We start from the raw sequence: 68,972 nt of genomic DNA, 5'->3' as shown, positions 1-68,972 counted from the left end.
CAACACATCAGGGCCTCAGGCACAAAAAAACCATTTCCTGGGTCACTTCAAAAAGAGAAATGGAGAGAAAGGTGTCATTCCCTGTGCAGAAAAGTGTTAACAGTGGGTCTGAGACCATTATTCTTTAAAAGGACTGCTTGCACTATTTACAATAGTCAAGACAGGGAAGCAACCTAAGTGTCCATCGACAGATGAATGGATAAAGAAGATGTGATACACACACGCACACACACACACACACACACGCACATGCACACACAATAGAATAGTACTCAGCCATAAAAAAAGAAATGAAATAACACGGATGGATCTAGAGATTATCATACTAAGTGGAGTCAGACAAAGGAAGTATCATGATATCACTCATAGGTGGAACCAAAAAAAAAATGATGCAAATGAACTCATTTACAAAACAGAAGCAGACTCACCAACATAGAAAACAAACATACGGCTACCAAAGGGGAAAGGGTGGAGGGGGAGGGGTAAATTAGGAGTTTGGGATTAGCAGATACATACTACTATATGTAAAAGAGATAAACAACAAGGTCCTACAGTACAGCACAGGAACTATGTTCAATATCTTGTAATAACCTATAATGGAAAAGAAACTGAAATCTGAAAAAGTATATATCTATATCTATATCTGAATCACTTTGCTGTACACCAGAAGGTAACACACACTGTAAAACAATAATACTTCAATTAAAAAAACCCCATATATGCATATATATAAAAGGCCAACTTGCATTTTGGTTCCCGGCTGGCATCTGGGAACTTGGATTTCAGGAGGGTTCCTGCTGTTCCCTGGTAAGAGTGACCCAAACTGTTTGTGCAAACAGTGTGGTTTGTACTGAACACCCGTTTCCTCTCGGGACTCCGGGATTTGGGTATGTGCTAGACAGAGGGTGCCTACGCGAGCAGCTCCCAGTAAAAACCCGGGGAGCGGAATCTCTACTGAGCTTCCCTGGTTGACAACACCTCTCATGTGTTTTCACAAGTTTTTGCTGGAGGAATGAAGCGCCTCCTTTGTTACTCCACTGGGAGAGGACGCTTGAAAGCTCATGCCTGGTTGCCTCTGGACGTCACTCCACGTGCTTTCACTGATTGTGCTTTGTATCCTTTTGCTGTAATAGAGCACAGCTGCAGGTAAGACTCTATGCCGAGTTCTGTGAATCTTCCTGGTGAATCACTGCAACTGGGGATGGCTTTGGGGACCACTGACACATGTTCTAATGCTACAGCCAGGCCCAGTAGGTGTCCCTTGCCCAGGGCCACAGTTTGGCATCTGGGACTTCCCTTTTTGTCTGAAGGACTGGTTGAATGGTTCAGTATTATTACTATCTCTTTCTCTAAGACTCAACTCAAATACCACCTCATCTGTGAAGCCTTCGGTGATTACACCTTCCTTCGCTCTTCCCCTACAGCCCCGATCACGTCTAACAGCTTGTATGCAGGTAGCCTGGGAGGGAGGGTGCTCTCACTGTGGGCGGCAAAGGGTTTGGTGGAGTCAGCAGTAGGGGAGCCATGGAGACCTGGATTCAAATAATGCTGACTCAGCATCTGTCAGTTTTGTTGACTTCTAACCGCTGAGCCTTGATTTTTGTCATCTGCAAAATGGGGACAGATAAGATTAAGTTTGCTTGGGCTTCCTTGGTGGCGCAGTGGTTAAGAATCCACCTGCCAATGCAGGGGACACAGGGTCGAGCCCTGGTCCAGGAAGATCCCACATGCCGTGGAGCAACTAAGCCTGTGCGCCACAACTACTGAGCCTGCGCTCTAGAGCCCGCGAGCCACAACTACTGAGCCCACGGAAACAGAGCAGCTGGTATTTGCAGCATCTAGGTGGGTGGTGGACGGCCCCGGCCAGGGAAGTGGCTGCTGGTGGGAAACCAAGGCATTAACCCGTGGGGCCCTGGAGAGAGATGCCACCACAGGGAAGGAAGGGGAGGAGTCGGAGAGACAGGAGGAAACCCAGGAGTGGTCAGAGACCCCAAGGTGAGGGCTTTAAAAAAAAAAAATTATTTATTTTTATTTATTTTATTTTTGGCTGTGCTGGGTCTTCATTGCTGCGCGGGCTTTTCTCTAGTTGCAGCGAGTGGGGGCTACTCTTCGTTGCGGTGCGCAGTCTTTTCATCGTGGTGGCTTCTCTTGTTGCGGAGCACGGGCTCTTGGCGCGCGGGCTCAGCAGTTGTGGCGCTCGGGCTTAGTTGTTCCGCGGCATGTGGGATCTTCCCGGATCAGGGCACGAACCCGTGTCCCCTGCATTGGCAGGCAGATTCTTAACCACTGCGCCACCAGGGAAGCCCAAGAGATGATGGCCTTTTAAGAGTTGGTCGTCAGTGTCCCCGGCAGGGTCAGGGGGCGGGGGGAGGTTCACTGCGTTATAGCCGGGTGACTGGGGTGGGAGGTGGCCAGGCAGGGGCCACAGGCCTGGGAGCTGAGGGAGGGGAGGCAGTGAACGGGGTGTCGAGAAGGGAGTGAGAGGTGGGGGTTCGCTGATGGGCAGAGGAGGGCGTTTTTAAGAAGGGAGTGGCTTCACTAGAGCCAAGCCACCAGAGACCCAGGGCGTTTGTGACTGAAGAGGGTCCTGGACAGGAGGAGAGGATGGCCCAGAGTGGAGGGGCAGCCTGAGGGGGGAGGGCCAGAGGAGTCCCCCCGCCCGAGGGCGCCTCGGCTTCCCGCTCTACAGACCAGGAAATGGGCTCAGAGGATGCTGCTGCCGGTGGCTCTGTCGCCGCCAGCAGGCTGGGATTTGGCTTGGAGTTTTGTTCTGACTTTTGGGTTATTGTGGTTGACATCGAGTCATCTTCCTGGGACATCAGTTCTACTTATTTTGGAGCCGCTCCTCTATAGTTTTTGTCAACCTTCAAAAGATGGAAATCTGATACTTCGTATGTAAACTTGGGACAGGTTCCGTCTATCGTGGAGTCTCATTTTATGCTCAAAAGTGTAACTACAGAGCTTTAACAAAGTGTTCTGTTTACACATGTCCTCATGGGTCCCCCCAGTCCCCTTTTCTGCCATTTTGGTCTCGTCTCTTTGGCTGTCGTGTCCACGTTCGTGGGCCCCGTGGCATGGGGGGAGGCCAGGGCTACCCAGCTGCACCTTCTGGGTTTGAGTCCTGGCCTGTGGGGTTGCCACACCATCTAGAATCACCCCCACCCCCGGGTAGAGCTGGGGCTCCCTGGGACCTCCTGCTTTGAAAACCAACTGGTCAGAACCGTTTCTGTGAGCTCAGAGGGCAGGGCTGGGTGTTTTTTGTTTGTTTGTTTTATTTTCTTTTATTGGCTGCACCATGCAGCATGCAGGATCTTAGTTTTCTGACCAGGGATCGAACCTGCACCCCTTGCAGTGGAAGCACAGATTCTTTTTTTTTTTTAAAACATCTTGGAGTATAATTGCTTTACAGTGGTGTGTTAGTTTCTGCTTTATAACAAAGTGAATCAGCTATACATATACATATATCCCCATATCGCCTCCCTCTTGCGTCTCCCTCCCACCCTCCCTATCCCATCCCTCTAGGTGGTCACAAAGCACCGAGCTGATCTCCCTGTGCTATGCGGCTGCTTCCCACTAGCTCTCTATTTTACGTTTGGTAGTGTCTATATGTCCATGCCACTCACTTACTTCGTCCCAGCTTCCCCTTCCCCTTCCCTGTGTCCTCAAGTCCATTCTCTACGTCTAGGTCTTTATTCCTGTCCTGCCCCTAGGTTCTTAAGAACCATTTTTTTTTTTTTAGATTCCATATATATGTATTAGCATACAGTATTTGTTTTTCTCTTTCTGACTTACTTCACTCTGTATGACAGACTCTAGGTCCATCCACCTCACTACAAAGAACTCAATTTCGTTTCTTTTTATGGCTGAGTAATATTCCATTGTATATATGTGCCACCTCTTCTTTACCCATTCATCTGTCAGTGGACACTTAGGTTGGGAAGCGCAGATTCTTAACCACTGGACTGCCAGGGAAGTCCTTGGCTAGGTGTTTTAAAATGTTACCCAGGATTTGGTTTTATCAGGTACGGTGAGGCCGACAGAACAGGAGATGACTGTCTGAAAAGACTGTTTGTTATGCGCACAGGTTCCCAAAAGGAGGGGGCATGGCAGGCCACGCAGGGCCACCCAGAGAAGTAACAGGGCCAGTCAAGGGGGTGGAAGAGTGAGAGGAAAGCATGGACAAAAGCCTTTATTGTGGTTTTCCGGGGAAGAAATGGGTGAGGCAAGGTAAGCATGGAGCAGGGTTAGGATTGGCTAGTTGGAATAATTTTGGCAGGCTCTGGGCAATCGGGGTGGTTCCTAGTTGTCTAGGAAAGACTATTACGTCCTGGAATGTGAAGCCGGACAGAGGAAGCAGATGGGGATACGGACCCAAGATTGGTTGGTTTGCATCTGAAATTCATGCTGGCAGGCCCCTTCATTTACTAGCTCTAGAAATTAGCTAACCCTGGTGCAGTGGAAGTCACATCCCAGCAGTGAGGCCCCAGATGCCAGAGCCTCGAGAATGCAGAAAATAAGGAAATATTGTTAGTAGATAAGTTAATACACTGGGTTGGTTTGGTTCCCTGCTGCTTCCGAGGGACTTAGACTGGGCACACAGTAGGTGTGCAGTGCGTGCTTCTTGAAGGAATGAATGTGACACTGTCACTGGTGAGGCTCAGGCTGTTTGTGAAGGGTTGATGTGTGTTTCAGCTGGGAAACTGGCCTCTTCCTGGCGTCAGCCTGTAGCTCAGCGGGTCCTGGCTTTGAACCTCAGTGCCTCCACCTATGAGCTGTGGCAGTATCCTCTGGGACTCAGCATTCTCATCTGTAAAATGGGGATACTGCGGAGCGTCACGCTGGCTGGTAAAGATTGGAGGGCGTGGTTGTACAGTGGAACGGGCCTCAGTGGAGGCAGCCACTGGCCCTTGTCCGTCTCCCCGTGGCTCGTCTAATTTCCAGGGTGCTCCGGGGCCCCAGTGGACAGTAGGCCCTGTTTTCCTGCCTGTTTTCCTGAGATTTAGGAAAGATTGTCTTTGGCAGGGGACCCCTGGATATGTCCTCCTGGGAGCCTATTAATGTGCAAACTGTCAGGCCACTGACTCCTGGGTCCATCCTCTGATGGAGGGGCCTGAAATCATTATTTTAAATATATGCTTGCAACCCCGGCAAGGGAGATGCTGTCCTTCTCCCTGTAATGAGTCAGGATACACTCCGGGCTTCAGAGCTCCGGGGTCAGCCTTTAGCAAAGAAGTTATTACAGGAAATAAGGAGACCACTTCCGTATTTGCTGTTGAAGGCATGATGTCACTCAGCGCTCCTTACATCAAGAGCACACAGAGCTTTCTTCTAGCAGGGTGTTAGGAAAATGCAACTCACCGGAGCACTGGCCTGTTTCCCCTTTTCCAGTAAGGAGAACTGAGTAACTTGCCCTGTTCTCTTTTTACTCCAGCTGGCCAGAAACTCAAGCAAATCTGTAGCTCAACTGCAGCATCACGTGGCCCATTGGCCTTCTTTTCTCCTGGACCTCATTGTATACTTTCATATGCCTAGTTTTTTGTATATATGGGTGATAGTCTGGGAGCTACAAATTCTCATCATAAAAGAAAGGAAAGAAGGAAGGAAGATAGCATACAAGTCTCGGGCAAAACCCAAGTATAGTGGTCAGAGGAGACCAGACTTAAAGTTTTGGCCACCAGTCTGCTGTGTGCCCTTGGGCCACTCACTCACTCGCTGATTCCTTCTCACCTCCTAACCACTTCCCAGACTCCTCTGCAGGCTCCCCTTTCTCTATGTGTCCTGAAATGTCTGTTCAACACATTTACGAAGTGCCAATTTTTCTGCTACGTAACAAGCCACTCCCGAACTTCCTGGTGGATCTAAATGACACTTATTCTGCTCATGGATCTGCAGTGTAGGCAGGGCTCAGTGGGGACAGCTGGTCTCGGCTCTACTTCGTGTCAACTGGGGCAGCCCAAGAATGGGCCTGGGATACCTGAAGGCTCACTGTCTTGCATAGTTGGCCGTGGGTCTGTGGGCTTGAACATCTAGAACTACTTGGCATCTCTCTCTTGCTCTCTGTGGGCTCTCCACGTGGCCCCTCCAGCATGGCGGTTCCAGGTAGCCAGTAGCCTTGGGAGCCATGAGAGAACCAGGCAGAAACAGTCGCCTTTTATGACCTGGCCTTGGAAGTCTCTCGGTGTCACTTCCACCATAGTCACGGGGTCACATTATAAGATGATGTGGATGGGAGATGTTGGTGCTGCCATCTTTGGAAAGTACCACTTGCCACTCTTCCTCACGCCAAGCAATGCGCCGGTCCCTGGGGACACGGACACAGTGGTGTGTGGGATGCTGGGGTTCCTTCGGGGCCTCTCCCAGCACCTCTTTCTTTATCATTCAAGGTCCGAGTGTGCGCACCGACACTCCCGCCCCGTGCTCTGTTCTGACTCGTCCCCTACATTTCCAGTTTCCCACCTGACAACTCCATTTGGGTGTTTCCTCCGCTCAGTGTGTCCCAAACTGGCCCCTTGTATGTTTTCCAGCTCAGCAAACGGCAGCACTGCTCCCCCGCCCTGCCCCCAGTCACCCAGGTGGGACCTCAGGAATCGATTTAGACCCCTCTCTTCCCTCCTCCCTGCCTGCATAATCAATGTTCCCTCGAGTCTGGTGTCCTAAATGACTCTCGGAGCCATGGACTCCTCAGGCACCCTCACTGCCACCTCCCTATTCAGGCCACCACCACATCATCTTTCCTCTTGTGACAGCTTGAGTAGGTCTTTTGGCCTCAAGCCTTGCCCCACCCCCACCCCGAATCTTTGCCCTCATAGTACCCAGACTGATTTTTCTAAGACGTGTCTGGTCACGTCACTCTTCTGCCTAAAAACCTTCAGTGGCTCCCTATTGCCTTCAGGATGGCATTGGGACTCCATAGCATGACCCACAAGACCCTCTGGAGTCTGGCTGCTGCCTGCTGCTCTGCCCTCTACTCCCATCCACTCTATGCTACAGCTCTGTAGGCCATCTTTCTTTACCTTGATCAGACCGTGTACTCTCATGCATGCCCCAGGACCTTTGCACATGCCACTCCTGCCACCAGATGTGCTCTTTCTCCTTGCCTTCTCTGGCCAATTCCTACTCAAGCTTCAGGTTTTGGCTTAATCTGTTTTCTCTGGGCAGTTTTCCCTGACCCACATGCTCACGGCTCTCACCGCACCCTACCAGAATCCTAAGACCCATCACTATAATTACTTGCTCAATATTTGTTTTCATCGCTGGATTATAAACTCTAGGAGGGATGGGGCTGGTTCTATCTGGTTAGCCTGTGGCACATGGTGATGCTAAGTAAGTATTTGTTGTATGAATAAATGGCTGCGGTGAGTGTCAGGGTTTGACCAAATCAGCTCTAAGGGCCTTTTGATCCTTGACCTTCTACATCCTACAACTGTAACGTTCCATCTAACCAGAAGGCAGGTGGCCAGCCGGCACCTCTTCTCCACCTGCAGACCACGGTTTTGGAGGTGGTAACACTCCCAACGGGGATGAAATGAGAGCCACTTCTAGTGTCACTCTGAGGTTGGTCATCGCCATACGAGCATGGTAACTCTGTTAACCAGAACCTTCAGTTATCAGGAAGCCAGGTCCCTGGGCCAGGCTGGGCTGTGCGAGTCATGTCCAGGAATGGTGACATAGACCAGCTTGTGATGGCAATGAGCTTGCAGTCCTGGAATCCCAGAATGTTCTGCTGCAAGGCCCCTTAGTGTGTCTGAGATCTCTCTCCTTGTGGTTATGGAAGAGAGAACCACGGAGGTAGGGAGGTGCTCCCAAGCGCCCTGAGTCCTGGTTTTTATTCTTTTCCTCCTGTCCGTCCTATCCGCTCGGCTGCCCCTCATCCTCTGCCCTTCTGCCCACAACAGGCTGTTGATGTGCTGGGAGGAGGCCCCATCTGGTTTCTGTGACCCCAGGCCCACAGGGTCCTGAGATGACCCTGGGACCGATGGAGCACATGACCTGGCCAAGGTCAGCACGGAGCGGGGAGGGACAAAGGCTCCTGACTCCCACCTGCTAGAACTTTCTCTCTGGGCCCGGCTGAGTCTGCAGGCCAGGACACAGGGCCTCACAAGCGGGGATCATGCTGGTGGGGTCAGGGCATGGGATGGTGCTGGGCAGTCTCAGGCTTCCCCTGCTTCCTCCGTCTCTTCCGGCTGTGTGACGGGAGCTAAGGGACTCAGTCACGTGAGCCTCAGTCTCCAACTCTGCAAAATGGGCCTGTTTTCCCATTTATTCCCAAGCCCGCCCAGAGTGCCCTCTGTGAGGCATGGGGCTTCTGGGCTCCCGGTGAGTGGTTGGCGCAGGTCGAGGAGCCCTGCAGACATGGCCAGGTCCCCACCAGGTGCCGCTCACTTTCCCTTTCTGGGCCTCTTTTTCCTTCTCTGTAAAAAACGGGGATAATGAAAGAATCCACTTCAAGCAGCCAGCACCCAGCGCGGCCTTGGGAGATCCAGGAGGCTCTGACCCCCTTCCCTTGTCCCCTTCCGCTGGTTCCTCGGAGACCAAAATCAGCCCACGGGCGCCACCCTGTGGTGGCAGGGGGAACGCCACTCAGAGGAGCCGTCAAGGCCTGTGTTTGGGTCTATGGGCGGTGACTGTAGTGGCGGGGGCGGGGGGGGGGTGGTGGTGGCAGGGCTGGGCTCTGGGAAGAGCGTGGCAGCCCCCTCTCTCTGCCTTCTCTTTCATTCTCCATCACTTCCTTCCCCGACTCTCCATTGCTGGCCTCAGGGTGGCGATGGGGGTGGTGGTGAAGTGATGGGCTGGGGGTGATGGGTCGGGGGTGGGAGGGTAGGTGCTGGGATGGTAGGTAAGGCCTGGATCAGGGGGAGGTCGTATAAACGCTGGGGCAGATTTGATCTTTACTTAAATTTAAAAATATTAACATTATTTTTGATATTTTGTTCATTATGGTTTTCTTTGCATTGATTTTGATTTCTGAAGATATCACCTAAAGAATTATTTATCTTGATTAGTGACTTTAGCTTCCCTTTAGGTCCTACACCTGAAGTGAGTGCCTCACGTGCCTCACCCTATCCCAGCTCTCTTTGAGGGCTAGGTGGGAAGTGGCTGGGCTTCAGCTGGGAAAACCTCACGTGGAAGCCTCCTGATTCTATCCAGTGACTGGTCCACCCCGTCCCCCGCAGCCTCCTTCCATCATCCACTATCCGTTCTTCCCTCCATCCCGCTACCACCTGTCCATCTATCCATCTTCCACAGTGGTTAAGAACTTGCATTCTGCATTTAGATGACCTGAGTTTGCATCCTGGCTGCCCATCCTGGGTGAGCTATAATGTCCATTCAACACCCACACTTCCCATTTGATACAGTTTTACATTTAAAATTATTCGTATAATACTTGAATACATTGTTAAAAAATCCGTTGGCCTCTGACCTTCACAAACATTCAGTGAAATAGATATGATTATCCCCATTTTACAGAGGAAAAACTGAGGCCCAGAGGGTGAACTGTCTTGTCCAGGGTCCCAGGGTCTGTGAATGGTAGGGATGTGAGATCCCACGAGTCTGAGTCACAAGGCCACGTTCATCTTTTCACATCACTGCCTCTCCTCAGGACAAAGTGAGGTCCAACCAAGCCCTGGGGAGCCAGCCCAGTGGGGCAGGTCATCCTCTGATGATTCTATAGGCACGTGATGAGTTCTCAGAACAGGTATGTAGGTAATGATGGGTTCCTGGTGGGGACCACAGAGGAGGAGGTTATGTGAACTGGCTTGGAGGAAAGAAGGCAGAAGAAGGAAGGGCATCAAGTGGTGGGAACAGCATGTGCGGACTGAGGATGTGAGGCTGAGCAGGTGACCTCTAGGTGCATCCATGGGCCAGAGCTCATGCTGTTAAGTGAGTGAATCTGTGCGTGTGGCTTTAGTGGGGAGAGGGGAGATGAGCCTCAAAAGAAAAATGGGGGCCAGCCTCTGAGAGGCTTTGCATGCCAGAACACGGTGTACATTTCTTATCTTACCTGACTGGTAATAAGGAAGTTAAGAAAGGAGCCACCCTTGGTAGGAAATCTCTCTTGTGTCAGACACCGCAGAGGGTGTTCAAGTCTTTTGTCTCAAGCGCTCCTCACCACATCCCTTTGAGATGGCCACTGTGATCCTGTTTTGTAGATGAGTGAGGCTGAGCCTCAGAGAGTTTCTGTAACCCCATCCCCCGGGGTCACACAGCCAGATGTGGGGAGCTGGGAGCCAATCCTACCACTGATTTGCAGTCTGGAAAGGTTGCTCTGATGATTATGTGAAAAAAGGACTCGATAAGACAGATTAAAAGCAGACAAAGGGGCTAAGACCATTCAGTGGGGAAAAGAATATTTTCAACAAAAGGGGCTGGGAAAACTGTAGAGCCACATGCAAAAGAATGAAGTTGGGGGTTTCCCTGGTGGCGCAGTGGTTGAGAATCTGCCTGCCAATGCAGGGGACACGGGTTCGAGCCCTGGTCTGGGAAGATCCCACATGCCGCGGAGCAACTGGGCCCGTGAGCCATGGCCACTGAGCCTGCGCGTCTGGAGCCTGTGCTCCGCAACTAGAGAGGCCGCGATAGTGAGAGGCCCGCGTACCGCGATGAAGAGCGGCCCCCGCTTGCCACAACTAGAGAAGGCCCTCGCACGGAAACGAAGACCCAACACAGCAAAAATAAATAAATAAATAGAGCAAACTGTCAACAAGTAAAAATAAACACTATTAAAAAATAAATAAAAATTAAAAAAAAAAGAATGAAGTTGGTCCCTTACTTAACACCATATACAAAAATTAACTCAGAATGGATCAAGGACCTAAATGTAAGGCCTAAAACAAGAAAATTCTCTGAAGAAAACATAGGACAAAATCTTCATGGCACTGGATTTAACAATGATTTCTTGGATAAGCTACCAAAGGCACAGGTAATAAAAGAAAAAAATACACAGATTGGAGTTCATGAAAATTAACAAGTTTTGGGCATTAAAGAAAAAACACTATCAACGGAGTAAAAAGGCAACCCACAGAATGGAAGAAAATATTTACAAATCGTATATCTGATAAGGGATTAATATCCGGAATATACAGATAACTCCTAAAACCTGACAACAGAAAAACATACAACCCGACTCAAAAATGGGCAAATGACTTGAATAAACATTTTTCCAAAGAAGATACACAAATGGCCAATAAGCACATGAAAAGATGCACAACACCACTGATCATTAGAGAAATGCAAAACTACAATGAGATACCATCTCACATCCATTAGGATGACTATTACTTTAAAAAGCATACAAACAGAAAATTACAAGTGTTGGCAAGGATGTGAAGAAATTGGAACCCTTGTGTGCCGTTGGTGGGAAAGTAAAATGGTACAACTGCTGTGGAAAACCATATGGCGGTTCCTCAAAAAATTAAAAACAGAATTACTGTATGACACAGAGATTCCACTTCTGGGTATAGACCCCAAAGAATTGAAAATAGAGTCTCAAAGAGACATTTGTGTACCCATGTTTACAGCAGCATTATTCACAATAGCTAAAATATGGAAGCGACCCAAGTACCCATTAATGGCTGAATGGATAAACAAAATGTGGTCTATGTGGAATGTGCAATGGAATATGATTCAGCCTTAAAAAAAAGAAGGAAATTCTGCCATATGCTACAACATGGTTGAATCTTGAGGACGTGATGCTAAGTGAAAAAAGACCCCCCCCCAAAAGTACTATATGATTCCACTCATATGAGGTACTTCGAGTAGTCAAAATCAGAGACAAAAAGTAGAGCTGTGGTTGCTAGGGGTTGGGGGGAGGGGGATGGGGAGTCACTGTTTAATGGGGACAGAGTTTCAGTTTTACAAGATGAGAAGAGCTATGACTGTACGTTTCAAAATGACTAAGAGTGAATTTTATGTTATGTGTATTTGTGGTATGTACTTACATATTACAAATGTATGTGTATGTTATATGTGTTTATACATGACATAGTGTAGTCGATTTGGAGTCGATTTGGAGCTCCATAGCAAGATCTGCTTTGGAGACATGCATCTGGGTGTCATCACCATGTAGATGTCCACAAGGTTACGGGACTGCGTGAGTTCATGGTGGCTTTGGACCGAGAAAAGGATTGAGCTCCGATCCCTGTGGAGCACAGTGTTACGAGGTCCAAGCTGGAAGAAGGGCCCAGAGATGAGGATGAGGTTAGACAGGTAGAAGAACTGGAGGAGGGAGGTGAGGGAAGGTGAGGTCAGGATCTAGAGACATTTGCAGTTTGTGTTTACCAGGCATCTGCTCTACCTTATCCAGAGAGGGTCTTTGCTTTCTTTTGGGACTAGCATGCCTCCACTTTCAGTCCAGGTGATTTATAAGGCTGACCTCATCCCTAGCTCTAGGAAGGGGGTGGAGAAGGCATGACCTAGGTCCAGCTAATAATATTCCATCCCCTGACTGTGGTGATTGGTTCAACAGTGGTCCCGTGACCAAAGCAGGGCCAATGAGATTCAATCCTGGGAATTTTGCTGGAACAATGAGGAAAACAAACCTTTCAGGAGTGATTTCTAGCTGTGAAGATGATGCAAACCTGGAGCTGCCTGTGCCACCAGAAGGAGCCTGAGAATTAAGCCAAAGCAGAAGACAGTGAGTGGAGAGATGGAGAGCAAGAGAGAGTGAGGCTGGATGACACCATATGAGCTTCTGGATCCGTCAAAGCTTGAAGCCCGGACAACTAATTCCCTTTATGGCCATGGCAAACATTAAAAATTGGCAACCATTAAAAATTCATTAAAAACATTAAAAATTCCCAATCCATCTCCTCTTTTCCTTCCTCTACTACAGAGTCTGAAAAGCTAAATCATTATTTTCCAGCTTCCCTTACTGCCAAGGGTGGCCATGTGACCCTTTCTGACCAATGAGGAAGTCCCTGGGGAGGGTGCCCCTTCCTTAATAAAAGGAAATTCTCATTAGGAGAATGAGTTTGGGCCCCCTCACCCTCTCCTTTCCTTGCCACTCGGAATGTGAGTGTGAGGCTGGGAGGTGCGGACGCCATCTTGCAGCTACACAGCAACAAGCACAAGGTGTAGGACAAGTGCTAAGGATGATGGGACCAAAACACAGGATGAGCCCAGGCTCCTGACAGCATTGCGGGGCTGCTGCTCCAGGCCTGGGCTGCCTCCTCCTGACGTTTTGCTGAATGACGCAATAAGGCCCTGCCTGTTCTAACCCCTGCTGCGGGGTTTCTGTTACCTGTGCTGGAGTGGAGTCTGTTAACACATGGAGTCGGGGGCAAAGGAGGGCAAGCCAATGCAAGGCAAGTGTTTAAAAAGTACTTAAGGGAATTCCCTGGCGGTCCATTGGTTAGGACTCTGTGCTTTCACTGCCCAGGGCCCGGGTTTGATCCCTGGTTGGGGAACTAAGATCCCACAAGCTGCGCTGCGCGGCCAAAAAAAAAAAAAAAAAAAGTACTTAAAAGGGGAGGGAGTGGGCCACAGCCCCATGATGCAGAGAGGCTGGGAGAATGGAGCCTCTGATGGAGCCACTGGAGGGCTGGCTTGCATTCTGTTTTACCCTCCCTGCACTGTGCTTCCCTGTGACACGCAGCCTGGAAAGTTTCCTGCTCGTGGCCTTGGCAGCAGTCCCCCTTGGTCAGTTCTGCAGTGTTCTGGGAGTCGTTCCTGGAGACCCACCCACGCAGAGCGTACCTCCTGTGATTTTTAAGCCCCCAATTCCCCACCTTAAATCCCTTTCTGCTGAAGATACCAAGAGCGTTTTTTAGTTCCTGCACCAAAACATGACTGATCCAGGATCAAGAAGTGGCTTCTGGGTTTAGGAACCTGGAAGTCCCAGGTGACCTTTGAGAGCGTGGTTTCAGCGGAGGGGTGGCGAGGGGCGATCAGTTTTGGAGCCCTGTTGGTGCCTTTGGAGAGCATGGCCTAATCCATAGAAGTGGGCCAGTCTCCAGAAGGACAGTACTGTGGAAGAACCCGAGTATGTCGATTTAGCTCCCAAATGTGTCCTTGGCTCACTGGGGTCTCTGGTCCCCCAGCCCTTCTTGGCCCAGTCCCTGGACCCCTCATCATTGTGTATTAACGTCTGGGTCTGGTCTCGCTCCAGCTATGCCACAGAGGAAACCAGATTGCAGTGGGTGAGGGTTTCCTAAGAGGTAAGGCGAGGAGATGGCTTGGATGGGTGGGTGGCAGCTGAGGGGGGACATGGAAACAAAGCCTCAGGACTATTTCCTTGTAAGATGTAGGATGTGGGAATGAGTGAATGTGGGAAAGCAGTTGGAGAAGCTGGAGAAAGAGCAGAGCAGCGCCCTAGAGGAGACGAGAGGGATAGACTATGAAAAGGGAAAGTGGGCCCCGTGGCCACAGCCTCCCCGATATTGACGAGTGTTTGTGGCTTGCACAGCACTGGCCTCGTGCTCACGGCTCTCCAGCAAGTGGAGGAGGTGGGTGTGATCACACAGCTGGTTCCAGGCCCGTGAGAGGGTGAGGGGGGAAGATGGAGGAGGACTCATCTCTGGTCGGCTTTGAGTGGGATGGAAGCTGAGGTCACCTCCTGAAGGACAGGGTTTGTGGTTCCTGAATAAGTGGTGGTCAGAGGGCCAGGGGTGTGTGTGAAAGAGCGCCTCCTAGGGCTCGGCAAGGGGATGGCTGAGAGCTCAGGGCCTTAGCTGAGGCTGAAGGTGGAGTCTGCCCCGATGGACTGTCTCCATCCACTGGGTGCAGCCCGTGGGTGGGCTGGGTGGGTCTGGAGGTCTAGGTCCCTGGATGGGGCCCAGCCAGTGTGTGGTTGGAAAGACAAAGAAGGAAGAAATTAAGGGTGCTTTGGGTAACTTGGGCAGGAAGAGTGATCTGAGAATGGACTGCTGGCTGGGATGTGGAGGGAGGGAGGGGAAGGCGGGCCTGGGCAGGAGGCTAAAGTGAGTGCCCCGAAGCTGGGTGAGGGCAGGGCCGGGAAAGCCCAGAAGGGGGACAGATATGCCCCCTAGATATTTCATACTCAGTGACAGGTGTGTGGTAGGAAAGAGTTTCCTTGCCTCCTGCCCCCCTCCCAGTTCCTCGGGTCATGCAGCTCAAGGCAGAGAAGGAGGCAGCCCGTGGAGGCTGCAGGGCTCCGGCTCGGTCCTGCCTGTTGGAGCAGTGCCGCTTCCCTGGAGGACCGCCTGCTTTTAAATACCCTCTGCATCTGGACAGCTCCACGCTTATGTCTCTAGTCTGGATTCTTTCCTTGCTCCAGACACAGCAACCGGCCCCACACGTGACATCCCAATGTCCAACAGGCTTCTTAACCAAAATTTGCAGAATGGAAGCCTCAATTCCTGATCGTGCAAACCCTCTCCTCCCACAGTCGCCCCCTCTTGGTTAAATGGCACTTCCACCTGCCGAGTTGCTAAGAATGAAACTGGCACCCTCCTTGACTCCATCAGCAAATCCTGTAGACTCCACAGAATATATCCTGCGTCCAGCCAGTTTTCACATTCTCCACCACCACCTCGGTGGTCCAAGCCTCCATCCCCTCTTGCTTGGACACCTCAGTGACGACCTCCAACTTCTGCCCTTGTCCCACTACGGTCTATTCCTCACATGGCCACCAGAGGGCGCCATCTAGATGCATATCCCGCGGTTTCGCTGCTCACAGATTGAATGCACAGCAGTTCCTGGCGCCTTCAGGCCTGCGGGCCACTCTGCCTGGTGCGCTTCATTCAAGCCCCATAGGCCTTCTTGCTACCCCTGAGAACACTCCGAGGCTCCTCCTCACCTTTGCCCTTGGCAGCTCCCTCCTGCAGTACTCTTCCCCGATCTTTGAGAGCTCAGCCAGGTTTCTAATCAAGTCTGCCTCTTCCCTTCTGTGTCATTCTCTTCTCCCCGGCCCCTTTTATTATTTTTTCACAGCACTTTCATCACTGGTATTATCTTTATATTTATTATCTTGTTTACAGTCTGTGTCCCCGCCGGCTGTGAGCTCTCCCGGGCAGGGACTTGTTTTGTCCACTGCATGTCCCAGGGCCCAGCACCCAGGATGGGTTATTAAACATGTGTTGAGTAGCGCATGTCAGCCTGGTGGCACTGGAGACCTGCGGGCAGGGAGCATCCTCCCCACCCCCCAGGCCAGGCCCTGTTGAAGGTGTCTTCCCCTCCCCTTTACTGTTTAGTGTCAGAGCCTCTGGCCCACCCTGGACACCCATGGGAACGGGCAGAGCTGGAGGACAGGAGATAGGCAAGAGCAGAGGGCTTAAATGGCCTGGGGGTCCATGTGGGAGGGAAGGGATTTTGAGAGTCAGAAGGAGACGGGAGCACGCATTGGATGGAGTGGAGAAGCTGCCGCAAGACTCCTGGCCTCTGTCCTCTGGAGCGAAGGCCTGTCTGTGCCTTGGCTTGTGCTGTGCAGCTCGTGTGGGTGCCTGAAGGCCGACAGGCAGGATGGCTGGGTGTCTCTGCTCCTATCTGTCCATGGTAAGTGTAGGGGGCTGTGCTGACGGGGGGGAGGTGAGTGGTGGGAGCTTGGGGTCCAGGGGGGACACTCACTGTGGAGTCTTGGGGAGAAATAGGATCTGGTCAGGCAGGAAGAGGAGCACAGGTTTTGGGCAGAAAGAATGGCGGGTGAAAGACCACACTGAATGGGTAGTGGAAGACCTCAGCGGATCTGGCCTGGCAGTGATAGAGGAGGAAGGTGCGTGGGGACCAGCATGGAGGCTCTCCTGCCCTAAACAGATGGGAGTGGGCCTTTGCCGGGGAGAACAGGGTCCCATCGAGATGTTGGAAGACTCCCCCCAGCACTGACACTGACATATCTGAACACTCCTGGGGAGAAATGCTGAGTTCTGAGCCAAGCTGCGAGGTGGACGGTGAGAGAGGGAGGTGGATTCAGGAACTATTCAGGAGGGAGGACCCCAGGTCCTGGATGCTGGGGCTGAGAGGAGGGAAAGCCCAGGGCTGCTGCCCGGTCCAAGGCTAACTAAACACACGGGTGAACATAGCACGAGATGAAGACCGCTTTCAGTCAGTGGGGAGAAAATACACTCTTGGGGTAGATGACGTTTGTCAAGGGGTAGCCATCTGGAAAAACGTAAGGTAGGATCCGTACCTCACATGGTGCAGCAGGATAATCAAGCATAAAAACCTAGACAAGGGCTTCCCTGGTGGCGCAGTGGTTAAGAATCCGCCTGCCGATGCAGGGGACGCGGGTTCGAACCCTGGTCCGGGAAGATCCCACATGCCGCGGAGCAACTAAGCCCGTGTGCCACAACTACTGAGCCTGCGTGCCACAACTACTGAAGCCCGCACGCCTAGAGCCTGTGCTCCACAACAAGAGAAGCCACTGCAATGAGAAGCCTGTGCACCACAATGAAGAGTAGCCCCTGCTCACCACAACTACAGAAAACCTGCACACAGCAACGAAGACCCAATGCAGCCAAAAAAAAAAAAAAAAAAAGCTAGACAAAGGCAGCAAGAAGAAATCATAGAAGAAGGTTCTAGGAATGCAATTTTAGGGTAGCAAAGGCCTTTCTAAGAATTACAAAGAACCTAGAAGCCAGACAAGAAAAGACTGGATGGACTGAATGACAAGAATATGAAGAAGTCTGCGTGGCTCAGGCCACTATTAGTAACATAGTGACAATCTGGAGAAACATGGTTGTAACTCGTGTGACAAAGAGCTAATTTCCCTAAAATGGAAATCAATGAAAAACACCAACCCGGAATAAGAATATGGGCAAAGGGTATGAAAACACAGTTCACAGAAAAGGGAAATGCAAATGGCTTTCAACGCTCTGAAAAAATGCTCACTCGGATTAAAAGAAATGCAAATTAAGACGCCATTGCTATATCCTTTTTGGCTCCTTGGAATATCAAACATAAGAAATTCACCTAAAAGACTGTTGATGAGAACGTGGGGAAACAAGCTTTCATTCATTGCTGGTGGGAGGATGGATGGGCACAGCCCCCCGAGGAGGGGATTTGACACAAATGACACACTCTATCACCCAGCAGCCTCCAGACACTCGCACCTGGCAAAACGATGTATGCACATTGTTACACACGGTAGCACAGTTGGAGGAGCAACAGGTTGGGGGAAACCCCAGCCATCCTTCAGTAGGAACTAATCAGATCGCTTCCAGCATGCGGAAACAATGGAATTCTGTTCAGCTGCAAACATGAATGAGGAAGCCCTTTATAAGCAAACACGGAACAAACTTGAAGGTAAATAGCAAATGGAAACCAGCAATGTATGGGAAACCAGGCATCGTGTGCTTCCTTTCGGGGTGAGATAAAGGAAATAAAGAACACTTTTTTGGGCTTCCCTGGTGGCGCAGTGGTTGAGAATCTGCCTACTAATGCAGGGGACATGGGTTCGAGACCTGGTCTGAGAAGATCCCACATGCCGCGGAGTGACTAGGCCCGTGAGCCACAACTACTGAGCCTGCGCGTCTGGAGCCTGTGCTCCACAACAAGAGAGGCCGCGATAGTGAGAGGCCCGTGCACCGCGATGAAGAGTGGCCCCCGCTTGCCACAACTAGGGAAAGCCCTCGCACAGAAACGAAGACCCAACACAGCCAAAAATAAATAAATAAATAAATTAAAGTACCCTTAATTTAAAAAAAAGAAAAAAATGTATTTCACATCAAGGTCAAATTTAAAAAAAAAATGCTTTTTTTCTGCTGGGATGTCTCTGGAAGGACACATAAGAAAATGGCAACAGAGGTGGCCTCCTAGGAGTGGACTGGGTGGCTGGTCTGGAAGATAGGCTTATTCATGATTTGTCATGGTCAGTTCTTGTGTGCCTTTTGGAACATGTGAATGTATTACTCATTCAAAGGTAATATGAAAATAATGAAAAACTTTAAAAACTTAAAAACAATGCTGTCTAGGCCCCTGTTTAGGGGACTGGGATGGTTGTGTTGCACTGGGATGGGAGATGGGGAAGACTGTTGAGTTGGAGGGACCAGTGGGGCATCTGGGGTGGGGGTGGGGTATTTCTGGTAGGCAGTGGAGCGAGACCCAGGAGCCATACTTTGGGGACGGCGATGGAACCCATGGTGTGGGGCCCCAGGGGTGTAAGAGAAAGGCCAAGACAGCATCCTGATGAGCAGGGGTGTGAGGAAGAGGAGGGTGCACCAGCATGGGCACCAGGAGAAGCGGCTCTCCCTAATCCATCAGTCGGAGGGTGGCCTGGGGGGAATGCAGGGAGGGCTCCCGGGCTCTGAGGGCTGGGAAGCAATAGCAGCCTGGCTGTGCTTGGTCTCTGGGTGTGTCTGGGACACAGAACCTGATCCAGGGGCAGAAGGAGAGCCCCTGATGAAGAAAGGGGTCTGCACTCCTGATCTAGGGCTTCATGGAGAATCTCCTGGGAGAAAATCCCCTCCCTGTGCCCTGGACTTGCCCTCATGGAGCCTTCTGGGCCTGAACTTGACTCCTCCAGCAGGAAGGAGGGAGGTGACTAAACTGAAGAGTAGCTTGAGGCGGTTGGCAGAGGGAGCTGCTTTGGGGCCCAGGGGTGGGGAAAGCATCTGTTTGAACCAGCCCCTGAGGAATTTGACCCCTGAAATTCTGGGAGGACCGTGCCAGGCTGGGGACCAGACTCCAGTCACTGGGGACTGTCCGGAGCTGGCCACTCCTCTTCTTCTTTTTATTTTTTAAATTTAGTTTTTGGCCACACCCCGCGGCATGCGGGATCTTAGTTCCCCAACCAGGGATTGAACTTGTGCCCCCTGCAGTGGAAGGGCAGAGTCCTAGCCACTGGACCGCCAGGGAAAGTCCCCGGCCACCCCTCTTCTGCCACCTCCCTGTTGTGATGCTGAGCCTGGGGCTGACCAAGGCTGAGTGAGCCTCCACCCAGAGCAGTTCCCAGTGCTGCCTCCAGGGGGCCTGCCAGAGAGACCCCGGCCACCCCCACCCCATGGGTTTTCTTTCTTTTTTAATTTAAAATTTAATTTAAAAATTCTTATTTCTATAACAATTTACTGAGTGCCAGATCTGCGCCAGAATACAGTAAAGACTTAGAAAATGTTGGCTGCTATTTTAATAAAAGGTTAAAATTTTTATGAAGGTTTAATAATTTTAAAGTTGTAAGCATTTGATGATATAGCCTAAAGATTTATAAAGCAAAAATAAAATAATAATAATAAAAAATATATATATATATTTTTTGCAGTACGCGGGCCTCTCACTGTTGTGGCCTCTCCCGTTGCGGAGCACAGGCTCCGGACGCGCAGGCTCAGCGTCCATGGCTCACGCGCCCAGCCGCTCCGCGGCATGTGGGATCTTCCCGGACCGGGGCACGAACCCGTGTCCCCTGCATCGACAGGCGTACTCCCAACCACTGCACCACCAGGGAAGCCCGAAGCATTCTTCTAAAAATCAGAAATAAGCAAAGACGCCTGCCATCAATGATTCTATTCAACCTAAGGAATTATGTTACAAAAATTGGGAAGGAAGAGATAAAACTGTCATTTTCCACAGATAAGACTGTCTACAAAGACGGTCTTAGACTTGTTAGTAGCTCTCTATTAGGTAAACTCTAGATAAATTATAAGAATTTCCATCCAAGTTGCCATATACATAAATTCAATCTGAAATGTTTGACATTCTCCTAGATATAAGCAACAAACAGAAAATGCAATTTTAAAAAGTTTTAGTTACAATGACACTGAAAGTAATAAGGTATCAATGAATAAATCTAATGAAAAAAAGTGCATGACCTTTCTGGGGGAAATTATAAAACTTTATTGAAAGCTGTAAAGAAGAAATATGACATGTTAATGGGTAGGAAGACTGAACGTTACAAAGATGTCAATTCTCCCCCAAATTCCTCTATAAATTGAATGAAATTCTAATCAAAATCCTGACATAGTTTATCTTGGAACTTGACAAGCTGATTCTAAAATTTCTATGAAAGAGCAAATGGTCAGTGACAATTATAACAATCTTGAAAAAGTTCAAGAGAGGAGAATTTGCCCTGCTGGATATAAAGGCCTGACATAGAATTTCAGTAATTAAAGCAGTGTGATGCTGACTCCAGGGTGGACAAATAGACCAAGAACAGACTCACACACATACAGACATACTTGCCATGAGACAGCTTGGCTGCAGCTCACTGGGGACAAGGCAGGCAGCTCTCCTCAATAAATGGTGCTGAAACAACTGGTCATGGAGATGACGAAATTAAATCCTTAGTCTCACGAAAGTTGAAGAAATCCTATCTTACCACACACTAAAATCCATCCCAAGTGTGTAAGGACCTGAATATGGGAAACAAAAGTTTAAAAGTTTTAGAAGAAAATGCGGTAGAACGTCTTTATGAAATTGGGAGTAGGGAAGGACTTTGTAAGCGAGACTCACTCCAGAAGGACAAGTGTCTAGGGAAGAAATTTCAATTAGACCACATCCAAGTGAAAATTTGTGCATTAAAAGTCACAGTTGATTAAAAGACATCCCAAAGACTGGAAAAAAAAAAGATTTGTAATGCATATAGCAAATTTAGGTTTGAAAATCAGAATATACAGGGACTTCCCTGGTGGCACAGTGGTTAAGAATCTGCCTGTCAATGCAGGGGACATGGGTTTGATCCCTGGTCCGGGAAGATCCCACAGGCTGCAGAACTACAAAGCCCGTGCACCACAACTACTGAGCCTGCACTCTAGAGCCTGAGAGCCACAATTACTGAGCCCGCATACCACAACTACTGGAGCCCGCGTGCCTAGAGCCCGTGCTCTGCAACAAGAGAAGCCACTGCAATGAGAAGCCCGCGCACCGCAACAAAGAGTAGCCCCTGCTCGCTGCAACTAGAGAAAGCCTGCGCGCAGCAGCGAAGACCCAACGCAGCCAAAAATAAATAAATAGAAGCAATGGGATAATATATTAAAGAAAAAAAAAGAAAATCAGAATATACAAAGAACTTCTCCAAATAAGTATCAGAAAGTAGAGAAATGGACAAGAGATACGAAAAGATAATTTATGGAACAGGAAACACCAGCGTCCAATAAATACCTGCAAAGATGCACAACATCACCAGAAACAAGTTAATATAAATTAAAACTGCAGTGAGATGCCAATTCACACCCATAGGTTGGCAGAAAGTATGAAGTCTTACAAGGCCAAATGTGGCCGAAGGTGTGTACCATGAGGACCCCTGAAAAATGACTTCTCACTCTGTATTAGGGTGAAAGATGTAGGTGCCCTACAGCTCTGCTGTCCCACTTCTGGAGAAACCTCACCCACCAGCTCCAGGAGTCCACAAATACGCACAGCAGAACTGGTTGTAAAGCAAACATTGCAAGCCTCATGCATATGCATGAGATTGGATAAGTGCATTTTGATATAATCATATCACGCAGTGTTACACACAAGCAGAGATAACTGAACTGGGGCTATAGGTTAAACATTTACCAGCACACCGCTGGGTGGAGGTTGTACTTCGGGACCCCTAAGGCCTGTGGTGGGGAGGAGGGAGGTGACTGATCTGAGCAGCCCCTGGATAAGTCCTCGGACCTCTGTGGGCACAATCGAGGGGGTGGATTGGGCTGAAAATGAGGAAGGGTATTCTAACAGGCCCGGCTGCCCAAGGGTAAAAAAAAAGACTCTCTCCTAAGGGAATGACGTCCCCATCACTGGAGGTATGTGAACGGGGCTGCTTAGTGGGCAGTGAACCAAGCAATGGATACCAGAAGTGCAGAGGCGGGGTTGGATGAAGATGGCCTTTATGATCCCTCTACGCACGCCCAGAGGCCCCGTGCTTCTGTGATTCAGCGAGTTTGCAAAATGTGGTTAAAAGAGGACTGACTGAATGAATAACCAAAGTGTGACACATCCCTGGATGGAACGCTGCTCACTAATGAAAGGGGATGGACCACGGCTCATGCAACAGCACACGGATGGATCTCAAAAACATACGGTGTGAAAGAAACCTTGTGCAAGAGGCCGAATACCATGATTCCATTTATGTGAAATGCTAGAAAATGCAAAGGAATCTGTAATGACAGAAAGCAGCTCAGAGCTTCCATGTGAGGGTGCAGGGGGTCGGGAGATGGTCTGCACAGGGGTGCGAGGGAACCTTCCACGGAAATGAGAATGTTCTCTGATGTTTGACATCTTGACTGTGGTGGAGATTTCATGGGTGTATGTATCTCTGAAAATGAATGGAATTGTACACTTTAAATGGATTCATTTATTATACGCAAACTATGTCTCAATATAGATATTTAAAAACAAAAAAGAAAAAGAAAAAGAAAAGGTGAAGAGGCCTGGACAGGAGGCTGGGGCTGCTGCATCTTGGCCTTGGTCTCATGCACAAGAGCCTCAGTTTCCCCATCTGTAAAATGAGAGTATTGGACAAGGAGACCTACGTTCACTTCCAGTGTAGTGGTTACAAGTGTGCCGCGTCATCTGGGGCAGATTCATGAACTTCTCTGGGCCTCGGTTTTCTCATCTGTAAAGTGGGGGAACAATAGAGCCACCACCAGCCTGGGCTTAGAGCAGTGGTTGCTGCGCTGGAAGCACGCAGAGACTGCCACTGCCCTTCTAGCCTCGCAGACACCTGGTGGCTGTGGTCCAGGCTGCCTCACTCCCTATCTTGTTCCCCTGCCAGCCCTGGCCTATCCTCACAGCCCCAGAGCCACCGGCAGATCGGGGCCATCTCAAGGTCCCTGAGTCACTCTCATTGCAGGTCACAAGTTCTTCAGGGGCAACTTCTTGTCTTCCTTGTTTTGTATCCACAGCAGTACCAAGCCCAGAGCCAGGTATTCAAGTGGTGTATAATGGGTGCACGTGGCATGAAGGAGGGAGTCGAGTGGACCTAATTTCGGAAGAATTTTGCTTGGGTTGTCCTGGAGAAGCGGCTTTCTCAGGATGGAGGGCAGGTGCAATTTTAGTGCTGTCATGGCCATGTATGGTTGAGTAGGTTGTTTACTGCACAAGGAAGCTCCACCCCAGGGGACAAATGGGGGATAAAACCCAATACATATAGCTCTTTCCGAGTCACATGACCATACTCATTGGCTGTGTCTTCCCAAAGAGGTGCATTATTCTTTTTTCTTTTCTTTTTTTCTTTTTTAAATAAACATTTTATTTTGGAATAATTTTAGACGTACAGAAAAATTGCAAGGACAGTAAGAGAATTCACCATATCCTTCACCCGGTTTCCCCTTACGTTCACAGCATTTACATAACCACAGTGCATTTGTCGAAACTAAGAAATTAACCTTGGTACAATAGTATTATCTAATTTCAGATTTGTCCTGTATTTTACTACTTTTTCCATTAATTTTTTTTTTTTTTCTTGTTCCAGGATCCCACATTGCACCTAGTACACTGTTTTTGTTAGATTAACACAGAGGTTTTCCTATGGGATCGGGATTGCAGCGGTTGGGAAAAGAATGTGGATTTGGGGGAGTAGTCAGAACAAAGTCCTTAGGTGGCCTGTGAGGTGCCCAGGCTGGGTCATGGGGGGATGCTTGGCCTTCCTGACCCCGGCTGGGCGCCGTGAAGTGCTTTCCACTGTCTCAGCTCAGCCCATGCAAAGCACAGAGCGAAGACGTCGAAGTTGGTTGGCAGGTTTTACTCATTGGCTGGCCAAGTTTTTGGAGCAGGTCCTAGGGGAGGTAGCATTTCCCTTTTGGCAGAAGCTGTCTTTGGGAACCTTGTAACTTGTGTGGAAGGTCTGGGAAGGTTCAGATCCAGGTGCTGGAGTGACGGGGGTGGGGGGGGGGGGGGTTGGGGGGATAGAGTGGGAGTGGCGCTGGCTGCCCAGCACCTGGCACTCCAAATTCTCTGGCTGGTTTCCCGGTTTGACCTGAGTGCCCCACCCGGGGTGGGTGACGAGTGGCTTTGCGCATCCCCTCCTGCCCCTTGTCCCTGCAGCCGGAGGGGTGCTGGGCAGGGGGAGCGGTGGCAGAGAGGAGTGAACGTGAAGTCCGCTGCGGAGATCCACTGCTGCTCGGATCCCGAGGTTCCTTGAGGCTGAGGGGGCGCACTCGCCCTCCCCACCCACTGCAGATCTCAGGCTTTGTCCCCCAGACAGCAGCCGGGGTGACAGAAGAGTTTGGAGCCCCCTGGCCCTGGGTTTGAGTTCAGGCTGGGCGATCCTAGTGAGTCAACTGGCTTCTAAGACCTTCTGTCTCAGCATTGTTCAAACGGGCCACGGCTCCTGAGCCAGCGCACCCAGTCCCCCGGTCCCCCAGGGCTGCCTCCAGCACCGGGCCTGGCTGGCGTGGGGCACTGCCCATCACTTCCCTTGACGTTTCCCCTTCTCTGTCAGCTGATCCCCACCTCCCTTCCTGCCCCATCATATCCGCCCCCCATATCTCTCCCATCGTTTCACACTCAGGGCGTCCCACAATGGCCCCCGCTTGGGGAGCATCCATGTCTTCCCCTCTGGAGAGCCCTGTCTATGACACTAGCTTTCAAGTGCCACCTCGAAGGCCCTGGCTCGCCCTCTGTGTAACTCTGAGGTCCCCTCCCTGTCAACCCTCCGTGGCCCCATCACTTCCTGCCTTGTTTTATGGACACCTGTGATGAAGCCGTATCTTCCCACTCACATCCTAGACTCACCAGTACCCGATCCTGTGCCTGGCACACAGTAGGCGCTCATTAAATGCGTATTGACCAGAAACGAGGTGAACTACATTCTTAGGAGCCGCAGGTTCTTGGAGAACAGCTCTGGCCCTGCCTGTGGAAGTGAGTCTCCAGCCCAGAGGGTGCCCAGGTCTCCTGCTGGTGTCCCGGAGCAGGGATGCCTGGCAGGGGCCCAGCCCAGCCCCTGAGGGCCACCCCACCCTTGAGCTGTTCGGCCAGACCGCACGCTCCGCCTTCTGCAAACGGCCGTGGGGGCAGCAGCTTGGGTAAGTTCCCCTTCCGCTTCCTCCTGCCTCCTGTCCCGCCGCTGCTGCTCCTTGCTCAGGGTGCCTCTCCGGCTCTCCATACCCCTGTGTCTGCAGAAGCGCTCCGGGCCCTGAGCTGTCAGCACCACCGCCCTCCAGGCCTCGGACACGATGCAGGCCATAAAGTGTGTGGTGGTGGGAGATGGGTAGGTACCCGGCTGGACTTGCTGATGGCTCCGTCCCGGGGTAGCCCTGGCCCCCCCCACCCGCCCTGGCACCCCTGAGGAAGCCCCCTGCCCTGCAGATGGAGGGGTCCCTGGGAGGCCGCCGGAGGAACGGCTCCCTTCTTCTCCCAGGGCCCAGAGGGAACCCCAGGGGTGGGCTGAGGATAGCTCCACTCTGTCTGCCCACCTCACCCCGGAAGCTGCCTGGGTGGAGAGTACAGGACCAGGGTTGGGGATGCCTGGGGCCCCTCGCCTGCACCCTGAGAGCTGAGGCTGGTCTCCCATGGGCCCTCAGGCTTCGATTCTGTGGATGCCGGCTCGGGCTGGGGGGAGGTGGGTCCCCAGGCTGACCTGGGCTCTAGTCACAGGCTTGCGCTGCTGTGTGGTCTTGGGCAAGTCACAGAGCCTCTCAGAACCTCAGCTTGGCCATCTGGAAAGAGGCCCATGCCCGCAGGGTTGATGTGGGGTCCCTGGAGATATTTTGACTGGTTGTCCTGCACGTAAGTGTGTTTGCTGAAGCCGGCCTCCTGAGCCTCAGCCTGCGCGGCTGGGGAGCTTGGGAGCTTGCGCGGGGGGCTGCGGGTGAGGAGCAGGGGGGGAGGGGCGTGAGAGACAGCTGCGGGAGGAGGAGGAAGGGGGAGGGGCGTGAGAGACAGAGCTGTGGGAGGAGGAGGAAGGGGGAGGGAAGTGAGAGACAGCTGCGGGAGGAGGAGGAGGGGGGAGGGGCGTGACTGGGGGCCAGTGGGGGCCAGGGCGACTTCTCAGCTGTTACATCTCAGCGACCTCAGGTTGTCATGTCCCGCTACGGGCCTCAGTTTCCTCATCTGTAAAATGACAGCTTTGATGTGCCCGTCTCTCGTGCCTGCCAGCAGCACTGTCTTAGGGTCCAGCCCGCAGGTACCGCCTGGGGTTTTCTGTAGGTCCAACCCCGACACGTTCCCGCTGGTCTGGCTGGGCAGGCCTCTTATCCAACCCTCCCATCCTACTGAGGGGCAGCCTGAGGCCTTAAGAGACTCGATTTTCCTGGCCTGGGGTGGGCTGGTTTATCAGGCAGCCCTCCGCTGATTCTGATGCATGTTATCTGCCCGCCTGTCCAGCCCTGTTCACTTCTGCTTTATATCTGATCTGAGGAGGGGAGGGCGGAAGCCAAGGGCAATGTTCCAGTCGCTTAGAGTTACCTTGTTGGCAGGCCCGGGGCAGGGGGTGGGGAGAAGAGGGCAGCCGGTCTCCTCTGAGCAGGAAGTGACGAAACCAAGTTGGGCAGGGGAAGGCCCAGGGCTATCTGTGCCTCCTGCCCCCTCCCAGCCCAGCAGACTGAGGGCGAAGACTGCCCGAGTAATGGCGATCACTACTAACTTAGTACTTACTATGTGCAGGCCCTGGGCTTAGTCACACTCCTCTGTTTTATCCTCCCACCAACCCTAATATTAGACCCATTTTACAGTTGGGAAAACTGAAGCTCAAAGAAGTTGTCATTTGCCCAAGACCTCATGGGATTTGAATCCTGGTCTCTCTGATTCCTAAACTCCATGCTCTTAACAGCCATGGTGAGGTGGGAGGGAAAGAGGAGGGTCAGGCTTTCCCCAGTATTTGCTGCTGCTACTCCGTGCCAGGACTGTGCTCAGTTCTTTCACCGGCTTCGTCTAATTTACCTCTCGGTCCATCCTATGAGATGAACTCATCTTATCCCTATTTTCTGGATGGGGAAACTGAGGCATAGGGAGGTTAAGTGACTTGCCTAAGTTCATGCTACCACTAGGTAGGTGATGAAGCTGGGATCTGGATCCCAGGGGAGTGATGGCAGAGCCCTGGACAGGTACCAGGGGCCTCCTGGGGACCCCCTGCTCTTAACCCTCTGTCTCACATCATTGTCACCTGGGGAAGCCTGTCACAATACAAATTCCCAGATCCAGCCCACACCCCTGATTCAGGATCTCTGGGGTAGGACCTTGAAGTCTGTCCTTTAACACACACCCCAGATGACTCTTAGGTGTGAGAATGCTGATACAGGGATTCTCAGACGGGGACACTGATGCCCAGAGGGGTGGGCCTGGGTCTTCTCTGAGGGCTGGGCTAGGGGACTGGGCAGGTGCTGAGAAACCTCCCTGAGTCTCGGGCAGGGCCCATGACCACTGTCCTCTCGAACTTCCTGTCTTTCAGAGCCGTGGGCAAGACGTGCCTGCTCATTAGCTACACCACCAACGCCTTCCCGGGAGAGTACATCCCCACCGTGTGAGTTCTGTGCGTGGGCGGGGCGCTCGGAGGCTGGGGAGACACGCATCACCAAGCCCACCCCCTTTTCAGGCACATCCTGTGAGCCTGAAAGTCAGCCTCCAGCCAGTCTCTGCCTGCCAGAGCTGCCCACTGGTTCAGCCGGGGAGGCAGCAACCAGCGCCGGGATGAGTGCCGAGGGCTCCCAGAGGGGAGAGAGGCTGCCGCGGGGTGGGGAGGTGCAGAAGGTGTGCCAGGGAGCAGGTGGCCTTCCAGCAGGGAGATGCGGAGGGCTGGCGTGAGCAAAAGCAGGGTGGAAGAGGGGCTGGGGCGAGTCGTGGAGGGCCTTGACACCGGGAGGTCAGAGACATCAGGGCCCACGTGCGTGCCGGGGGAGAGGGCAGTGCCACCTGGAGGCCTGCCCTCGTGTTGGATGTGGTGGCAGGGCTGTCACCTGACGCACAGGTATGTAGGAGTATGTGGGGTGAATGGGAAGCATCGGCCCCCTCTCACCGATGCTCGGTGGTCCCATCCCTCTCAGGACAGCCCCCCAACTCCATAGCACAGCATCCAAGGCTCTGTGTGGCCTTCTCCCACCTTCCTTTCTGGCTTCATAGCCCAGTACTTTGCTTCTTGTCCCGTCTGCTTCCCGCCCCTGGTCACCAAGCACTCCCTGGGCATTTCCACCTCAGGGCCTTTGCTCCAGCTGCTCCCTCTTCCTGGACTGCTTTTCCTTCCCACGTCCACATGTCTAAGACCTCCAGGCCAGCTCCAGTGTCTGCTCCCCCAGGAAGCCTTTCTGATCTAGCCTGAAAGTGTCTCTCACTCCCCAGAGAGATTTTGTCTGATCTTTCCCACGATCACGAGCCTACGGAGGGCAGGGGGCCACGTCCAGTTCTTTCTGGGTCTCCCCGTTGTCTTAGGAGAGTGTCTTATGCACAGTGCAGTCTACACATCGCCTTAGACACGATATATCTGTTTTGAGTCGACCTGAATTGAACTTCACGGAGAGGCCCTAGGAGGATGGATCACTGCTACCATCTATCAAGGGCCTACTGTGTCCTGGTCCGCGGACGAAATGTCACACATGTGTGATCTCATTTGATGCTCATGGAAGGAGGTGGCTATTATTCTAGCCCCAGGGTGCCTGCGGGGGAAGCTGAGGCTCACAGCAGCTAAGGGGCCTGTCCCGCAGGGTCACCAGGTGGGCTGGTCTCCCTCTACTGATATGTCTCCCTGGGACACTGGCCGAGGCTCCAGTTGCCTCAGGAACCCCAGCCCGGGCAGGAGGACGGCAGCAAGGAGAGGGCAGAGAAACCTGGGTAGGAAGCCTGGAAAACTGATTTCTGCCCCGGTTCATTTCGCAACTCCCGCTATGGCGCCAGTGACCCTCTCCGCATTGGCCCTTACCTGCACGCTCACCACCAATCACCAAATGCCTTCTGGTGCTGAGGGAGGGCTGGCTCTAGCCCTGAGCGGGAAGGCAGGTGCAGAATCGGGGAAGGCAGCTCCTGCAGAAGGCCAGTCTCCCCAGGACGGTGCTGGCGCTACCTGTGTCCTGTCTCTGCCTGTTGCAGCTGGGCTGGAGGGCCCACTTGCTCAAAGATCTTAGACCAATTGCTTCCCCTCGGTGAGCCTCAGTTTTCCCTTTCTATAAGAGGAGGGGCAGGGCTGGGACGTGCCAAGCTCATTGCCTGGGGGCCTTCCCCGTGCAGGGAGGTGGGAGGCGAGTCCTCTGGTGCAAGATGGTGGGACCAGCAGAGACCGAGGTAGGGCCAATGGTGCTCAGCAGCCCGGAGAGACTGGCCCCTGGAGGCCCCGAGTGGATTCGGTTGTCCTGGACAACCTTGTGGAAGGACAGACAGAATGGACCAGACAAGGTTTACCTTCCCAGGACTCTGAGGGGTTGGGTCAGAGAGCAGGGCCGGCTCCTGGGTGAGCCATCTAGGCAGGCACACACTCGGGTGGGTCCTGCACTTGGTTTAATGCTCAGATGCCCCATCCTGAAATTCTTAATGTTTGAACAAGGGTCCCTGCATTTTCATTTTGTGCTGGACCTGCCAGGTGTGTAGCCAGGCCTGCATCCCACACTCTTTGTCTTCCATATGGAGTTACTCGGCTCTGGACAAGCCCCCAGAGGGGCTCCTGCTACAGTGCTCGCACCCCTGTGACAGGGAGGGGAAAATAAGCCACCCTGAGCCCTTGACAGTGGAGGGTGGGGACAGCCGGGGAGAGCAGAGTTGGGGAAAACAGGTAGCCTGAGACATCTGGCACAGAGATAGAGGTCAAGAGAGCTCTGGGGCTGGGGGTGGTAGGGTTTGCTGGGGCCGGAGGCAGGTGCCAGTGGACCAGATCAGATAAGCGAGAGAGCTGAGCTGAACTTGCTGCCTGCGGGTTGGGGGATAAGAGCTCAGGGTCAAAGCCCTGTCTCACAGATGGGGAGACCGAAGCCTGCTCTGTGGATGGCCCTGTGCTGGGGGTTGGGGATACAAAGACAAGGCAGGAAGACCCTGCTCTCAGGTACCTGTGACCTAGGGGTTCTCCCCTTTCCCCTCTCCTTATGACCATTCTCAAATGGAAGCCCAGGTGAGCTTTCAAAAGCGAAAATTAGAGGGAGCCACACCTCGGCCTAAATTCCTCCCTTAAAACCCACCTCTTACTCCATTCTGGTCCTCGGGGACCAGACACACCAGCCTCCCCCAGGCTTCTGCACTCACCACTTCCATCACTCAGGTCCCGGCCGAGGTATCCCCTCCCTGACACACTGTCTAAAGCAGCCCCTCCCTCCGCCCAGGCCCCCTCCATCTCTCCACCCTGCTTGACATTCTTCGCAGCCCTTCCCCATCTGACTTCTCCTGCTGTGATGGAAGCTCCATGAGGACAGGGCCCTGGTCTGTCTAGTTCACTAGACCAGGGGTCCCCAACCTCTGGGCCACGGCCTGTTAGGAACCCGGCAGCACAGTAGGAGGTGAGCGAGCGAAGCTTCATCTGTGGCTCCCATCGCTCCCATCGCTCGCATTACCGCCTGGACAAGCAGCCCCCCTTCCCCCCCTCCTCCCCCGCCCCCGCCTCGCGCATTCCATGGAAAAATTGTCTTCCATGAAAGAAGACATGGTGCCAAAAAGGTTGGGGACCGCGGCACTAGACCAGCTTCTAGAACAGAGATGAGCACGCGGCTGGTGCTCTGTAGTGACAGGGCCAGCCTGGCAGGCAGGGAGGGCATGTTGCAGCCTGTCCTGAGAAGGTGCTGGAACTCAGCCACCAGCAGGGGGCTCAGCTCTGTGGGGGCTTGTCTCTGGGAAGGAAGAACACAGGTGGTTAATTTAGGTCGGAGGGGCCAGTACTTGGTTTTCACCTTCCTTTGTAAACTGGCAAATCCAGCCCAGATTCCCATGGACAGGATGACGTGCAGCCTCCCTAGTGGACGTACCAAGCTTTCCGGCCTGGCCTCGCACCTCCCCCTCGCCCCATACTCTTGCCACCGAGCGAGTTATTCCCTCACCGTGTCCTGCTGGCTCAAGCCTCCCCATTGCTCATACACGCCCTCTGTCCCCTTGCATCCCACCTGGGACACCTCTCCGCTCCCCCATCTCCTCCAACCACCCACCTCTCTCACCGGTGGCTCCGTCTCCCAGCTTCCCCTCTGACCCTTCTCCAAGACTTTTCCACCCAGTGGCCAAGAGGGCCTTTTCCAAATGCAAAGCTGATCATGTAACCCCTGCCTGGTGAAGCCCCTCGGTGGCTCCCCATTGCCTGGAGGACCACGCCCCAAATTCAGCAGTGGTCCATGCCCCACCTGACCTATCAATCCTCCCTGGTCCCCAAGTCACAGCCATGCATGCCCCGTGGTCTCTGTGTTCTGTGAGTCCACTTTCTTTCCCCTGGAAGCTTGGGTGGTGGTCAGGTGATGCCCGGCGCTGAGCCCCCTTTCACCTGCCCCCCATACCCCTCCTCCACTCCATGCTGGGGTCAGGGCCGGGCCTGCAGCCCTGGGGGTGCAGAAAGAAGCCACACAGACTCTGGGTGAAAGCACTCCAGCCGTGTGACCATGGGCATGTCACTCTCGGGCTTTGACTCAGTTTCCTGCTGTGTAAAATGGGCACCATGGTAGAATCCACTTCCTGGGCTCACTGAAACGATCTAAGTATGAAGGGCCTGGAACAGCACTTGGCACCCCTGGGTGCCCAGCCAGCGTGAGCTCCCTGTCCTCTCCACAGCTCCCAGTCAGCCCCCAGACCCCAGCTCAAACTCTGCTGAGTCTCCAGCCATGAAGTCGCAGTGATGCTTACGCCATGAGCTTTTCTGAATTGGGTAACAGGATCTAGTTCTGGCTCTGCCCCCAACTGACTGCGAGATCTTGGGCAAGTCCCTTCCTGTCTGTGAGCCTCAGTTTCCTCATCTGGTAAATGGGAGTGAGGGTTGGCCGCAGTGGTGGTATAAGGTTCCTCTGGTCCTGGTTGCCTGTGGGTCTCTGAAGTAGGGGACCCCGGGAGTTGTGGATCATTTTGTCCCTGCAGTGATCCCTCAGGGTCTGGCAGCTGGCCCTCTGTGGGGGGCCGGTGACGTTTATGGATGAGACTGTCCAGCTCCTCAGCATCTCCCCATGAGGTGGCTTGAATATCCTCTGTCCCTGGATCTTCCTAATGGCCCCAAGAGATAGGGCTTTTCTCACAATGAAGAAAGTGAGGCTCAGAGAAGCTGGGTTACTCACCCAGGGTCACACAACCAGGACAAGGCTTCACAAGGAACTTACTGTTCCCTCCCACCTCTGGGTGGCTATCCCCGGGCGAATCAACCCTGCTGCAGTGCATTTGTCCACTCTCTCGCTCACAAATGAGTGTACAGAGGGAGCCAGGTTCAAATCCTAGCTCCTATGCTTGTGAGCTGGTTGGCCTTGGAAGAGTTATTTGACCTCTTGGGGCCTCGGTTTCCTCAACTGTCTAATGGCAAGAACTTGAGGTTCTTTTATCTTGGGTCACTTGGGACTTCAAGACCTAATGTTTGAAGGTCTCTAACCCTCTGACCAGCCCCAGAGCAGGTGTTTGGTGCTGCTACAAGTCCCAGGAACCAGCTCTTTCCCCGTTGCCACGGCCCCTGAGACCCTGGAGTTGGCTCAGAGAAGACAGATGCCTTTGGCTCAAGGAATCTTGGGGGATTTTGGGTGTCAGAATTTCAGGCTGGACAGTAAAGGAAAGAGTGTCCCTGCATCCTGAGCTCCTCCCAAAGGAGTGTTTCTGGCAGAAGCCGAAGAACGAACGCATGGGCACTTCTTTCCCCATCATGCCCGGCGATGTCTCCCTGAACAGCGCCTCCTGCCTGAAACCCCACTAGGGTATGGGTGGCACCAAGAGTAGGTCCACAGGGCACCTACTACGCACCAAGTGCGATGCTGGCCTTGGTGCAGTGAGGAACGAGCCAGGCTTGATGTCTGCTGTTTGGGTGCTAAGTTCACCACAGATTACTGAGTTGGGACGGGGTGGGGGCCCCGACCTGGCTGGGGCTCGGGAAAGGCTTCCTGGAGGTGACCTTGAAATGGGACTGGAGGGAGGATGAGTAAGAGTCAGCCCAGCACCAGGAAAGAAGAAGAGTGGGGAGCCAGGGGAGGGGCGTTTGCAGGAACTTTCCAGGCAGGAGGGAGCAGGGCCATCTGCGGAACTTAAGGCTGGACAAGCATGGGGTGTTAAACATGTCAGGTTACCCACTTTTTGGTGGGGGGGGTTGCCTGTCACAGGACAGATGTCTTTGGAGTTGCTCTGAAGCATTACGGCTTCTACAGGCTGTCACTGAGCCGTGTTCTGGGAGGGCTTCGTGGAGGGGGTGGCATCCCAAGGGCTTCAGTTCAGTTTGGTTTAACTCTGTTCCACCTGCGCTCACTAGGTGCCAGTCCTGAGTCTTCAGAGATGAAACTGACATGGGCCCCGCCCTCACGGAGCCCACAGCCCATGGCGGGACAGAGACACACTAAAACCAGTTCATAGTCAAGGCAAAGCAGTTGCCTGAGAGAGGGGACGACAAGCTCCTTCCAGGTCGGGGACAGGGAGGGAGGTGTCTGGGACGTTTCCCCACAGTGCGAGCTTGTGCGATTGCCCTGGAGGCCTCTCTGGTGTTGGCAGGGAGATGTTAGCCTCTGCCCCACCCTATTCCTTCAACATGTGCCTCTCCAGTGTGCGCCAGTGGCCTTTCCTGAAATCTCCAGTAACTGAGTTTTTGGTGTGCACTAGGGGTGGGCGGGAAGGCCAGGGAATTAACACCCAAGGACTTCCCTCTGCCAATGGGAGATGGAGAAGGTGGTTAAATACCCCAGCTCCCTGCCTCCTCTGGGGGATGCCCTGAGCCCAGTGGCCCCAGCCAGACGGAGCCCCGGTTCCCGCGCAGTAACAGCTCAACGGCTGCTGTCCCTTCCCCTCGGCTGCCTGGAGTCACTTCCCAAATAAACCGCTGGTGCCGCTCCCTCATCTCGGGGTTTGCTTCTGGGGGGACCCAACCTAAGATGGGAATGAACACTCATTCAACAAATATTGGGTGACTAGCCACAGCGTCCAGCCTAGGAGGTGGGTAAAGTTTATTCTGATCATGCCTTGGAGAGAATGTTATGCAGCCTCGAAAAATCGTCTCTCCAAAGGGTAGGGAAGGGCAGAAAAACAGTAGAGACAATGTTTTCCTCTTTATGCTTACCTGCGTTTAAAATTTCTTATGTAATAGATCAGTATTTAAGAAAAATAAAAAATAAAACCCAACTGCGTAGAGCTTTGTGACTTTGGTCCTGTTGTAGCTCCTCTCTGGGTCTTGGCCTCTGCCATGGAACCATGGACTGCAAGTCCCTAGACTCTGGGGCTGGAGACTGGCCCTTCTATCTTACCTGTTCCCACAGGTTCGACAACTATTCAGCCAACGTGATGGTGGACAGCAAGCCCGTGAACCTGGGGCTGTGGGACACGGCAGGGCAGGAGGACTACGACCGCCTCCGGCCGCTCTCCTACCCGCAGACGGTATGCTGCCCAGCCCTCCTCGTGGTCCTGGGCTTTGCATCCCTCTTGCCTCTGCCTGCTGAGCCCTGACCCTCCCCTTAAGGCCCAGCTCGAGGAGTCCCCGCCCTCCATCAGGCCCCTGTCATTACCGTGCCCTCTGTCTTCCCAGCCCCTCTGCCTCTTGGGCTGTGGCACCACCTGGTTCTCAGTGGGTGGGGCAGGCAGACTCTGGACCAATGGGAGCTCAGGATGGCCAGCTCTGGGGGTGCTAGGGGAGGGGAGGAGTGATGGGGGCACATCTGCAGGTGGCTGTGTGGTTGCTGGGCTCTCTCTCCAGGGTGGCAAGGAAAGCGCTGGGGCTGGTGACCAGATGGCGGGTTGGGGGTAGGTAGTGAGTGCCTGGTGGGGAGCATGGATTCTGGAGTTCCAGATGGCAAATGCTTTCATCCTTGTAAGCCTCACTTTCCCCATCTGTGGAATGGGGTAGCAGCAGCACCACTACAGTGTTGTGTGAAGATTAGCCACTTAGGACAGGCTCGGGCCGTTAGGAAGCGTTGGATAAACAAGCAGCAGCCTGGTGTAGAGGTGGGAAGGGAATCCCTACTCTGCCGGATCTAAGCGCCCAGCATCCCCTGGGCGCTCCCGCCCTCAGTGGCTGCCCAGGTGTGGGAGAGCCCAGGTGGGATGCCTCCAGGCCTCCCCTCATGAGTAACCCTTGTCTGACCTCTCAGGACGTCTTCCTCATCTGCTTCTCCCTTGTCAGCCCAGCCTCCTATGAGAATGTCCGGGCCAAGGTGAGCGGCATGGAGCGGGGGTCCTGGGGGGATGGGGCAGGTGACCCTGAGGGAGGGGAGCATGGGACGGAGGGACCACTGACTCTGGCCTGCCCCTGGGGCCGCAGAGGATGTGGGCAGAGAGGGTCCCTAGTGCCACCCAGGGCTGGCAGGGGGCACTGGGGGTGAGACTCAGAGGGGGTCTCAGAGGGGGCTGTGATAGTTAGCTTTACTCTCTAACCTGTCCTCTCTCCTCCCCACACACCCTCATGACCCCCTATTATCTCCTCCCGACTTGGTGCCCCTCTTCTCCCCCTACCCCCTGCACAACCTCCTGCCCCCACCCACCGGCCCAGTGGTTCCCGGAGGTGCGGCATCACTGCCCCAGCACGCCCATCATCCTGGTGGGCACCAAGCTGGACTTGCGGGACGACAAGGACACCATCGAGAAGCTGAAGGAGAAGAAGCTGGCACCCGTTACTTACCCGCAGGGCCTGGCGCTGGCCAAGGAGATCGGTACAGGGCTCGGGCTCAGACAGGGGAGCTGGGTGCAGGGGGATTGGAAACATAGCGTCCAGGGCCAGGCTGTGCGATTCCACCCTGGGTGTGCCGTGTACTAGCTGTGTGACCCTGGACGAGTCACTTAGCCTCTCTGGGCCTGTGTTTCCTCCTCAGTGAACCGTGGCAACAGTAGTAGCTCTGGGTGGTTGGGAGAATTAGATGAATTCACGCCCATGAGCTCCTAGAGCAGCACTGCATGTGGGAAGCACTTTGTGTTAATTGTTATTATAGTATTAGTATAATCCATAAACAGACATTGAAATAAGTGCATTTGGACAGACAGAAGCAGGGATGGAGTGGGGTGTGCTGTGGTTTCTCAGAGGACGAGCAGCCAAGTCAAGCTTGGGTTTTCCGGGAAGGCTTCCTGGAGGTGGTGCTTCTGCTTGGGTTTGAAGGGTGACGTCTTTCCCTCTGCATCCTTCTCACCCCCCATTCCTCACCCTCCTGGCTTCTCAGCCCAACTCCCCTTTGCCTCCCGGCCACTGGGCCAGAGAAGTGACTTCTCAGGGTCACGCAGCTGGTAGGTGGCAGAACCAGGATTTGAACACAGGACCACAAACCGATGGCTTGGGGGCCTCCTCGTGGTGGCTCAGGGCTGCCTGCACCAGGGAGGTGATGACCGATGGGTCTGGCCTCTTCCGTGGTGTCCAGGTCTGCTGTCCTTTGCCTGGGGACAGGGTACTTGCCCAAGAGCCTGGGACCACCAGTGGGGTTTGGCCACTATGAGAAGTGGCCCAGCTGCCCAGGGTGCTCTGCGTCACCACAGGGTCCGGCAGACCCAGGGTTTGGCCCCTGAATTGGTGGGGCCTGCTGCAACCCATCCCTCCCTCAGCCCTACCACTCTTCCTTCCGCCGGAACTGGGAGGGCCCTGGGGACTCACATCTCTTCACAGGAAGAGAAACCACAGCCGTCACCCCCTCCTTCATGTGACTAGCCCAGTGACATGGCCGTCTTTCCCAGGGGCCTCCGCTGCCACTTAAACCCTGGGTCCTTTGTCCCATCCTAGGGGCTCTGGCTCTCAGGCCCTCTGGTCTTTCCTCGTGAATATTGGGGGTTGCACCCCTGCCTTCTCTTCTTTCTAAACAGCCTGTCCCCCCGGACTCCTTCCACCCAAGACAGTGACTCTCCAGCCTGTGTCCGACCCCGTCCTTCTTAAAGCACAAGCTTTGGAATAAGATGGGGCCTGGAAGCCTGGATTCTGGTCCTGGCAATGACTGTCTGTGTGACCTTGGGCCGGTGGCTCCCCCTCTCTGGACCTCAGTTTCCCCATCCGTACTAGCCAGCCTAAACACTCCCTAAAGATCCTTTCTCCTTCATGAGGAGATGAGTTGGGGTTCCTGCCTTGGCCTCTAGCCAATCCATCTTGGAGCCAATACCAGCTGGGGGTGGCCAGGGGCAGTGACTAGTGACTTTGAACTTGCCTCGGACGAGCCCAGGCCAAGGGGGAGACCCGGGGGGCCTGCAGGCTAATGAGGGCAGCAGCTACCTCTGCCCACCAGGCCAGGGTGACGAGCTGTGGGGCAGCTCTGATCCCAGCTGCTAATCACAGCATTGAGCGCTTCCTGGGTGCTGGGCCTGTGCATTCTCCTGCTTCATCGTCATAGCAACTATGAAGGAGGGACTCTCATCATCCCACTTTACAGAGGAGGAAACTGAGGCTCAGGGAGAAGTCACTAGCTCAAGGCCACCCAGCCGGGATGTGCCACGGCCGAGACTTGAATCCGGGCTGCGTGGCTCCCTCAGTCATGATCAGGGTGGTCTGCTGCCCCCACAGGTGGGCGACTGGGGAGCAGAGAGGGGGGACAGCAGGCTGAGGTCCTGGAGTGGCCAGGCCTCTAGTCAGGACCCTTTCTCTAGACACTACTGATCCAGGAAGCAGGAGGGTGGCAGGTGCCAGGGAGGATGAAGCTGGAGGGTGTGGAAGAAAGAAGTGGACACTGGCTACGGTCCCTTGCAGGGAGACAGTGGCCAAATGCCCAGTGACACCCTTCTGGGCACAGAGGGTTATGGTGACGAGACTCCCAGACCCAACTCGGGGTGCTCCGTACCTGCCAGCTGAGCCCTGGGACCACTGCCCATGCTCCCTGGTGGGACAATGCTCCCACGTGCAAGGGAGACATCCAGCGTGTGACTCAGGACAAGTGACATCCTCTCTGAGCCTTGGTTTCCTTGCCCTTGCCCCACACTTTCTTTCCCTCGTCCCTGGGCTGCCCCTCCTGAGATCTTGGCTCCCCTCTCCCAGCTGTGTGTCTCTGGCCCCGGGGCATCCCCTTTCCGGGCCTGACTCCTCACCTGGGAAGTGGGGACTCACAGAATTTCTTCACAGGGTTGTCGGAAGCGCCCAGCTCAGTACCTGGCAGGGAGCAGGTGCTGATCAGCGTTGGTCTGCTTCCTTCCCCCCACGCAAGAGCAAAGTTCCCCCCTCCTGCCCCTCTCCTTCTCTGTTTCCTGAAATCGGCCCCCAGGCCTCTCGCAGAGGGCATTTTTCAGTTGCTTACTTCAGGGAGACTGCTTGGGTTGTAATGGACACAGGAGCTCTCACAGGTTCCTTCCACTGCCCCTGGGAGTGGGGCTCAGCCTACCTTCCTCAGTCTGTGCCCCGTGCTCCAGCCCTGAGTGGTCACGTGGGAGAAGGCTGGTCCCCTCGTGGGGGAATGGGTGCTCCCCAGTTCCCATTCCTCTTGCTGAGGGCCCCCAGCTGCCCCTGGGGGAGGGGAAATGTCTAGTGTGTGACTTTGGATAAGTGACTTTTCTGAGCCTCAGTTTTCTCATCTGTAGAGTGGGGAGATGCGAAGGACTGGCTAGATGACATTTGGAATGTCCTAGTGAGCGGGCCACGGGTTCCTCAGGCCTCCCGGGGGAAGACGGAGGCAGGCATGTGGGAATTTTCTAGAAGAAAGTGAGGCACCGAGAAATTTGGTCACCGTAGCTTGAGCCCCTTTCTTGCCGGGAAGGTATACTTCCTTAAATTAAGGGCTTTTGTGTCCAAGAAAGACACAGACCTGCTCTCATGGGGGGTCTTAACCTCTCCCTCTGAGTAAAACTCCCCCTTTCCGACATGAGGAGACTGAAGCACAGAGGGGTAAATACCCTGCTCTGAGTGACACAGCCCAGGTGGCCACCATAGCCGGTGCAGTTGTATGGCTTGGGAGGGGGTTTTGCCCAGCCCTGACCTAGGCCTCTACCCTCTTGCTGCCCTAACCTAGACTCAGTGAAATACCTGGAGTGCTCAGCCCTCACCCAGAGAGGCCTGAAAACCGTCTTTGACGAGGCGATCCGGGCTGTCCTGTGCCCCCAGCCCACGCGGCCACAGAAGCGGCCCTGCAGAATCCTCTAGGGGTAAGAGCCCCTCCCTCCCCTCCCCACGCTCCGCCCCCCCGCCCCCCCCACAGCAGGCTCTGGCTGGGAGGGAGGCGTCCAGCCACTGTTCGGTGGCCCTAGGTTTCATCGGGAGTGGCATTTAGGCTGGGACAGAAGAGGGACCATCAAAGGGGCTTCAGGTTGCCCATTTGCCTGAGCCGGTCCTGCTCTGTGAGCCCAATTCCCAGAAGGAAGGTTCAAAGTGTCAGAAAATGCCAGGTAACCTGAGGCAAGGCGTGGTATCACTGAGCTCCCCCTCTGCCGTCCCTGCAGCAGGGCGGGGAGGATCACGGCAGAAAGATACCTCAGCCCCTACCCCTTGGAAGAGGCCGCTTGAGCCGGGGAGACCTGACACCCACATATAGGGGTGGAGGTAGGACAGACTGAGTTATGAGGCTACTGGGGCAGAAGAGGGATGGGTAGGGGTTGGAGGCACCCACAAGGCTTCCAGGATGGGTGGGACAAGAAGGATGGAGAGGACTTGGCCAACCTTGAGCAAAAGCTGGGAGCTGGAATGAGCCGTGAGCCAGGAGAGCCGGGAGTCGGCTGTGGATTCTGCTTGGCCCCAAATTCTCACCCACTGCCTGTCTCCTTTCCAGGACACACCCAGCCCTCCCAGCCAGATGGTTCTGACCCTGCAGGGCCCCCACCCAAAGCCCCAGGACATCCCCGCTGGCCATGCTGTCCCCTTCCTGTGGCGTTTCTTAGCAAGATGGCTGCAGAGCTTGGCTCATCACCTTCTCTGTGCTGGAGCCCCCCCTGGGGAAGAGCGTGAATCTGTAGGTGCTGCGTCCCCATCCCCTCATGCTCCTGCCTTCCCAGGGGCCAGAGGGGAGCCCCAGGACCGATAAGCTACCCTGTGTTGCTGTGGTCAGATGCCCCACGTGGCATCATCTACCTGTTTACTCCTCCCTCCCAAAACCCGAATCCCCTCTGGAAACTTCGGGCCAGATGGTTGCCGGCCACCGCTTATATACCTTCAGGGACGGGTCTCTTGCTCTCCCGTGAGGCAGTCTACTCCAATATTGACGGTCTTGCTTGTCTGAGGTTCTCCTATTGAAGCTAAATTAAGTGTCTGAGAAGTTTGCTCTTCTGGTCTTAGTGCTCCTTTTGGGGACAACATAAAACATTCAGATTTTCTAAATCTCTGTCGGCACCTGCCCAGCCAATCAAAAGGCTGGGTCCTGCTGACTCCTGCCACCTCTCGTCTTTCTGCTCCACTCACAGGATCCTGAGCTGCATTTACCTGTGACAGTCTTAAAACTTGCAGACCCTGCCAGTCAGGATTTCTGTCATTGCAACTAGGAACCCAATTCAACCTGCTTAAGCAGAAAATAAATTTACTGATTCAAGTTTGGGAATATCATGACTTCAGGTGCAGCTTGATCGAGGGGACTCAAATGATGTCATCAGAGCTCACTTTCCTGTACCTTCTGATGTCTGGTTCATTCTTAGGCAGGTGACTCTCAAGGGCTTCTTCCTTCCCGTTTCAAGTTCAGCAAAAAAGAGCAAGTGTCTGCCCCCGGCAAAGTTCTAATTAAGGTTTACTCTGATTGGACCAGCTCAGGTCTTTTCAACCAATCACATTTGTCAGGAGAATGCTGTGTTCTGATTGGTCAAGCCTGGACTACATGCCACACTAGAGCATGGAGCGGAGGCAGCCCTTTCAAAACCATACCCACTAGAGTGGAGGGAGGGGTTGGTGCTCAAAGGGAGACTGAGAGCTTTGCCAGAATTGGGGAATATGGGTGTTGAGCAGCCAGAAACCCCTAGTCTCCACTACTGGAGGTCCCAGGAAAGTGTCCGAACAGTGTAAGGAAGCAATGCCGGACCCAGCAGGCACAAAACACAGGCAAGTTTCTTTAAAAGAGAGATGGGGTTGCTGTAAGGATTTACGAAGCTCATCCCTAAAGCACCAAGGTACAGGATGGAGCCAGTCCCACCTCAGTGTTTGCTAATTCACGAATGCCAGACTTTCCAATCCTGCGGACGACTGTGCTTCTGTATCTAAATGTCATCCATCCATTCAGCACGAATTCACTGAACGCCTACTGTGTGCCAGGCATTGTTCTGTGGTCCAGCGGTACACCCAAGTTCTTGCCCTCAGGGGCTGACACTCTAGAGAAGCTAAAATAAAGGATTAAAAAAAAAGAGATATAAGACCCTGTCCCTGACGACACAGAAGTTCCCCCAGTTCCCAGCCAGTGAAATGATTTGGGTTTCATTTTCTGCTCTTCCAGGCTCCCGGCCACTTCCACTGCCCCTCGTAAGTCCTGAAGTTCTGATGCAAGATCTCAGCTCACTGGCCTCCTGAGAGCCCAACCCTCTTGAAAGGGATGGGGTGCAGGGGGGAAATCCCGTGGCCTTTTAAAATTTCAGCTCAGACAAGGTCGTTATGCTTTTAAAGTGACTTCTCTGAAACAAACCAAAAAACCACTAACACCCCTGCCCCACCCCCCAACACACGACACAGATACAGACATGTATGTGTCAGAACTCACACCCTAAAACATCCAACGTTTAAAAGCCCTGAGAAGCCCCTTTCAGTGGGCCAGAGTCGAGGAGAGCCTCTTTCTGTTTCCTGCTCTTCCGGGGCCTCAAGATAAATTCAGGACCATCCTGGTGGCCCCAAGGCCTGGCTGCACCCCACCTCCCTCGCTCCTCCTGCGCTTACACCTCCTCTGCCACGTGCCTCTTCCCCTGAGCCTACCCCAGTGGATGCAGTCCTTGTTTTATACCAATAATAAAGTCAGGAAATAAATCCTCTCACCATTGTGTGGTTTCACCCGGCACATATGATCTCATTTAATTCTCCTAGCAGCCTTCCAATGTAGTACTAACAGCTCTGTTTTGCAAAGAAGGAAACAGAGGCACAGGAGTTAGAGCTCAGTTCACTAAGGCAGACACTGTACTTTTCCACCTGATACCACTACTTCCATCCTCTTTGCTAACGGGATTCTAGTTTTGTGCAAAGCAGCAGTGTATTTAGCCCCAGAAAAAATACTTGTTCCCAGCCTGCTTTGCAGCTGGAGTTCCAAGTTCGCACAGTTCTGGCTAACAAGACATAAGTGAAAGTCAGCTGGAAAGGTAGCTTCAGTGAAAGTTTTTGTTTTCTTCCATAAAAAAATAAGGGACCCAGCCAACACTGACCATTGCCCTGGCCCCTTCCTTGATGAATACTGATGAGAAGTCTGGAGCTGCAGCAGCCATCTTATGAACCTGAAGCCACAAACATGAAAATACAACCTAACATGCTAAGAATGGAGTAGCAGAAAGATAAAAAGAGCCTGGATTCTTCACAACTTTGGTCAGCAGCTGAACAAATGCCAGTGGCTGCCTTGGTAAGGGAACAGAGCAAAAATGAAACCACTTATTTGTTTATGTCACTGTTAGGCCTTCTGTTACTGTTGGTTGACAGCATTTGTAACTGAGGTCTTAGGACTCCCAGCTCTGTGTTCCTTCTGCTGTATCATTGTGTCCAGAACTCACTGAGCATGGGGTGAGTCACTCGTTTCTGCTTTGCAAATTGGCTGAGGACCAGAACCCCTTCGGATAGGAAAGAGAAACCTCGAGGGAAGTCGGTGAGGAGTTTTGAAACAGGAAGAACCGTTAGTTGTGGGCAGGAGCTGACAACATGGCGATGCTCACTCATTTGACAGCAGCCACTCCCATGGACCCGCCTGGTGCCAGGCCCAGGCTGGGTATCAGGGCTTGGGTGCGTTATATTTGGCCTCTTGCACTAAAATCATCATCTGGTGGCAAAGGAAAGCACCTGCCAGATAAGCCTAGTGCATTTGGGGCTCTCTGTCTTGGAGCCTGGCTTCTCCTCATGTCTTCTTCCAAAGCAGAGGCCTGGGGGTCACGATGACTTCTCCCATTCTGTCCCCCCAGCATTCACTGGTCACCAAACCTGGAAAATTCAGCTTCCCAATATCTGTTAAACCTACCCCTCATCTGGCCCACTGCCACTCCCTACTATAGGTCTTGCAACCATCCCCTGGACAGTAGCTACGGCCTCCTCACTGGCCTCCCTGCCTCCACTCTCCCTGCCTTCTCCAACCTTCATCAGGAAGGCTGGCGGAATCTTCCTCACTTACAAACGTAATTATGCCACTCAGATACCTCGGTGTAGCGTCACCATGATCCTAGCAAGTACCTGGCACCTAGTGGATGCTGATAAATGTCTGTTGTTTATATAAATGAATAAGCAGGTGAAAGAATGGACTTTAAAGGAGAGAGAGAGAGACCCAACCCTTCTAGTGACCCAGCTGGGCCCAGCCTTCCAACATCCTCACCATGGCATCAGTCATGTGCTCGAGCCATCTTGGATGTGCCAGCCCAGTCGAGTCCCCAGATGACTGCAGCCCCAGCCAGCACCGTGTGGAGCAGAACAGCCGCTCCACTGAGCCCAACCAACTCACGCAATCATGAGAGATGACACAATGGTATACTGAAACAATGCCTCTTCTGGGGCCAAAGTCCTTGCTGTCTCTTCCTTTGATCTCTTACTTCTCCCCGCTACCCTCTTAACTCCTCCACTGCCCAAGAAATATTCACCTCTGGGGACATCTGATTCCACCTAGGCCTCATGGGATGTGCGAGGCAGGGCAGAGTAAGCTCTGGGGAGTGAGACAGATCTAGGATAGTTCTAGAAGACTTCTGAAGGCTTTGAGAAAGTGAGATGATGAGCAGTCATCCGTATAATCTGAGGTCCAGATCAATTCAGTTCCCATGTGCTAAGACTATGCTCTGTGCCAAGTGGCGCTGGGAGCTGGAGGTGCAGAGAGGGGTGAGACCCAGCCGTCTGCTCCCCAGGGGCCCAGAAGCCAGTGGGAGAGACAGACGTGTAAATCAACACCTGCCGTGGGGTTTGGTCAACATACCACAAAAATGTACTCAACAGCAAACGGAAGAGACCCTGGCTTCAAGGCGCCAGGTAGAGATGTTTCCGCCCCCTCACCCTGGCTGAAAAGCAGCCTGACTATAAGGAGAGCACAAAACAGAAACACAAACTCTCTTCTTCAAAGAAACCAGGAGACACCTGTGACCCCAAACCGCAGCACGCAAGCACAAAGAGCAGATGGAGGGGTGGTAAATGATTTAACAGAGCCCAGGAAAGACAAACCTAAGTGCCTGCTGTTCCATGGCAGGGTGGGGTGGGAGGCTTGGAGATGGGGAAGATGCAATGAACTGGCCTTACAGAACCACAAGGGGGCTCCAAATTAGGGGACCCAGATACCGCAGATGGCGAGGCAGGAGCCTGAAAACAGGTGGGTTGTTTGGAAGTCTGTATAAGGAGCAGTTAGACCCCCTGGTCCTCTCCCCTGCGCTATGCAGCCTGGCAACAACCCTTCCCTAACACACGGGCAGGGAAACCCAACTGGAGAGCTCTGGACCCAAGGACACCAGCCGCAGAGCAGGTGTGGGTGAGGCTCCAGACTGATTATTGGAGATGTGGCAGTTTTGATTACTCTTAGCAGATAATCACTCCCTCCATCCTCTACCTCTGGAGGAGGAGCGTACTTCCCCACTCCACTGATGTTGCCTTGGCCATGTGACTTGCTTTTGGCCAGTGGGATATTAGCATATGCCTCACAAGGAGAGATTTGATGTGCTTGCCCCATGTTCTCTTGTGCTGACAAACGGACAGGCCCTGGCAAGCCTGCTGGTTCTAAGAGTATAAAAGAAATAGGGAGCAGGGGTGTCCAGATGGCCTGCAGACCTGCAGCTCAAAGCAGATCAGCCTGGCTGAGCCCAGCCTACATCAGCCAATCCCTGCTGACCTGAAGGTGTGTAGTGAAATAAATGCTTATTGCTGTGTACCACAGAAATTTTTGCGGTTATTTGTTACACAGTAGTAGCTGACTGATATGGGAGGATTCAGTGAAAGTCTGAAGGCTTAACAGGGTGATCCCAGCTCCCTTCCCTCACCCAATTTAGGAATGCAAGCACCCAGGCATACATTCATCCCAGACAGGAAGCTGTGGATGGGATCTGACCACCCCAGTGAAAAGTCTTACAGATGCTGACAGCTGGTGGCATCTGGATGTTCTTGACAAAACGTTCAGCTGTTCCTACAGAGGTGTTCACTATTTAGCAAGCCCTGTTCACTATTTTACATAGAGCTTCCAGTCCAATTTTTTTTTTTTTTTTTTTGCGTTATGTGGGCCTCTCACTGTTGTGGCCTCTCCCGTTGCGGAGCACAGGCTCCGGACGTGCAGGCTCAGCGGCCATGGCTCACGGGGCCAGCCGCTCCGCGGCATGTGGGATCTTCCCGGACCGGGGCACGAACCCGTGTCCCCTGCATCGGCAGGTGGACTCTCAATCACTGCGCTACCAGGGAAGCCCTCCAGTCCAATTTTTAATGCTTTATTCTGCAAGATGAATGGATAACCAAAGATGACTGTTTAATTGAGGAAAGTTCTAACATGAAAGAGATCCAATGAAACAAATAGAAAAAAAGGAACTAGCAAGAAATAGAGATAATGCAGTGATCAGAAGAAAACTTTAAAGAAACCATCACTGCTCTCCTTAGAGAGAAAAGGAAACATATTATATCCACAAATAAATACAGAATACCATAACAAATGAATAATCAGGAAACAGAGAAGAGCTCTTAGAAATTAAAAATATGTTGATTAAATTTTTTTAAAAATAGAGATGCTGGAAAATAAAATAGAGTAAAAAAAAAAAAACACCTCTCAGAAGATAGAATAAGACGGTAAAAGTAAACAATAAGAAAATTAGGGCTTCCCTGGAGGCACAGTGGTTGAGAGTCCACCTGCCGATGCAGGGGACACGGGTTCGTGCCCCGGTCCGGGAAGATCCCACATGCCGCGGAGCGGCTGGGCCCGTGAGCCATGGCCGCTGAGCCTGCGCATCCGGAGCCTGTGCTCTGCAACGGGAGAGACCACAACAGTGAGAGGCCCGCATACTGCCAAAAAAAAAAAAAGAAAATTAAAGGATTACAAAAATGGGCAGAAGACCTAAATAGACCTTTCTCCAAAGAAGATATACAGATGGCCAACAAACACATGGAAGGATGCTCAACATCAACATCACTAATCATTAGAGAAATGCAAATCAAAACCACAGTGAGGTATCACCTCACACCAGTCAGAATGGCCATCATCAAAAAAATCTACAAACAATAAATGCTGGAGAGGGTGTGGAGAAAAGGCAACCCTCTTGCACTGTTCGTGGGAATGTAACTTGATACAGCCACTATGGAGAACAGTATGGAGGTTCCTTAAAAAACTAAAAATAGAACTACCATATGACCCAGCAATCCCACTACTGGGCATATACCCTGAGAAAACCATAATTCGAAAAGAGTCACGTACCACAGTGGAACATGGAAGCAACCTAAGTGTCCATCGACAGATGAATGGATAGAGAAGATGTGGCACATATACACAATGGAATATTACTCAGCCATGAAAAGACACGAAATTGAGTTATTTGTAGTGATGTGGATGGACCAAGAGTCTGTCATACAGAGTGAAGTAAGTCAGAAAGAGAAAAACAAATACCGTATGCTAACAGGTATATATGGAATCTAAAAAAAAAAAAATTGTTCTGATGAACCTAGGGGCAGGACAGGAATAAAGACGCAGCCGTAGAGAATGGACTTGAGGACACGGGGAGGGGGAAGGGTAAGCTGGGACGAAGTGAGAGAGTAGCTTTGATATATATACTACCAAATGTAAAACAGATAGCTAGTGGGAAGCAGCCGCACAGCACAGGGAGATCAGCTCGGTGCTTTGTGACCACCTAGAGGGGTGGGATAGGGAGGGTGGGAGGGAGACGCAAGAGGGAAGGGATTTGGGGATATATGTATACATATAGCTGATTCACTTTGTTATACAGCAGAAATTAACACAACATAGTAAAGCAATTATACTCCAATAAAGATGTTAAAAAAATAAAATTATACAAAAAAACCCACAACAACCCAGATAACCAACAAGGACCTACTGTACAGCACAGGGAACTATATATATATATATAACTGAATCACTTTGCTGTACACCTGAAACTAATACAACATTGTAAATTAATTGTATTTAATAAAAATTAAAAAATAATCAAAGGATTAATCTAGGAGGCCAGTAGTAAAATAACAAAAGTTCCAGAAGGAAATAATAAAAAATCTTCCCTAGAACTGAAGAACACAACTCTTCAGATTAAAGTAGTTTGCTGCATGCCCCAAACACTTGCTGTTGGGGGGGACATGACCCAAGTGTTATAAAATTTCAGAAATTTAGGGATAAAACAAAGACCCTAGAGGCTTCCAGAATAATGAAAAAAGCTACCTAAAGTTACACACAAAATATTGAAAATAAGAATAGGGCTGGAAGCTAGAGACATGAACAGATGCCTTCTACCATCTGAGTCAAAGTCTAGATCCTCAACCTAGAATTCTAAACCCAGAAGGGCTATCAACAAGTGTGAGAGGAGAATTAACAATTTTCAAACCTGCATCCTTTCTCAGGAAGTTACTGGAGGGTGTAGGCCAACACAATAAGGGAGTAAACCATTGAAGAGGAAAGTGTGGGATTCCAGAAACAGGACAGAACATAGGAAGAAGATGAAGGGAATCACTGATCTGATGGTGGAGAAAGAATCCCAGGGTGTCAGCTGTGCACAGGCCTGGGGGACAGCTGGGGCAGAGAGGAGGAGTTTAGGAGTCTCCAAGAAAAAATTATCACTGAGATTAGACCCTGGAAATTCCACTGTGCGGTTTTTATGAAGCTACAGGAGTGTATGGAAATAGTTAGTCCAAGAAAACTAAAATTTTTTAAAAAAAAAACCTTGAGCAAATGAAAAAATGAGACAATTATTAACTCCTGGCTGAACAGGAAATAATATTTACACTGCATTAATAATGGAAACACTGAATATGCATTTAATGGAAAATACGTTATGTTTAGAGGATAGGGAAAAGGGACCAGAGTGTGCAAGAAATCTAAATTCTTCATTTTCTTTAATATGAAGTCAGTAGATAATAGGTAAAGTTGGGGATTCAAGTGGTAGAAAAATAAACTGGCTATTTAACAAGATGGAGATAAATACAAGGAGAAATAGCTAAGAGGGTGGAACTGCCTCTGGGATAGAGGATGGGTCAGGGCCACGGGAGAACTCCTATTTTTTGCTGTTATAAGTCGTTTTTAGCACTATTGGTTTTTAAAATTTACTTGCAAACAGTACTTTGATAAAAACATATTAAAAATAATTGCGTTACAGATGAAAAGGAAGCCCAGAGGAGGGAGCGTCAGTGAATGAAAAGGCTTCAGAGAGGGCTCCCCTGAGCAGCTGTTGCCCTAAACCTGTTGAAGGATGAAGAGAGGGCCAGGGAACAAACAGCCTGTGCAAAGGGCCTGGGGCATGTGTGTTCAGCCCGAAGGCCATGGCTCTTAGAAAGAGAGGAAGGGTGAGTGGGAAGAGAAGCAGGCAGAGGCAGCCTACATGGGCACCCAGCCACGGTAGGCATTGCAGATTTTGTTCTACAGCAACAGGTGGCCCTAGGATGGTCTCAAGGAGCAAGCAACTGGCGTGATTTGTTTTTAACAGGCTCTTTCTCCTTGCTGAGGAGGGGGTGAGGGCAGAAGCAGGGGGACCAACAAGAGGTGATGGTGGTTTGGCCCAGAAGGGAAGCTCCGGGGATGGAGAGCAGTGGACAGGTTAGAAAGATGAGAGTTCGAAGTAAAAGCAATAAGGCTTGGTGCGGGGAGTGGTGGGGACAAGCTGACAGGCATTTCCTTCATTTGACCTTCACGTGAAATTTTGGGGCTGGGTGGGCAAGGGAGCACATTATACTGAAGAAGGTGTGCAGAGGAGTTTTTCAAAGTTATGCTGCCTGACTGAAGCAGATCTGGGGCTCAAACTCACCTGCCTAGTCTGCTAGCCCATCTCTCCCGACTGCAGGAGGTGTCCCTGGGAAGGGCTGCTGGGTAAAGAGGTTAACTGATTCTAATTCCCAGCAATCCTATGCAGTAGGTCTTGAAGAAGAGGGACTGAGGCTCAGAGAGGTTAAGTCACATATCCAAGGTCACACAGCCAGTAAGTGGCAAAGCTGAGATTCAACCCCAACAGGAGACAGCCGGGGCTGATGAACCAGAGGACGCCCTTAATAGGGACTCCAGTGACGAAGCCGCAGGGGCTGGGCTGGGAAGGCGTTTTGGCTCATCTTAGTTGAGAGGACAGACCTCAGCATTGGTAGCTGATTCCCCCACCCTGCCCTGTGGCCGGCTCTGGCCTGGGCATTGTGGAGGAGAAGGAGGCAGAAGAGGCTCTGTCCTGGCTCTCAGGGAGGGAGAAGCCTAGGCCCCAGCTCCTGGAAAACCGCCTGTCCGACGGCAGAGGCACAGTCATTGGTCTTGGGGAGCCTTCCAGTCTGAGGGTGGAGACATGGCCCTAGTTTTAAGGAGCCCAGGGTCTGATGGGGGAGACATAACATTATTCTGTCTTGGGGAGGCAGGCCTGGCAGCCCCTCCAGGACACCAGGGACAGACTGAGGTGCCAGGTCCAGGCCTGAGGTTAGAGGCGCTCAGGCTCCAGGACCTCAATGCCAGGCAGGGCAGGGCCACCTCACGGCTCCCAGACACCCAGTGTCCCAGTTCCCCAGAGCTCACAGCTGTGGAGTTGCACTTTCTCTTTCTGCCCCGCCATCCCCAGGAGGAGGGGCTGATCAGGGGTGCCAGGGTCACTTTTGCTTGGGGAAGGCGCCTGGGTGGGGGTCAGGATCTAACTCAGGTCACAGCTCCCCTAGCCTGGTGCCCAGGAACCCCCGCCACTTCTCCAGCCTCCAGCTGACATTCAGCAGATCAGTCTCCCCTCCTCCCCTACCCTGAAGCTACCCATGCATTCATCCATCCATCCATCCATCTATCCATCCACCCAACCATCCATCCATCCATCCATCCATCCATCCATCCATCCATCCACCCAACCATCCATCCATCCATCCATCCGTATCCATTCATCCATCCACCCATCCTGTTCTCCTCATTGAATGTGCAGAGCCAGGCTGGTGCCAGGCCTGGGGACACGGTGGGGACGCACACAGAGTCTGCCCTTCTGGAGCTCACAACCGAGCACCGAAGACACGGTCCCCTGAGCTGAATCTTGATGAACTTGGATTAGAGGCCATGCGAGGCCAGGGTCGGGGTGGGGGGCTCTGGGAAGTCCAGGGGAGGGGCCCGGCTGGTCCAGGGCAGGGAAGCATCCAGGAGGAGGCCCCCGAAGGAGGACTTCCTCTCACACTTGGGGGTGGGAAAGGGTGAGGAGAGTGGCCGGGCGGAGGGTATCGCCTGTGCAAAGGCCCTGAGGAGGACCAACACTTGCTCACTGGTTCCTGACTGGTGAGCCTTTGAAAAACATAAACCGGGTCACAGAACTCCTCTGCTCACGCCCCACAGGGCTCCCAACACCCTCAGCCTGAGAGGACAAGGCCTACGCGGTCTGGCCTCAGCGGCCTCCCCGCCTCCCTCCGCTCCAGCCACACTGGTCTCCTTCCCGTCCCTCAAACACACACGCTTGTCCTCACCTCAGAGCTGAGTGCCGCCGTCCCACCCCATCTCTCTCACGTCCTCAGAGAGGTCTTCTGAGCTCACCCGTCTAATGAACGAATGAAAGACCAAACAAATGAATGAACCGGTGAGGCTGGGTGTGCCTGGAGCACAGGTAGGTGACGGAAATCAGCAGAGGAGACTTGGGCAGGTGGCAAGGCAGGGAGGGTGTAAAGCCTGGTGGGCTGCAAGGGGTGGGCTTTATTCTGAGCTGCTGAGAAGCCACAGGAGGGCCTTGGGCGGGGGAGGGACAGAGCCGTGGACACTGCCCCCCTCACTCCCAGGAGCTGCCTCAGAGCCCACCCACTCCTCATGAACTCGAACAGACAGATCACTGGCGCCTGGAGGGAGGGCCTTGCTGGGGGGTGGGGGGGCTCCAGGCGGAAGCGGTGTCCCCGCTCCCCTGCCTTTGTCCTACTGTGCACTGCAGCAGCCAGAGCGCCACCTCTGCAAGAGCAAGGCTCTCCGAGGGCCTATAACACCCAGCCCTGGGCACCTAGGGCCAAAGTCAGTCCAGCCCTGGTCCTGAGGAATGGCCCAGCATGGAAAGGGGCCTGGCACATAGTAGGTGCTCAATAAACACTCCTTTCCTTCTTCTCTCCCTTCCTGGCTGTTATCCCCCATTGCCTTCTCAAACTGGGTCAGGCCGCTCAGGTGGGCAAGGTGCTTAAGAGCACGCCTTTGGCAAGAAGCCATCCAGCCTCTCCACTCACTAGCTGTGTGATCTGAGTAAACTGCTTGCCCTCTCTGAGCCCCAGCTTCCTCATCTGGAAACCGGATACGCTAACACTGCTCACCATAGGCGGGGTGGTGGCCATGAAGCTGGGTGATGTATGTGAAGCAGCCCGCCTCGGAGGAGGGCATCAGAAAAACAGCAGTCATTACTCGCTGATCCTTACACACTTATGATGCTCTTATCCAAAGAGGAACTTAGGAGTGATCTAGTCCCATCTCCCCATGATCCAGATGAGGAAACTGAGGCCCAGAGAGGGGACAGCTTACCCATGGTCACATGGCTGGTTGGCACAAGCTGGGGTACGGTGTCCAGGGGCAGCCAGGCCTGTGCTCAGGCTCCAGACAGAGATCTTAGGGGTCTCTGTCCAGGGGGATCCAGGGGCCAAGTCTGGCTCACCGCCTGTTTCTGTACAGCCTGCTGGCTAGGGCTGTTTTCTACAAACCAGAACTCCGATAAAGCAAAACGTTACCCCTCCAAAAAAAAAAAAAAAAAAAGAATTCCACCCTCGTCAGTAGTAGATCTGTATTAACAACAACAACAGAAAAGTCCTCGATTATTTATCATTACATTTGAAATTTTGTCACTGTACAAAGAGTGGAAATTTGTGTTCTCCTGTATACTGGCTTTGATGTTGCCTCTTGGCCCCCAAAGCCTGAAATAGTTCTTCTTTACCTTGTCCTTCTATCCCTCACCCTGCCCGGGGCTCTCCAGACTCAACCAGTCTCAGGGCTGATAACCCCCACCCGGCCTTCCTCCGCGGCTGGGGAACCCGGACCGTAGGACTGTGTACTCCCCACCCAGTGCTCGCCCCGTGCTCCCAGCCCTCCTTGCGGCACTGGCCTTGGAACCCAGCTGTCACCCTGGGGGACGTGTGCACGGTGGCCTGGGCGGCGTCCCACCACTGGCTCTCGGACCCCAGCTGCCCTGAGTACCACGCTCTCCTTTCCAACCCCTTTCCGGGGGAGCCAAGGCCAGCGTGGGTGGCTGAAATCTCCCCGGTAACAGGATCTGCGACCCCTTCCAGCCTCCTCCCCTAACCTGCCGCCCCTCCTCCCTCACCCGCACCTGCGCTCCGGCCCCTCCTCCCGGCCCCTCCTCCGGGCTCCTCCTGCACCCCACTCCTGCTCCCTCCTTCCCTGGCTCTCCATGTCACCATCTGTGGCACAATCCTTCTCTGTCACTCTCCCTGCCACCCCCTCCTTCTCCTCCCTCCTTCCCCGCTTTCTCTCCCTGCATCTCTTTCTGCATCCCTCCCTCTCGCCCCTTCTCTCGCTCTTTCCTCTTTCTCTTCTCCTGTCACGCATTTCTCATCACTCCCCCTCATTCTGGCTTTCCACCCACTGCCGTCTTCTCTGTCTCTCCCTCTCTCTCTACCTCCGACCGACCCCCCTTTCCCCTCTCTTTCTATTGGTTTTTTATGGTCCCCTGTTCCCCATTTCTCTTCTTTTTCTTGGGAGGCTTCTCCCTCCTCCCCCACCCCAGGCTCCTGCTTGCAGACCCCCCATCTGTGCCCCTACCCCCCCCACCACCCAAGACGTGTCCTGGAGATGGGAGGTGACGCACTAGGCGCTGGTGGGAAGTCAGGGCCGGAGACCAGATGGGAGCGGCTCTGTGGGCAGACGTGGCCGCTGCAGGCCTAGGAGGGGGCTCCGTTCGCGAGCCATCTAAAAGTGGGCACAGTGTGGGGAGCCCGGCTAAGGGGTGCTCGGGGGCACTGGGGACTGGGCAGGGAGAGGGGGCAGCAGAATGATAACCGGCTTGGCAGCAAGGAGGGGAGCCCTCACCCCATGGGCAGGTAAGGAGGCTGGGGCCTGGATGGGGTCCCAGAGGGTGGGGTGCTGGAGCTCACCCACCCTCTGCGCAGGATGAACTTGGGAGGCTGGGGCTGGGGACTGGGAGAGGGTGGAAGGTCCAGGGAGGAAGGAGGACATCCTGCGACCTCTTCGTGGACAGCGGGGGGCTGGAGGGTGGGCATTAATCTCAGAATCTCATACCATGATTCCAGAATCTTGGAGTCACGGAACAGCAGAGTGTCGGAGCTGGATAAAACCAGATGCATCATGGCATTTAGCCTCCTTGGCTCAAATGCCAGCTCTCCTGAGCTCCCCCTCTGCGCTGGGCACCGTGCTCAGCACACTCCCATTTAATCTTTACAACAACCCTGGGAGGTGGGTAGGCTTGTCTTCATTTTTATAGGAAAAACTGAGGTCCAGAGATGGGAAGTGAGTTGCCCAAGGTCACACAGCAATTTGGCATCCTCCCTCTGTGGCAGAGCCCAAGCCCCCAGCCTAGGGCTTGTGGGCTTGTGGGGTGTGTTCTTGTGTGTCAGACCCCAGGTCTGAGGTGGGGGGGGGGCACTGAAGATCTGGGTCTCTTCCCTGGGGCCAGGCCCAGGGGAGCAGAGAGAAAGAAGGACGTAGAGTCAGCCAGGAACTACCAGTCTGCGTTGTCCAGGGCTGTCTCAGTCCTTGATGCCTCTCAGCCCGGGGCCTTCAGGGAAGCGCACAGGGCTGGGAGGTAGGGGTGGTTTAGGAACAAACAGAACTGGGCTCACCTTCTGGCCTCGCACTCAGCAGCTGAGTGACCTTGCACAGTTTACTGAACCTCTCTGAACCTCACGTTCCTCCTCTCTAACCCCCCCCCCCCCGCCCTTGGGCTTGGTGAGGCTCTCATGATGTGAGCTCGAGGCCTCTGCCCAGGAGCGCCCTCCTACTTCACTCCTAGTTCTACTTGCTGAACTGCTTGGTCTGTTCACGTTTGCAGATGTCCTGCGTGCTGTGCTGGGTGCTAGGGTTACAGATATAAATAACTCAGGGTCCTGCGCCCAAGAGCCGGCAGTCTAGAGGGGGAGGGGGTGGGAGATAGACAAATGGAGGATGACTGGGGTGTCTGGCATCCCTGAGGGGCTATTCTGAATTGCTGTGGGGCTCAGGGCAACAACTCACCCTCTCTGGACCTCTGTTCCGTCTGGAATGGTCCTCTGAGGAGTCCGCCCCCCGCTTTCAGGCAAGCTTGTGACAAAGATAAACCAGACAAGGAGAAAAAGGCCCTCCTCTCCAAAGGATGAACTAGATCATGCACAGCACCCTAGCTGCTTAAAGAAAAGGTGGCATCTAAATTGCAGGTCTGACTTACCCCAATGGAAAGCTATAATTTCCTTGCTTCTGGTACTCTGGCCCGTTAAACTTTGACAGGGAAGATGGGCCCAGATAAGGGTGGAGGCAGGGAGTCTTCTGGGGGGACCAAAGGCTTGGGGAGGGGCTATTTCATCCTCCTGTACAAAGGCAGGGCCTAGCTGGTACATTGTGTTCCCGCCAGGGCCATGTGTGTTAGCACATGTGCCTGTGGGTACACATGTGTGTGTCTGGGCAGGAGGGGCCGTCCTCAGAGCTCACCCTCAGGCTTCCCCGGGGGCAGCTGTCCCTGCAGCCCGGAAATTAGGTTTGCCTGGCTCACTGCTCCTCTCTTGGGAGTCTGCTGCTCCCCTCCCTCCTCCAGCCCTGGGTTGTGATTTGTCACCTGGCGGGGATGCTATAAAGAGGATGTGCACGCAAGGAGGCGAGGTGGATGGACGGGTGACGTAGGAAGTCTGGACTCTAAGGTCCCAGATTCACAATTCCAGGTCTAAGAAGGGCTGATTCCAGCGTTCTGGAATTCTGACCTCCTCCGATTCAAAGTCTAAAGTCTATGACTCTACAACTCAGTTCTAAGATTCTAAAATTCTATTTTTAGGTCTCTAAGGGTTTAGGGATGTGGGCCTTCAGAGGGGAAAGGGGGGTCGGTCGGAGGTAGACAGAGAGGGAGAGACAGAGAAGACGGCAGTGATCTTAATAGTTCCAGAGCCTGAGGAGCAGTGAGGAGAGCTCTGAATAGGTTGGTGGGAGAACTGGATGCCAGTTAGTTGGCCGGACCAGCTATGACCCTTAGACAAGTGCCTTCTCCAGGCCTGGCCTCAGTCTGCCGGCCTGTGAAATGGAGTGGGCAGGAGATGGTCTTACAAATCCTCTCAGCTTTGTCCCTTCCTAGCTGTGTGACAAGAGTGCATGACCTCAATTTTGTTCCCTGTATGTACTGTGGGGACAACCCTAGTGCCTCCCTCATAGGACCCTATAGGATGCTGCATGTCACTGCTTAGCCTGGAACCTTAGCTCCGTGATGAAGGCCTGGCAGCACTGTTAGGACCCTATGTGCCCACTGTCCAGACTGCCCCTTGCTTAGTGCCTGGGGTGAGGGCAGGTTGAGGGCTCTCATCAGGCTTGGAGGAGCAGGGAGAAGGTGCTCTGAGCCCGGCCAGCCTGGGGAAGCATCAGGAAGAGCCAGGGCCAAGGGGTTCTTTGCCATTCTTGGCATCACCCCGCCTGGTGCTCAGACCCCTTGGAAGTCCCAGGTATTGGGCAGGGGCACCGGGCACGCTCACCCATCCAGAGGCGTTTGCTCTGAGTTGGGGCGCCTCCCCTTTCCAGGAGCTTCGCATGTGAAAAGTGGTGTCCGGACAGGGCAGTGGGGACCATAGGTCTCACTGGAGGCATTTCAGGTCCAGTATTCGGCGGGCAGGAGAACGCTGGAGGAAGGCTCCTCTGAGAGGTTTCCTTCTCCCTTGGGGTTTCTGTAGGGAGAGTCAGGGCAGCCCGCAGCCAAGGGACTGGGGAAGGGCGTGGTCATTTGGAAGGAGGGGAGGAGGTCCCGTCGCAGAGAGGCTCCAGCTTTCAGCCCTGGCCTCTAACTGGGTCTCCGGAGAGCCGGAAAGTCCTGCTGAGGGAGGTTAGCCAGTCCTGGGGCAGGAGGTCTGTCCCAGCAGGGCCTGAATCCCCACTGTCAGCAGTGCGTCCTTCCTCTGCATTAAGATTTGTCCGCCGGGGCTCCTCTGACTCACTCGACGCCGCAAACACTGATGCAGAACTTGCGCTCATGTGAAAGGGACGAGGGAAGCCAGAGCCAAGTACTAGCATCTCCACGCTTGACAGTCAAGTCTAGCAGGGTAGCCAGGAGGAGTCTCAGCTCCTCATAACACACGAGAAGTGTAGTAAGAAGGTGCTCTCAGAGGGAATGGGGACGCTTGTTCCCACTGTGCCACTGGCCAAGCTCTTACTCACGTTTCAAGACCCACTTGAAGTGTCCTCTTCTCGGGGGAGCCCGCCCCACCAGCGCAGGGGGGAGCTGGCTGTTCTCGTCCTTACCCCCAAAGTGTTGTGAATTTCTCCACCATCGGTCAGCCTTTGGGGCAGAAGGGGCCCCAGCCGCCCACCCCCCCAGGTTCACAGCCAATCATCCTTCACAGCCCTGTTCACAGCAGGGCCCTTGTCGCAGTGCAGGGGGATGAGCAGGGCTGAGAGAGTCCTCAAGGGCTTTGATTTCCAGGGGGAAGGGACACCTCTGAGCCTGTGGTTCTTAACTCCATTCAGAATCTGAGGAATCTGATGAAAGCGCTGGGCTCTGCCCAGAAAAAACAAGGATGTATTAACTTTCACCAGAGCTTGGGGGGTTTATGGATCCTCTGAAGTTCATCAAGAGACTTGGGTTCAAGGTTAAGGACCTGTGATATGCAGCAGTGTTTCTCTAGCGTGAGAGCTGAGACCTGTTTGGGGGGTGTCTTAGTCTGTCCAGATTGTTGTAACAGAATACCATAGACTGGGTGGCTTATAAACAACAGAAATTCATTCCTCACCGTTCTGGAGGCTGGGAAGTCCGAGATCAGTGTGCCGGCAGATTCGGTGTCTGGTGAGGACCTGCTTCCTCGTTCATAGGTGGCTGTTTTCTTGCTGTTTCCTTGCATGGCAGAAGGGACATGGGAGCTCTCTGGGGTTAGAAGGGCACTAATCCCATTCATGAGGGCTCTACCCTCGCGACCGAATCACCCCCCCCAAAGGCCCTCCCCTCTAATACCATCACACTGGGGGTTAGGATTTTAACATATCAGTTTGGCGTCGGGGAGGACACATTCAGTCTATCACAGCGGGTGATCCACTTGGTGCTCTGCCAGCAGGTTAATCATACGTAGAAAGGGCAGATTTTGTTTTATGGACCAATATGGCGTCGTCGGGTTGCAATGTAAAACGCACTGGTGTCAAAAACATTTGGAAAATGCTGGTGTGGAGGAAAGGGCTTATGTTGTCATCAGCTTATCGAATGATCCCCTTACTGAACATTTGCGGAGCACTTGCCCTGTGTGCAGGTGAAGGGTCACTGGTGTCCAGGTCAGTGCTGGTCCTGATTTTTGGGGCCAGGCAAGCCGGAGTCCCATGCCACACCCCCGCTATGTGGTACAGCGTGGTCACTTCACCTCTTTGAGACTCAGTTTCCTTATGTGAGAAGTGGGGATACCTTGCCCGCCTCCCTTGCTGGCCTGTGCAGAGTGAATGAGCCGTGACACGTCAAACTCTGGCCAGGTGCCCAGGAAGTCTCCAAGTTCAGTGTGATGGGGGAGGGGCTGAAGAGACAAAGCCGTGCCCTGCCATGACCAAACTGTGTCCTCCCTCCTCCAGGCTAGTAGCTGACTGCTGACCATCCTCTCTTGGCCATGGACACCCCTGGCTATCCTTCACCGTCGCCCACGCCCTCGGAACCCTGGAACGCCTCTTCCGCTTGGCCCCTGGATGCCATCCTCGGAAACGCGTCCACACTGCAGAGTGCGGTAGGGCTGGCTGTCAGTGGCATTCTGATCCCACTGGTCTACCTGGCGGTGTGCGTGGTGGGCCTGCTGGGCAACTCACTGGTCATCTACGTGGTCCTGCGACAGACGGCCAGCCCGTCGGTCACCAACATCTACATCCTCAACCTGGCGCTGGCCGATGAGCTTTTCATGCTGGGGCTGCCCTTCCTGGCCGCGCAGAACGCCCTGTCCTACTGGCCCTTCGGGGCCCTCACATGCCGCCTGGTCATGGCTGTGGACGGCATCAACCAATTCACCAGCATCTTCTGTCTCACTGTCATGAGCGTGGACCGCTACTTGGCGGTAGCGCATCCCACCCGCTCCGCCCGCTGGCGCACGGCGCCCGTGGCCCGCACAGTCAGTGCGGCCGTCTGGGTGGCCTCAGCCGTGGTAGTGCTGCCCGTGGTGGTCTTCTCGGGCGTGCCCCGTGGCATGAGCACCTGCCACATGCAGTGGCCCGAGCCGGCAGCGGCCTGGCGGGCTGGCTTCATCATCTACACGGCCGCACTGGGCTTCTTTGGGCCGCTGCTGGTCATCTGCCTCTGCTACCTGCTCATCGTGGTCAAGGTGCGCTCAGCTGGGCGGCGGGTGTGGGCACCCTCGTGCCAGCGGCGGCGGCATTCTGAGCGCAGGGTCACGCGCATGGTGGTGGCCGTGGTGGCACTCTTTGTCCTCTGCTGGATGCCCTTTTATGTGCTCAACATCATCAACGTGGTGTGCCCGCTGCCCGAGGAACCCGCCTTCTTCGGCCTCTACTTCCTGGTGGTGGCACTGCCCTACGCCAACAGCTGTGCCAACCCCATCCTTTACGGCTTCCTCTCCTACCGCTTCAAGCAGGGCTTCCGCAGGGTCCTGCTGCGGCCCTCCCGCCGTGTGCGCAACCAGGAGCCTCCCCTGGGGCCTCCAGAGAAGACAGAGGAAGAAGAGGATGAAGGAGAAGATGGAGGTGGGGAGGCTGGGCAGGAGGGAGCAGGGGAGCATGAGGGGCCGAAGGAGATGAATGGTCGGGTCAACCTCATCACGCAGCCGGGTCCCAGCGGACAGGAGCAGCTTCCCAGCGGCCCCACCAGAAAGGAGCATCAGTTCCTACCCCAAGAGCCCTCAGCTGCGGAGAAGTCAGGCACCCTGCACATCAGCTATCTGTAAGGGCCTGCGGAGGGCCAGGGTAGCCCAAGGACAGGGCAAAGACTGTGGGTACGCCTAGGGCATGCCACCTGAGGTGCCAGGGGCCCGTGATGGGAAGTTCAGAGGCCTGGGCTCTGATCCCATTGCTGCCGAGACTTGCTGTGTGACCTCAGATCGGTCACTTCCCCTCTCTGGGCCTTGCGTTCTCCTCTGTGACTCAGGGATGGGGGATACGGCCTGGACGAGCTCTATCAGATAAGTCTGGAGGGGCATCACTGCCGGGCTGGGTAGGGTCAGGTTAAGGGGATAGGTACCGACTGGTTTTCCCCTTCCGAAACAGAGCATCCTCAATCTTGGCCCTCAGAGGGATAAACCAAGGCCTGGATTTCCCGGGCTCAGAGTCAGGTTCACAAAAGAGGGAGTGGGGGCCCACATTCACAGGGAGTGGTACTGCATCCCCAAATAGGATAAAGCCTTACCTGGTAGGGAGAAGGGGTGTGAGATTGCCCAGGCCCCCGTCAGCTCTCCCCGTCTTGCTGCAAGGCTGTGGGCCAGCTCTTCTCCTCTCTGGGCCTCAGGCCTCACCTGCTAAACAACCCAATAACCTCCAGGCCCCCTTGGCCCAGACAGTCAATGCCAGGACTCCTGTATTCCCAGACAAGAGGGGAAGACGTGATTTTCCAGGAAGCTAACTGAGTCGAGCTTCAGGGTCCCTGACTGCTCGGGACCTTCTGAGGCCCTGAGTCTAATTTCGTACTTGTAATTTTGTACCCCTTTTCTTAAAGAGGGACCCCATATTGCATAAGCTTAGGCCACCCAAAGGCTAGCTCAGGCCCCGTTGGGGGCAGCTAATCAATCCTCAAAGCAGCTCACTTTGTGTCCTGTGGCTGGAGGGGGTCTCAGGGTCTTTGAGGGCTCAGGAACCTCCTCATAGGAGAAATCCTCCCTGCTTCTCCCCCGTCGGCGACTAAAGCAGGGACCTGGCCCAGGCAGACTGGAACGGAAAGGCGGAGTGTCTAAACAGAGCTGGGAGGAGAAGGAAGAAGAAGAGGAGGGAGAGGAAGGGGGAAGAGAAAGGCGAAGGAGGAGGAGGTGGAGGACAGGTCTGCTCCATGACCTTGGGGCCGACCTTGGCCCCTCTGGGCTGAGCTCAGTTGCAGCGTCAACGAAACATGGTTGCCGGTGCCTGGCCTGATGAAACTCAAGGAAAGGATGCCATCAGGGTGGAGAAGCACATGCTCTGAAAGGTACAGGCTCAGCCCCCTTGAGGGCCTGCAGTGCTGGTAAGAAGGGTTAGGCCTTGGTGGAAGTCTGGGGGCAGAGCTGAGAAGCAAGGCCTGGCTCCCCGGAGAGGTTGGGAGGAGTGGGGCAGCACTGCAGGCTGGGGATCAGACCTCCCGGTCCTCTACATGCCCCGGGGCAGCACGTCGGAAAGGCCCAAGGAAGACAAGACTAGAGGAGGCTGGAGAGAGGCCACAGGGAGAGGCCACTGTCCAAGGCTGGGCCTGGGGCTGGCCTGGACTCCCTCCCAGAGATGACCCCTTAGAGCCACAGCGAGACTGGTCCCGGGGACGGTGGTACCTCCAGTTAAATCTCCCAGCCCCCTACCCCGCAGAGGGTAGGGGGTCCTCAGGGAAAGCATGGGAACCACAAGTTGGGAGGCCTAGATCTTCAACTCACCTTCAGATCCTGTGTAGCCTTGAGCTCTCTGGGCCTCAGTTTCCCATCATAAAGTGGAAGTGCTTGTCCCAGCTTGCCTGCCTCCTGGGATTTGGGAAGAAAAGGAGTCGTTTGGGGTAAAGTGCCGCGCACACTGCAATGGCTGGGGCTGAGCCTTAACAGATTACACAGTGGAGGCAGCCCCCGCCAGGTGTGGCCTTCAACCCCTTCTCCTTCACCAAGTGGCTTTTCTGTCTCCAGCCCTTGGGGCTGAGGGCACTACAGGACATGAGGAAGGGAAGCTGGGGGTCAGAGACCAAAGATCAGGGAGGCAGGGCTTGGGGGAGAGTGAGGCCCCATCAGGGGGAAAGAAGTTTACAAAACTAGAGCTTGTGTAGAGGTTGGAGGCCCAGTCCTCAGTCTGGTGTCCCCTGAGGCGGATCTGGGGGTCTGAGGAAAGAGGGCCCCTGGCATTCCAGCACTTCCTGTTTTCCTGGCCAACCCTACTTTCCTGATTCCTGGGGCAAGTGAGCCTGTTCTACAAGGGTGGGTGGGAGGCCCCTTAGGGAAATTCTGACTCTAACTCTTGTCAATAAAGTCAGTGACACATGACAACTGGCCTGGGCCAATTCCTCTGGCGGGCGCTGTGTTTTTAGACGGGTGTGCATGGGTGGGGGTGGGTATGGGCATCCATCTCTATCGGGATGCTCCTTCTTTCCTGTCTCTCAGCTCTGCGTGCCGAGGCCTCTTTGTGTATAGCCTCCCAGAATCCTGGTCCTCCAGGAGTCATGGAAGACGTTCCTGACAAGCCTCAGCCTGCACCCTTACAGATCTTGATCCAAAGGCAGTAGATATACTCTCTTCCTGTGTCCAAATATGAGATCTCATGCAAGAGAGCTGACTGGTTCTAACTGAGTCACATGATGGCCCCTTGGGCCAATCACCAAAGACAAGGTGATAGAATGCCATGATTGGCCAGATGTGGGTCATGGGTCCATCTTTCCAGCTAGAGAGAAGGTGGGACACTGTGATGGACAGTTTGGCCTGAACAGTGGGGTAGGAGTTGGGTCAGGGACTGACTATCAATGGCAGGGAGAGAAGAGCCAGGCAGCAACAATAATGGGATGGGGGAGGGGTGTGTAAACGGAGTGCAGGGCACATAGTAGGTGCGCAGGGCATCTCAGCCATATCCACGAGTGAATGTGTATTGGGGTGTAACACTGAGGGCCTGCTGTGTGTGTGGCAGGTGTGCACGGGGTGGGAGCAGAGGATCTGCTTGCAGCCCAGGTTGTGTGGGGAGTGGGCCTGGGCCAGGGTCCCCTCTCTGGATCCCACACCCCTCCAGCTTCCCTATCTCACCATATGTCACTACCTGTGCATGCTCTTGTGCGTTTGTGTGTGTGTGTGTGTGTGTGTGTGTGTGTGTGTGTGTGTGTGTGTGGTGTCCCAATAGCTTTGTCCTTCCAGGCAGGGGCTGTGCCTGATGCATCTGTGTTCACAGGGCCTGGCAGTGCTGTGGGCCCCTCATATGACTATTTGGAATAAATGACTGAATGGGGGAAATTCCATTTCTCAATTCCAGGGGGGAATTTTCACACTGTGACTCTAGCCTCCTTTGGATCTGTGCAATGTGGTGACCCTTAATAAATGGGGAGGGGGCATCAGGGGAATGGAAGGAGTTATATGGGGGTTTGGGGCTGGGATCTGTGGGTTATGGGAACTACAGGGGCTGTGGGCTGAGGGCAGGCTGTGGGGCTGTGAGCTCGAGCCGGCAGGAAGGGGTGGCGATGACCCTCTCTGCCTGATTCCGTCTCTCCAGACATCCAAGTTGCTCAGACCCAAGACCTTACCTTGAACTTGTCTCTCCGAGGCTGTTGCCTGGCAACAGCCCATGGCCACCAGGCTCTGGACCAGGACTTCATATGTCAGCCTCAGCACCAGCAGAAAGGAGTCAGGAGCCTGTAGGCCCTGGGATAGGGGAGGCCAAGGCCCCAGGGCTTCAGGCCCTCCTCACCTCCAAGGGGTGGGGGAGACAGAGGCCACAGTCCCATGGGGAGGTGACAGCCTGGGTGCCACAGGACTCCAGACACAGAAGAAAGCACTCTAAAGGCGGCAAGAACCCCAGGCTGTAATGTGAGGAGCTTTCCCTGGAGCTGTGCAAGGCCACGGTCCTGCCAAAACCTCAGGGTGCTCCCCTGTCACTGGCAGGCCCTGGTGAGACTCTTGGTGATTCTACTGGAAGGCCATGGGGCAAACACATCCCCCAAATGTCATGAGACCCAAAGTCAGGAGGCCTGGGACCTAGGCCCACTCTGCCATGAACCTACCACACAGCCTTGGCCATTCACTGACCTCTCTGGGCAAAGTTCATTAAGTTAATACAGACTTTTCTGAGCACTCACTGTGTGCAAGGCCCTGACACCGGGCTGGGGAAACAGACACGGTCCCCGGGCCTTGTGGCGCTCACAAGCAACCGCACAAGTAAATGGACCACTATCCAGTAGGGACGGCAGTGCCCTGTGCTCTGGGGGATCACAGCTGGGGGGAGGGGTCCGTGTTGGGGGCGGCACTGAGAGCAGAGGGTGAACCTGAGTGTGCCCGGCAGGGAGGCTGTATGTGCTAAGGCCCTGGGGTTGAAGGAAGGCAGTGAATGAAAGGAAGAAAAGCAGAGGTGAGGCCCAATTCAGGGACAGAAGCTGTGTCAGACAGGACCGCCTAGGAGGTTTAATTCCAGTTGTGCATTGAATTGTGTACCGCTCCCCCTTCAAATTCATATGAAGCTCTAACCTCTAGTACCTCCGGATGTGACCTTATTTGGAAATAGGGTCCTTGCAGTTATAAGCAGCTAAGATGATGTCACCCTGGAGTCAGGTGGGGTCCTATTCCAATATGACTGGTGTTTTTAAGAAAAGGGAAGATTAGGACATGGACACGAGCATGGGGAAAATGCTGGAGTGATGCTTCCACAAGTTAATGCCAAAGATTGCCAGCAAACCACCAGAAGCCGGGAGAGAGGCCTGGAAGAGGTCCTTCCTCACAGTCCTCAGAAGGAAGCAACGCTGCCTGACACCTTGACCTTGGACTTCTAGCCTGCAGAACTATGAGAAAATACATTTCTGTTCTTTAAACCACCTAGTTTGTGGTACTTTGTTCTGGCAGCAAACTAATACAATTCCCACCTGCAAAACGGAGCCAACAGTCCCTCCTCTCCTGGGTCTCTGGAGGACCTTGGACTAATTCATTCATTGTTTCCTTCAACAAGTGTTTACAGAACAGCCGCCAACGCAAAAAGCTGAAGGCAGAGAATTACAAGGCCTGGCTTCAGGGGTGAAGGAAGCTGTACTGAACATAAGAGATAAAGAGGTGGTTCTTAAGCCCCCGGAACCTGGAACTGTCTGGTTTTGAATCCCGGCTCATCCATTCACTAGCTGTTTGACCTAGAGCCAGTTAATTAAACTTCCTGTGCCTCAGTTTCCTCCTCTTTGAGATGAAGATGAGAGTAGATGTCTACGGTTAGGAAGATTAAATGGACAGAGATTTATAAACAGCTTGGAACAGTGCATCGTAGGTGCTATGTGTTAAATAAACATGAGAAGTGCTTTAGCAGAAGCAAGAATCCAGCCGTGGGTTGGGGAGGACGTCTCCCCGGAAGGGTTATAGCCCAGCCAAGCATCAAGAGGGAACTGGAGTTTGTGCACAAGGAGGAGGCATGCGAGATGTTCAGGGTACTAAGAACAGCTCTGCTACCCATTTTACAGCTGAAAATAGTGAGGCCTGGGATGGTCTTGTGATTTGCCCAGGGTCACAGCACCAGAGGCAGGACCAAGAATCACGTTTTCCTAGTTCCCAGTCCAGTGTCTGTAGCTTTTAGAAACTATGAAATTGAGGGCCAGGGTGGCAGGAGTGATGCTGGGGGTGGAAAGAGCTCTGAGGCCAATGGTGCCAGTTCCTTGGCGGCCACTGGCGGTAACAGATGATGTCCTTGGGCAAGACTCAACAGGCATGAAGGGCAGCCCAGACCAGCAGATCGATGATGTCAGGACAGACAGGGGCAGTGACGTCATCATCCTGCTGGTGGGCAACAAGACCGACCTGGCCGACAAGTGGCAGGCGACCATCCGGGAGGGCGAGCAGCGTGCCAAAGAACTGAGCGCCATGTTCATCGAGACCAGTGCCAAGACCGGCTACAACGTGAAGTAGCTCTTCCAACGTGTGGCCTCGGCTCTGCCTGGAATGGAGAACGTCCAGGAGAAAAGCAAAGAAGGGATGATCGACATCAAGCTGGACCAACCCCAGGGGTCCCTGGCCAGCAAGGGCGGCTGCTCCCGCTAATGCAGTCTGACCGCTGGCTTCCTCTGACACTACTCACTTGTTGCGAGCACCCTCTAGCGAGCCCTGCAGCCTCGGCATAGGCCTGCCTGGCAGGCTAAGGTGGTGTGTACCCAGGAGTGAATGTCAGTGATACACTCATGCACATACGTGCGCACGGAGAGCAAAGCCAGTCTTCACTTTTTCACAGGCTCAAAGAAAGTGCCCGGGGCCACACTTGGCCTCCTCCAGGGTCCCAGACACCCCAGGTACTGGCTCACACAGCCTAGGGACACAGCCTGTACACAACCAGGATCTCCTGCCCTCTGGCCATCTTGTTAACAGGAAGGGAAAATGAGGCCTGCAGGAGTACGGGGCCTCTCGGTCCTGCTCTCTGCGTTAATGACAGGAAATATGTCAATATTTGCACACAGGAACTGCTGGCCTTGCTGCACTTGGTCAGTGTGCCCAGAGCCTGCTTGGTTTCACCATCTGTAAGAGAGGGGTTGTCTCTGTGCTTGGCGCGGGCCTTCAGCCCGCTCATCAGACAGGGTGGGTCCTTCCTCCTTGCTGACCATGATAAATGGCAGCAATTATGGGGAGAACAAAGCAAACACACAATGCGCATTGACATGGGTCGTGTGGCAGGTGAGCTCACGGCCACACAATCCATTTCGAGCCTCACAGCCACCACATCTTAGCTCTGCGTGCCTTTGGGCCAGCCTCAAAACCTCTTGGAGCCTCAGTTTCCTCATCCATAAAATGGGCTCTGTAGCCCCATCTCACAGGACTGTCGCAGGACCGGGAGGCGGCGGGTTGGCTCCGGCCGACGCCAGCACTGTGCTCTGTGTCCGGCAGGGGGCGCCGCGTAACCTTCCCCTCTCCGCCTGGCGCCCTCAGCCGCTCCGGTCGGCCGGACTCGGCTCTATTCGGCACCAGTCGGATCCACTCGGTCAGACCCGGCGATAATCGGACGGACACGCTGGGCTCGGCCGGACTCGGCTCTGCTCGGCCAAGTTCGGCTTTGCTCGGTTCTGTTCGACTCCGCCGGGAGCTGGCCTCGCAAAGGGCCCTCCCCGGCGCCGCAGCGGCTCTTTCCTCTCGTCTCGCTGTCTGCTTCCCGGATAGAGGCGCGGTGGCCGGAGCAGAGCCGCTCCCTCCGTCCACAAGCCGGCGGGTTTCTCCGTGGCGGGGGTCTGGTCTGGCTGAGCCCTAGGTGGTGCCAAGAGTGGCTGCAGCTGGCTGCAGTCTTTTCCCAGGGTTTGAGCCCTAAGCGGGTGGGCATGGAGGGGCTTCCCCGGCTTGGGGGTGGGAGTCACTCCCCTTAATTCTGCGGAGAGAAGCGGGGAGGATGGCGCTGGCCTCCCGTGTGCCTTGGCGACCCCATCACCCGGCTCGGCCACTAGTCTGCCGTGGGGAGGGAGCCAGTTGCTTCACCTGTCTCCCTGAGCCTCAGTTTCCCACTCTGTAGCAACAGGGTCCTCGTCAGGGTCCAGGAGGACTGGGATGGGGCTGGCTCTTTCCTTCTCTGGGCCCCCTGGGGATTCTCTTTCCCCTTCTGTAAAATGGGATTAAACTCGCCCATCTCGGATTAACACCCGTAGGAACGGACATGGGTTGCTGAAAAGCCCAGGACGCAGAAACTGAGTCCGGAGAGCGAAGTTCACCCGGGATGACCCAGCTAGTCGAAGGAGGGGTATGCAGAGCCAGGAAGCCGAGTGAGCGAGCTGCTTTGGAGAGGGAGGGTCACATCGGACCCTCTGCCCACTTTGCAGGAAGTGGGGTTTGGAGGAAGAGGTGAGCGAACGGGCGCCCCAGCCAGCCCCTAGCACGTCTTAGTGGGCCCTTCATCTTTCCCCTTCTCCCCTCCTTAGCTCTCTAAGAAGGGGACGGGTGGGGAGCATCACAAACCCGTGGTGGAATGGGGTGGGTGCCAGGCGCATAGCCTCTCCCCACTAGGTGGCGCTCACGGTTTCCTTTGTTTAGTTTCTTTATTACCGTCCTAGAACAATTAGATCATTAGCCAAACACGACTTGCATAGCTGACTCCGGGAATCATGTTTTGGGTTCTGTCTCACTTTATGACAGGCACACATTTTATTTTTTAAAAATGCATGAAGGGTTCTTGGTGCTTTGTAAGCACTGACTAAATGTCACTATTTTTATATCTTCTTCCCAACCTTGGGCTGGAAGGTGGATGTGGCTAGGAGCCTGGTTCTGAGAGTTGGGGAGTGTGTGTCTCATCTGTGTGCATGAGGAGAATGGGCTCATGCCCTCACCATGTTCAGGGTTTAACCCGGGAGAAGCAGTGCTCGGTGGCCGGTGTAGAGTACCCCCACTGGTTATCCCACCAGGTTGCTCAGATGGTCTTGGCCTCCTCATGTGCCTCTGGCCTCGGGTCACCAAGGCTCAGAGGTAGGGAGACATGCCCAAGGACACGAAGCTAGAAGGAGGTGGAGCTGAGACGTAACCCGGTTTTGTCTGCCCCAGGGCTGGGGCTCTGTCTCCACACTGCCTGGCTGGCCTGCTGGGCAGCTCCTCAGAATGGCGGGGGACCAAGGGCTGATGCAAAAATGGGGTAACTTGCGACCTGGTGAAAGAGAGAGGGAGGAAAACTGTTAGAGTAGTGTATAATATTCCTGAGTCCCACTCTCTTGTCTGCCCTGCCCCCAGCCAGCTGCCTTGGACCAAGGGGGATAAGGGACCCTTTTCTGGGGCATTGACGTTGGCTGGGAGTCAAAGGAGCTGGTCCTAGAACCTGATGAGAATCATGTGCTTTTCCAGACCTCACCTGTCAAGTGAGATGAGGCTCCTTCTCTGCAGAGGGGCTGTTGAGCGTGGCAGGGAGCACACAGTGGGCCCTGGACCAAACCACTTCTGTGTCCCCACGCTGCTTCTCCACATCCCCCGTCCGTCTTCCCTTCTCTTCGCTTTTTCCTCCGATGCTAGGCTTCCTAAGTCAGATCTCTGTGAGGCAGCCAGGAGCTGTGTCCTGCCCCCGTGGTGCTGAGTCAGC

The 68,972-nt window shown here is 53.8% G+C and overlaps 3 protein-coding genes and 1 pseudogene across 9 annotated transcripts in view; all 4 read left to right on the top strand.

The window, feature by feature from the left end:
* Nucleotides 1-25,835: 25,835 nt before the first annotated feature.
* On the top strand, nt 25,836-42,675 carry RAC2 (Rac family small GTPase 2). Of its 4 annotated transcripts, XR_003791031.1 has the most exons (8): nt 25,837-26,017; nt 28,196-28,267; nt 35,118-35,235; nt 35,946-36,008; nt 36,344-36,503; nt 39,756-39,888; nt 40,509-40,688; nt 42,150-42,675. XR_003791031.1 is itself a non-coding variant. In XM_029204634.1 (7 exons), exons 1-7 carry the CDS (start codon nt 25,983-25,985, stop codon nt 39,814-39,816), a joined length of 513 nt encoding a protein of 170 aa, XP_029060467.1. In that variant the 5' UTR covers nt 25,836-25,982. The 4 variants fall into 4 exon arrangements, 3 of the variants coding, with proteins under 3 accessions (XP_029060467.1, XP_029060466.1, XP_029060465.1); XM_029204634.1 differs by lacking the exons at nt 40,509-40,688; nt 42,150-42,675 and adding an exon at nt 38,429-38,432 and having other exon boundaries at nt 25,836-26,017; nt 39,756-39,816; XM_029204633.1 differs by lacking the exon at nt 40,509-40,688.
* Nucleotides 42,676-58,703: 16,028 nt separating this feature from the next.
* SSTR3 (somatostatin receptor 3) lies at nt 58,704-60,065 on the top strand. Its single transcript, XM_029206223.1, has one exon. The coding sequence runs from the start codon at nt 58,733-58,735 to the stop codon at nt 60,008-60,010; it is 1,278 nt and encodes a 425-aa protein (XP_029062056.1). The 5' UTR covers nt 58,704-58,732; the 3' UTR covers nt 60,011-60,065.
* A 5,585-nt stretch (nt 60,066-65,650) lies between these two features.
* LOC114886201 lies at nt 65,651-65,980 on the top strand (annotated as a pseudogene).
* A 1,096-nt stretch (nt 65,981-67,076) lies between these two features.
* C1QTNF6 (C1q and TNF related 6) overlaps nt 67,077-68,972 on the top strand; it is an 11,157-nt gene continuing 9,261 nt past the window's right edge. For 2 of the 4 annotated variants that reach the window (XM_029206624.1, XM_029206620.1), the window contains exon 1: nt 67,853-68,972. This exon is cut by the window's right edge. The gene's annotated coding sequence lies outside the window, so the exon portion shown is untranslated. Of the gene's footprint in view, nt 67,234-67,560; nt 67,754-67,852 lie in introns of those variants that run through there. The other 2 variants (XM_029206622.1, XM_029206623.1) reach the window with 2 other exon arrangements.

Source organism: Monodon monoceros, unplaced genomic scaffold, assembly GCF_005190385.1.
Source record: "Monodon monoceros isolate NGI ecotype Baffin Bay Population unplaced genomic scaffold, NGI_Narwhal_1 Super_Scaffold_6, whole genome shotgun sequence".
NCBI classification, from domain to species: Eukaryota; Metazoa; Chordata; class Mammalia; order Artiodactyla; family Monodontidae; genus Monodon; species Monodon monoceros.
The sequence above is the reverse complement of the archived record's forward strand: the minus strand, read 5'-3'. Positions and strand labels throughout refer to the sequence as shown.

Coding starts and splice junctions, on each gene's coding strand:
- RAC2 (XM_029204633.1), top strand. CDS start 25,983: ATGCAGGCCATAAAGTGTGTGGTGGTGGGAGATGG. Junction 35,236..35,945: donor CGCTCTCCTACCCGCAGACG/GTATGCTGCCCA, acceptor CTGACCTCTCAG/GACGTCTTCCTCATCTGCTT. Junction 36,504..39,755: donor GGCGCTGGCCAAGGAGATCG/GTACAGGGCTCG, acceptor GCCCTAACCTAG/ACTCAGTGAAATACCTGGAG.
- SSTR3 (XM_029206223.1), top strand. CDS start 58,733: ATGGACACCCCTGGCTATCCTTCACCGTCGCCCACGCCCTCGGAACCC.